At 31.6% G+C, this 68,493-nt stretch overlaps 10 protein-coding genes, 1 long non-coding RNA gene and 2 pseudogenes across 27 annotated transcripts in view; 4 read left to right on the top strand and 9 right to left on the bottom strand.

Moving 5' to 3' along the window:
* LOC105424785 (phosphatidylinositol-3,5-bisphosphate 3-phosphatase MTMR3) overlaps positions 1–4,624 on the bottom strand; it is an 8,902-nt gene extending 4,278 nt beyond the window's left edge. Inside the window, exons 1-7 of the mRNA XM_011635203.3 lie at positions 4,106–4,624; positions 2,007–2,324; positions 1,559–1,745; positions 1,291–1,469; positions 991–1,186; positions 312–502; positions 1–147 (exon numbers count right to left, since the gene is read on the bottom strand). The exon at positions 1–147 is cut by the window's left edge and continues 49 nt beyond it. Of these exons, the coding sequence (XP_011633505.1) occupies positions 1–147; positions 312–502; positions 991–1,186; positions 1,291–1,469; positions 1,559–1,745; positions 2,007–2,314 (1,208 nt within the window). The 5' untranslated portion in view covers positions 2,315–2,324; positions 4,106–4,624. The remainder of the gene's footprint in view (positions 148–311; positions 503–990; positions 1,187–1,290; positions 1,470–1,558; positions 1,746–2,006; positions 2,325–4,105) is intronic.
* Positions 4,625–5,822: 1,198 nt separating this feature from the next.
* LOC105424909 (protein OPI10 homolog) lies at positions 5,823–7,750 on the bottom strand. Its single transcript, XM_089072892.1, has 3 exons — positions 7,565–7,750; positions 6,722–6,851; positions 5,823–6,634 (listed from the first exon to the last, which is right to left on the bottom strand). The coding sequence occupies exons 1-3, from the start codon at positions 7,592–7,594 to the stop codon at positions 6,204–6,206; spliced, it is 591 nt and encodes a 196-aa protein (XP_088929018.1). The 5' UTR covers positions 7,595–7,750; the 3' UTR covers positions 5,823–6,203.
* Positions 7,751–8,621: 871 nt separating this feature from the next.
* Positions 8,622–10,505, bottom strand: LOC105424783 (cyclin N-terminal domain-containing protein 1). Of its 2 annotated transcripts, none has more exons than XM_089072891.1 (5): positions 10,394–10,505; positions 9,861–9,962; positions 9,470–9,744; positions 9,166–9,381; positions 8,622–9,098 (listed from the first exon to the last, which is right to left on the bottom strand). In XM_089072891.1, the coding sequence occupies exons 1-5, from the start codon at positions 10,434–10,436 to the stop codon at positions 8,796–8,798; spliced, it is 939 nt and encodes a 312-aa protein (XP_088929017.1). In that variant the 5' UTR covers positions 10,437–10,505; the 3' UTR covers positions 8,622–8,795. The 2 variants fall into 2 exon arrangements, with proteins under 2 accessions (XP_088929017.1, XP_011633502.2); XM_011635200.3 differs by having other exon boundaries at positions 8,622–9,068; positions 10,394–10,501.
* Positions 10,506–10,998: 493 nt separating this feature from the next.
* mRpS5 (mitochondrial ribosomal protein S5) lies at positions 10,999–13,936 on the bottom strand. The gene is made up of 6 exons (XM_089072890.1): positions 13,518–13,936; positions 13,290–13,385; positions 12,867–13,217; positions 12,359–12,589; positions 11,898–12,097; positions 10,999–11,455 (listed from the first exon to the last, which is right to left on the bottom strand). Exons 1-6 carry the CDS (start codon positions 13,591–13,593, stop codon positions 11,072–11,074), a joined length of 1,338 nt encoding a protein of 445 aa, XP_088929016.1. The 5' UTR covers positions 13,594–13,936; the 3' UTR covers positions 10,999–11,071.
* A 1,453-nt stretch (positions 13,937–15,389) lies between these two features.
* On the top strand, positions 15,390–21,104 carry LOC105424782 (RRP12-like protein). Its single transcript, XM_011635199.3, has 5 exons — positions 15,390–19,534; positions 19,733–19,918; positions 20,018–20,134; positions 20,568–20,727; positions 20,900–21,104. Exons 1-5 carry the CDS (start codon positions 16,129–16,131, stop codon positions 20,994–20,996), a joined length of 3,966 nt encoding a protein of 1,321 aa, XP_011633501.2. The 5' UTR covers positions 15,390–16,128; the 3' UTR covers positions 20,997–21,104.
* ca (RCC1 and BTB domain containing protein claret) lies at positions 20,742–34,505 on the bottom strand. Of its 4 annotated transcripts, XM_089073228.1 has the most exons (21): positions 33,716–34,505; positions 33,145–33,550; positions 32,566–33,008; positions 31,721–31,899; positions 31,239–31,639; positions 30,569–30,746; positions 30,112–30,323; positions 29,619–29,800; positions 29,316–29,443; positions 28,758–28,892; positions 27,995–28,135; positions 27,434–27,563; positions 26,744–27,306; positions 26,180–26,563; positions 25,624–26,017; positions 24,896–25,230; positions 23,222–24,111; positions 22,697–22,830; positions 22,432–22,607; positions 22,061–22,300; positions 20,742–21,059 (listed from the first exon to the last, which is right to left on the bottom strand). In XM_089073228.1, exons 1-21 carry the CDS (start codon positions 33,759–33,761, stop codon positions 21,048–21,050), a joined length of 5,709 nt encoding a protein of 1,902 aa, XP_088929354.1. In that variant the 5' UTR covers positions 33,762–34,505; the 3' UTR covers positions 20,742–21,047. The 4 variants fall into 4 exon arrangements, with proteins under 4 accessions (XP_088929354.1, XP_088929352.1, XP_088929353.1 ...); XM_089073226.1 differs by having other exon boundaries at positions 20,742–22,300; XM_089073227.1 differs by having other exon boundaries at positions 20,742–22,300; positions 27,434–27,560.
* A 125-nt stretch (positions 34,506–34,630) lies between these two features.
* LOC105424780 (uncharacterized) lies at positions 34,631–35,191 on the top strand. The gene is made up of 2 exons (XR_967561.3): positions 34,631–34,840; positions 34,907–35,191. It is a non-coding gene; the product is annotated as an uncharacterized LOC105424780 (long non-coding RNA).
* On the bottom strand, positions 34,999–39,900 carry Achl (La ribonucleoprotein translational regulator Achilles). 5 transcript variants are annotated; one of them, XM_025217709.2, is made up of 6 exons: positions 39,405–39,900; positions 37,947–39,205; positions 36,666–36,981; positions 36,062–36,301; positions 35,385–35,721; positions 34,999–35,140 (listed from the first exon to the last, which is right to left on the bottom strand). In XM_025217709.2, the coding sequence occupies exons 2-5, from the start codon at positions 38,712–38,714 to the stop codon at positions 35,408–35,410; spliced, it is 1,638 nt and encodes a 545-aa protein (XP_025073494.2). In that variant the 5' UTR covers positions 38,715–39,205; positions 39,405–39,900; the 3' UTR covers positions 34,999–35,140; positions 35,385–35,407. The 5 variants fall into 5 exon arrangements, with proteins under 5 accessions (XP_025073494.2, XP_088929362.1, XP_088929361.1 ...); XM_089073236.1 differs by lacking the exon at positions 34,999–35,140 and having other exon boundaries at positions 35,181–35,721; positions 37,947–38,523; positions 38,601–39,205; XM_089073235.1 differs by lacking the exon at positions 34,999–35,140 and having other exon boundaries at positions 35,181–35,721; positions 37,947–38,774; positions 39,065–39,205.
* A 549-nt stretch (positions 39,901–40,449) lies between these two features.
* On the bottom strand, positions 40,450–46,377 carry Not10 (CCR4-NOT transcription complex subunit 10). 3 transcript variants are annotated; one of them, XM_089073231.1, is made up of 12 exons: positions 46,197–46,377; positions 45,433–46,007; positions 44,853–45,175; positions 44,211–44,317; positions 43,505–43,656; positions 42,985–43,184; positions 42,529–42,814; positions 42,111–42,458; positions 41,774–41,883; positions 41,579–41,657; positions 41,185–41,274; positions 40,450–40,747 (listed from the first exon to the last, which is right to left on the bottom strand). In XM_089073231.1, the coding sequence occupies exons 2-11, from the start codon at positions 45,836–45,838 to the stop codon at positions 41,219–41,221; spliced, it is 2,067 nt and encodes a 688-aa protein (XP_088929357.1). In that variant the 5' UTR covers positions 45,839–46,007; positions 46,197–46,377; the 3' UTR covers positions 40,450–40,747; positions 41,185–41,218. The 3 variants fall into 3 exon arrangements, with proteins under 3 accessions (XP_088929357.1, XP_088929359.1, XP_088929356.1); XM_089073233.1 differs by having other exon boundaries at positions 45,433–45,924; XM_089073230.1 differs by having other exon boundaries at positions 41,188–41,274; positions 45,433–46,377.
* Positions 46,378–48,010: 1,633 nt separating this feature from the next.
* LOC105424778 (asparagine synthetase domain-containing protein 1) lies at positions 48,011–51,146 on the top strand. 2 transcript variants are annotated; one of them, XM_089072822.1, is made up of 5 exons: positions 48,011–48,332; positions 48,620–48,820; positions 49,097–50,026; positions 50,135–50,560; positions 50,632–50,769. In XM_089072822.1, exons 1-4 carry the CDS (start codon positions 48,273–48,275, stop codon positions 50,549–50,551), a joined length of 1,608 nt encoding a protein of 535 aa, XP_088928948.1. In that variant the 5' UTR covers positions 48,011–48,272; the 3' UTR covers positions 50,552–50,560; positions 50,632–50,769. The 2 variants fall into 2 exon arrangements, with proteins under 2 accessions (XP_088928948.1, XP_011633493.2); XM_011635191.3 differs by having other exon boundaries at positions 48,013–48,332; positions 50,135–50,547; positions 50,632–51,146.
* Positions 51,147–52,636: 1,490 nt separating this feature from the next.
* Bsg25D (blastoderm-specific gene 25D) lies at positions 52,637–58,613 on the top strand. Of its 4 annotated transcripts, none has more exons than XM_089072821.1 (5): positions 52,637–52,952; positions 53,780–56,278; positions 56,391–57,078; positions 57,306–57,406; positions 57,880–58,613. In XM_089072821.1, exons 2-5 carry the CDS (start codon positions 53,837–53,839, stop codon positions 58,015–58,017), a joined length of 3,369 nt encoding a protein of 1,122 aa, XP_088928947.1. In that variant the 5' UTR covers positions 52,637–52,952; positions 53,780–53,836; the 3' UTR covers positions 58,018–58,613. The 4 variants fall into 4 exon arrangements, with proteins under 4 accessions (XP_088928947.1, XP_011633489.2, XP_011633490.2 ...); XM_011635187.3 differs by having other exon boundaries at positions 52,637–53,080; XM_011635188.3 differs by having other exon boundaries at positions 52,637–53,304.
* A 1,477-nt stretch (positions 58,614–60,090) lies between these two features.
* LOC148937348 (putative ATP-dependent RNA helicase spindle-E) lies at positions 60,091–61,497 on the bottom strand (annotated as a pseudogene). The gene is made up of 2 exons (XR_016138413.1): positions 61,335–61,497; positions 60,091–61,250 (listed from the first exon to the last, which is right to left on the bottom strand). The product of XR_016138413.1 is annotated as a putative ATP-dependent RNA helicase spindle-E (transcript).
* Positions 61,498–61,893: 396 nt separating this feature from the next.
* LOC148937347 (putative ATP-dependent RNA helicase spindle-E) lies at positions 61,894–63,152 on the bottom strand (annotated as a pseudogene). The gene is made up of 3 exons (XR_016138412.1): positions 63,096–63,152; positions 62,703–63,001; positions 61,894–62,608 (listed from the first exon to the last, which is right to left on the bottom strand). The product of XR_016138412.1 is annotated as a putative ATP-dependent RNA helicase spindle-E (transcript).
* Positions 63,153–68,493: the final 5,341 nt, after the last annotated feature.

Here is a 68,493-nt window from a genome sequence, read left to right as displayed (position 1 = left end):
ATTTGAGGAGTTCTATCCCAACCGTCGCTACAGTGTACTAATACTGGACGACCATCTCTTTCAATCGCAGATGCTACAGTGACTGCCGCCCGCAATAAACCCGACATATGCTGCAGCCATCGCGTTCCTTCCAATAAACTTAACCAACTATAAAAATAATCGAATTAATGGAAAGATTAGAATGGAAAGATAAAGTAATTAAGAATTTCAAAAATGGACAGTAAAAGAAATCTAAAGAATTAAAAAATGGCCAAAACTGATTCTAAACTAACATCTAAAAAACAGATTTTTGACAATATTTTGATACTCACTTTGGTTGATCTGCGTCTGATGCGCAAAGTTGTCGTACAGCATGAAAACTCTTTCGTATTGAATGGATATTCGGCAGATTCATAAATTGTATGTCGCAGCTCGGATAATATTCCGGGCATTCGCAACCACCACCACGTGCTCGATTAGCTACAGCGGTTGTATACGATCTGGCATCGACAATTAAAACTTTCTATAAAATAGAAATTATTTATATATAGACATAATAGTATATAAATTATGTATATCTGTATCTAATTTTTTTTTAATTTCTTGAGGCTTATTGTTACAGCATAAAAATTTTTGTTTCTCTTTGTGCTGTATCTTAAATTAATTTTGTTATATCATTACGTATGACAAAAAAATTAATAATATAAAAAATATATCAAAAACTCGAAAAACTTGTGTATGATTTGTGATTTAACAAATAGTTATAAATATTAATCAATTATTATAAGATTCATTTTTATAAATATAGCATATGTATATGCAGACTGAATCACATACATACATTTATTAATATAAAACAAAAAAAATTTTAGATATATTATTTATTTTTATTTATTTATATATTATTTATTATTATTTTAGATATATTATTTTAATTATATAATATAGCTACAGAATAAAAAAACTGTAGTCATAAAATTTAATTCAATTAATTAATTAAAATTCTCTTACTTTGGCAGCACTCGGAGTATCGTTACCAGTGTCAGAATATGTAATAGGCGAATCTACCATTGTAGATTCACCTTTATCATAGCTACATGCATCCGCAAGAGCTTTCAAAAGATCTTCGTCCTCGGAACTTCTCCAACCAAGCCAACCAACTTCTGGTTGACTACTGCGAGCTATTACGGCGCCGTTATTCACGTGTCTTAAGATACGTAATTATTACGACAAGATAAACAATGCTTATTATAAATATTATAAATATATATGTTAATAAAAATAAATATTATTAAAAATTAAAAATTATACCTCCACACAACAGCTGGAATTCGTCTGGAACTTCGAAATTTAGCAACAAATTCGAGGGTTTCATCGGAAATACAAGCAGGAACCAAAAGCTGAGGAGGATAAGATGGACACATCCGATAATCTTTATTTATTTGACTTAGGCGCCATGTACCATGCAAATTAAATTTCAATCGCTCGACCTAAAATAAAATTCCATTTAAGCATTTATAATTTTATTATAATAAAAATTGATATAAAAATATAGCTACAATTTAAAAACTGTACTTACCTCTGAATTAAAAGTGGTAATATAAGAACTATTATCTTTTCCAAGCCTAGGATAATCTTTGCCTTCTTCTATAGACCATGCATAATATGCAAAGGCAAATATATCTTCTATACTTTTTCGCGGATAGGTCACTTTGTGCAATCGTTTAAACCATTCCAAACAGTGCTCGTTTGTAGTAAACGCACAACTAAAATATAAGTATTTTTAGAATATCATTTGCCATCATCTCACACACGCACATGCGGGCGTCCGCCACACACCTACACCCACACCTACTCATCCACATCCACATCCACATCCACATCCACACCCACACCCACACCCACCCACCCATCCACCCATACACATACACACACAAAACCTTATCATAAATTATATTTAACAAATTTAAGTGTAATAACAACTTAATGCATTTATTTGGATACAAAGAATAATATATTATGAATACCTTAAAGACCGTGCATCTTTGCATCCAATGTGTAGATAGAATATTTCTTTCACTTCCAATTGTTCAATAAGACCCAGAGGTATATTGTAACAAGCTTGACTTAATTGTAGATACAATCTATAATTTGAAAAAGCCAAAACACCATCAGTTGTTCGTCCCAATGCCACAACTGACTCTCCACTCAGTAGTGTAAATGGGATTGTCAATGTCTCATCCTCACACTCAAAGTGTGTATGTTTAGGAAACAGTTCTGAAGCATGCAGATGACATATAGATTGCAAACTGGTTGGTTCTTCTGAACTCTCCATTTTTTATGTTCTGTAAATAAAAGTATACTATTTTAAATATATTATTCTAATATACTATTCTAAAAGTATCTTTGATACTTGTGCCTCGTTACATTTTAATTAGATATATAATTTTTCAGGTGTAAAATCTTCAAGCAAATAAAAAATCACTGACAACCATTGTTTTATCTCTATTGTTGTGTTATTGTTCTTTATATCAGTAATACAATTTAACTTATTTCAACAATGTAAACTTTATCAATGATTATCTGATGTTCAAGAATAAGGCATAACCTCTTTTCTATATACATTCAAAACTTGTAATAACATGTATACTTGACTGTAACCTCAATATCTTTGTATTAACTTTTTATATCAATGTTTTAAGAATACTGTGATAATATAATATAAAATACTACAACATGAAATAAAAAATATTAATAATATTAATATTAATATTAAAATTATTTGTGCATCACGGCTTTAATAAAAACTGTTTATATATATGTAATAGTATTTAAACACTTAACAACTATACAAGGTGATAATATATATTCTAATATATATACACAAAGAAATTTCAAAAATTTTAAATGAATAAATATAACTTAAATTCAGTTCCAGCATTTTATTTATCCACTAATAACAAGTATTTGGTGTAATTATCTTTCAATCATCTTTTATTTCTATCATTAGACTTGTTTTAAAATTTTGGCATATGCAACCATATCTTACAATGTGTTGTAAATGTCTTCAAATGTATTTGATTACTGATCATGATTATTGTCTCTATGCGAGAGATTTATTTAGGATATTATTTAGATGTTCGTTTGAAAACCAAATTTTTGATTATATTTCTCGATTTTGATCATCCTTTTTTTGCATGCTTTTAAAAGATAAGATATTATTAATAAACTGAACAAAATTAGAACAAAAAACAAACAGAAAATTTCTAAATTTTTATGAAGTTGCTATCAGATTAAAATGTCTCTACACAAACAATATAACATCCATCTGTTTCAATATTCTCTGCTTATTTTTGGAACTCACAGTGATTATTCCATTTTATTACAAATTGCAATTAAATGAATAGCTCTATTTTTTTCAATTTTCATGCTTGTATCATTTCCATTTTTTCCTTTTTTCTTATCTAAATATGTTTATACATTAATACATACATACATACATACATACATACATACATACATACATACATACATACATACATACATACATACATACATACATACATACATACATACATACATACATACGCGCCACACAACATTGTTGTATATATGTATATATGTATACATCACACACACACACACACACACACACACACACACACACACACACACACACACACACACACACACACACACACACACACACACACACACACACACACACACACACACACACACAAACGATTTGGTGCAATCGAAAAAATCCATTATTATATTTGCCATCTCAAATCTAGGACTAATTCTGTAAAATGTCGATGTAACTTTACTCGACGCAACGAAACGCAATGCAACATTGAGCACGCGTGACAGCTGCGCGAATTACTGTTCCATTCCGCGTCTTGCGACGCCGCCTACTCGCTTGGCCTTTCTCTCGCTCTTGAGGTTGAGGGCTAGATCGACGACATGTGTCAGCCTTGAGACGCGCATCATATACGGCGCGTAATCATTCGTGTAATTATTTGCCCTCTCTTTTTTTTTTACCTTGAGAGAGAGAGAGAGAGAGAGCGCACATAACCGTTTACGATATTGTAAAAACACAGGCACAGACTCGCTTCTTACTTACTTCTAAATGGTTAGATACAGAATAAACGTGCACGTCGGTTTATATCTTCAAAATATCAGTCTCCCTCTCACTCCCTCGCCTCTCTTTTCTCTTCCTCACAGTCTGTTCTTTCACACTAAAATCTATAAAATAGACGCTGTAAGACGACACGCACTAATGACGTTGCTTCGCGATGCGGAGTATCATTTTCACAAACACCACTGGTCACTATATTACTGCAACGATGAAATGCCAGGAATACGGATAAACGCAAGCATAGGTTGAATGACAAGGAGCGCTTAATGGTGACAGCGAAGATCGGCTCATATTACGGCGGTTGTTCCATGGTAGCACGGTCTGCTTATGTCATCTCGTTATTAAAAATCGAAATTCGTACGTTTACAAAACCGACACGTAATTTTGTCACGGCCGAAATTACCGCGATAATACACAGCACAGCGATACCTCCGCGAATGAATCTTCGAAGCCAAGAGAGCTTATACATCGATGTGAAAACCATACATCTTATATATATGGACTACTAGCAATTGCTATAGTTTCTATATTAAAACGATGGCCGTTTAAGATCCTGTTTACATAGCTTGTAGAACGCAAAAGCAATTTGCGGACGCAATGTATCGACGAATTGCATATCAAAAGGAATTGCAGCATCCAATCGCTGCGTCCTCTGGGATGCGTTAGTGTCGGTCCACAATAAGTATTTAATCTTTAAGTCGTAAGAAATTGACCAATCATAGTCGATTATTCTTTTCATATTCGATTATAATTGATCAATTTCTTACTTCTTAAAGCTTAAATCACCTATTGTGGACCGACACTTAGGGGCTCTATTTTTGAAACATATTTATACGAAAATTCTATAGTTTATGTGACATATATTATAGAATTTTCGTATGCGATATGTTTCAAGAATAGGGTTCCTGATATAACATCCAAGTGCACATAGTCATTTTATCTTTGTTTAGCATTCGATGGAAGACAAGAATAAAATGACATGAGAAAGAAGTTTGCAATACTTTTTTCTTATAGATTTTGGAACGCTCAAAATTTTCAAGTATGTAAAACACTGTGCCTAGAAAGCTGCAATAAAAAGTTAAGGCTCGATTTTATCAATATTATTTAAGCTTTAAACAAAATTTAAATATGTATCATAAGTGTCGGTCCACAATAGGTGATTTAAGCTTTAAGAAGTAAGAAATTGACCAATTATAATCGAATATGAAAAGAATAATCAACTATGATTGGTCAATTTCTTACGACTTAAAGATTAAATACTTATTGTGGGCCGACACTAAAGCGATTACAGAGATTAAAGATATTTATATGGAATGCCGTTTACATTGATCTCTTACACACGAAAATTAAATTATTAATCAAATATTTTTTATTAGATTTATTTTTATTTTATAATTCAATCGTTGAAATTTTAATTTTTTGTCATAATGTTTGACTAATGTTTTTCTTAGAAGGTTTATTAAAAAATGTGTCAACACAAAATTATATACAATAAATAATCTAGCTAATCCAATAGATATGGGATTTAAAAAATATATAATGTAATTTGTGTAATCTAAAATCTAAAAATTAATATAAAATATACCGGTTTAAAATCCAAAATATTTTTTAATTTTAAACATATTAAATTCAATAGCATTTGTTTATATTTTTCAATTTCAAATATGAAAATGTAATTGCAATAAAAACATATAACGATGAATTAATAATGTAAGATATATTTTTATTAAAAATGTTTCTGTCTTGTCATATTTAACAAAAAAATTAGAAATATCAAGAGCATAATGACCTAAGTACAATATTCAATATTGTTGATACTCTATTAAAGTTGTTTAAGGTATGTTGAAGCTTGATATATATATATTGATTTTTCAAATGCATATTTTGAAAAATCTTTATATGTAAATCTAAATATTATTTATTAATATATTAATATATTTATTAATATAAGAATGATAGTTTTATATTAATAATCCAGCATTTTACACTATAACAAAACGCTATAACAGTACTTGAATATCACTGTAAAATTTATATTAATATAAGATGCTAAGCTTTATGTTATATATGATTAAGATTATGATCACGATTTCCAGAAGTTTGGATTTTGTTGTAACCGTCTCTCAAAAGTTTCATACCAGCTCTGTAATGTAGATAGAGGCACAAAGTTCTCAGTGGGATTTGGTGTCATTTGCGCTTGTGTTACTGTGAAACTAGTCACATAATTCACAAAACTCGTCAGCATCTTTTGTACAAATTCTACAAAAGAATTGGTTGTAGTTGCAGTAACAGTAGCTACTTGTTGCTCAATTACTGCTAATGGTTCAACTGATACACCAATCTGTGCTACGTGCGAGATCTTGCCAACTCCAAAAATTCCCAAATTGCTATTTACAAATTCATGATTTTTTTTCAAATTTGATATTTTGAAAATAGCCGATGGCTTAACATTGGAAATATATCCAAGGAATTGCCAATTAGGTGGTGCATTTGGATCAGGCCAACTAAAATATACTATAAATAACATTTATTAACTTAATAAATTATAATAGATAAAAAAATTTGATCTTTATAGTTTGTACACAAAGTTCTTCATCTTACCTGCACCTCCCATGCCATCTGGAAAAGGAATAGTGCCAGTGAGAAACACAACTATATGATTTATATTGTCTGCATCAGGTACAGTAATCAAAAACTGATTCTCACCAACTTGCTGAAAATCAGTTTGAACCTAAAAAATAAAAATTTTAATAAAAATTAATTTTAAAAAGAATACTAACAATAATATATAATAATGACCTGTAATAAATAAATTATAATTTAAGATGATAACTAAAATTAAAATCTAAACCATATTTATGTTTAACGATAACCATAATTATATCGTCTTTATCATCATTATCTAAACTATGTAATGGAAATAAGAGCAATTGATAAATAAAGTTGGTCTGCTACTTTATCTTGATTTGTTTATAATCAGAATTTAATTTCAACATTTATATTTTAATTGAATACAAATTCATAATATATTCAGTTTAATGAATTTCATAATAATCCAAAGTTATTGCATTCTAAAAAATTTCAGTTAAAAATATTCAATACTATTATTAAAAATTATTAAATTTAAGCTGATCCAAAAGCTTTAATTATAAAAAAATTTTTTTGAATATATCTTTAATTTTTATTCATAGAAACATATCTTAAAAGCGTAACCTAAAAAAATTGGTATGATCCAATTTAATTTTTAAAATTTTTCTTTATTACAATACATACAGAACAAAACAGAGTGAAAACAATAGTAAGATTATAATATCTAAGATACCATATTCTATTTTAATAACATCACATTAATATAAAAAAAAAAGATTATTTCATAATCGATGTAAATTCGCGACTCATCGCCACTTAGAATAATGGCTCATAACATAATATTTTTGTACTTACGAGTCGTCCAGCTACAATTATACCAAGCATTTTTACAGATGTATTTAAATTATTTCTCGTATTCCATTCAGAAAATACCAGAATATATTAAGGGATTAATTACAATATGTTTTTATCACATCTAACGTACATACCATAGAATATGTATTATACAGTCCCTAAGTTAAAAATTAGCAAGAGAAACTATAGCGATACCATTTGGAACAGCAGTGAACTATATATCAACATGAATCACAATTGGCTCTTTATGGAATTGGAACAAGATTTGCTCACGTTGTTTGCACTCTCTGTACTTGCACTCTAATGAGTGAACTTTTCTAGTTGTAGCATTTTCAATTGCACGATTTAACCCAATTCAAACTGGATTGGATGAGTCTAGTATATAACATCGTTAATCCATTGGATTGGATCATCTCGGATTGAATCAAATCCACTGCGATCGAAAACAGTATTGATTTAGAGAGCATAGCAAATTTATTAAATTAAGATTTTAGTTCGAGCAACAAAATGGAAAATATATAAAATGGCAGATTCAGTTGAAATGTATATATCTATTTATTATTGATATCTCTAAATTATTGATGAAGAAGAATTACATTTACTTTTTATTTCTCCTATTTCTCCTCATATATTAAGGCTGCGTTCCGATATTCACTGTCGGTACTGAAAATACAGTTCAGGTCACGTATATTATAGATCTTTAATACTGGCAGTGAATATTGGAACGCAGTCTAAGGCTACACTCCAAAACAGTCTCTTCGAAAAAAATTTATTCAAAATATATAATATACGTCACGTAGATTTTCAATAATGACAATGGTATCAGAGAGAAGCCTAAGAGTGGTCATGGACGTGTTTTAGCTACACCCTTATTCGCGTAGGTAATGTGCACGTTTTTGTGGTTCTCTTCCGTGCTAGACGCAAGAGAGGTAAATGATAAAGATGGACAATCATATCCATATCGTCCATCTTTATCATTGAATGAAACCGCGTCGATTGAGCCTAATTTTATCAAAATCGGAGGTGAAGATCGTATTCTAAATAATTACCAAATGTGTTTACATGTAATTATATATTAATCAATTTTCTTTACAAAATATTTACATGATACATTGATTATACATAGTAGTGATTGTATATTTACTCAATCACGACACATGGCTGTTGTTATGTGTGTGTATGCACATACGTTTACATGTATGAAATAATTTTTAATATACATATTGTTATTTTATTCTTGTGTCACTATCAAGAGCAATGTACTGGCCATATTAAAAATATCAGTATCCATTGTATCTGATAATTCCGCTAATTTTGTTAGAATAACTCGTTCTTCCAAAGCGTTTGTGTCCAAACATAGAAAGAAGGTTGCACAAAATACTATTGCTGCACTTAGGAAAAGCATGTTCGATTTCAATGACATTAGCTTTCTTGTTACATATTCTGTGTTTCGAGCATCTTTAGGTGCATAATACAAATGAAATTGTGAATATAATCTGTCATGCTGAAATTGTATACAACTTGAGTGAGATATCTATAGAAAATTATAAATTGCATGAAGAAATAAACTGAAAAAATATATTAAGTTGAAATGTTCAAACCTTTAAATAAGCTAAGTCCAACAAGTCCATTGAAATATTAAATGTATTTGGCGTTTCTCTAAGACCTGTTGCAGCCAGAAGAACTTGAATGCAATGCAATGGTGTACAAAAGGGCATTTTAAATCCTACCGTTTGGAAAACTTTAATTTCCGAAGAAGAGATCACATTTCGTGTATATTCAGATTCTTTATCAATCAGATATAAAATATTAAGAATCTAGTAAAACAGGTGGCATAACTATCTGTTAAAACTTATCATATTTTTATTTTCACAATAAGAGCATAAAGATTATTTTTTAATGTACTTGCGATATTCCCAAACTATTGGAATGAGAATCCATTTTGCATGCCAATTGAAAACATGACATTAGATATAATTTGGTATGATTAGAAGTTTTCTTGCAAATTCTAAACCAAGACGCTTCAGATGGATCATTTGCGATCTCAGTCTTATAAAGCTCCCAGAAATATTTGCACATGAATCTATCATACAACTGAATGGCCATATACTTAACATTTGAATCCAATTCAAGATATTTTGCTATTTTGAAGGCAGCTTTGATAGTAGATGCTGGAATTGCTGATTATAATTTCCAAAATTCATTATTGCGACCAAGTATTGTTCCAAGTTATCAAAATTAACATCATATAATATCTCTACAGCGTATACATTTGACTAGTATTCTCTTTAGCTACCTGCAAATGGCATAGCAAAATCAGTTGCGTCGAAAAATTGCTCTTGTTCCTGTTCTTTCATCATTTGTTGAAGATATTCCATCCAATCGTCGATTAATGGTTCTAGCAAATTTAACGATATCCAAAATATAGCCAATTATTACAATAAGTTCTCGAACAATTTTTAATCTTTTACAATTAGATTAAAATCTCCCGTCCTATCGTATAGATAATAGGTGAGTTTTTTAATTCATCGATTAATAAATCGCATTACGCGCAAACGCAACTTTGCTTTATAAAAGCAGTATTTGCACATTATGCGATTAATCAATCGACGAATTGAAAAAAAAACTCGTCTAATGTTACATTGAATCGCCATTTATACTTGTTCACATTTTTTGAAAATTTTTAATGTGAATGTTGATATATCAGTTAAACTATGCATAGAAAAAGCATTCGTATGTAACATATTCATCACACGACATAATGTATTTATTTTCTTAGTAATGAATAAAAACAGTCTAAAGTTGTTTCAAATGAATAAATCTAATTACCAATATAAGCTGTGTCTAGATCCATTCTAATAGTTATGGCCATCTATCTAATCTATATTAACAAATTACTACGCGCCATTATGAAATGTCATAAAATGTCATAAAATGTCATGGATGTAAGAATATAGAGATAGATAGAGTAGTATCTTTTTAAGATTCCTTTTCACCACGGATTTAAAAACAGAGGGACGACGTATCAAGAATATGCTTATGTAATTATGCATCTTCGCATAATAATTTTTTTATTTTGGACTTTGGAAAGACAATAAAAAAATTACACGAAGGTGCATAACCATATAAACATATTCTTGATTCATGAATTGTGGGCGCAGCACAGGTATATGCCAGAAAGCGATTTTATCGACAGCATCGGAAAATGGATGTAATTATGTAGTTCTAAATTTGAAAATGGATGTATTAGCGGTAACGTGCAGAGGATTTTAATGGTCTCACAAGAAAAAGTCGCGATAGCCGTTTTCAGACTTCTCTCTACGTTTATCACCTGATCTAACGGTGTACATTATTGACAATTATCAAAAAATTGCAATGTGAAATACAATGCGAGCAATGCGACACGATGTTGTTTCAGTTTAGAAATGTCCATGTTTTTTTTTGTAATTATGAGGATTTTATTTATATTTACACATTATGTATAAAGTACAACGTTGAATACACTTTCTAATCCTCTGTTTCATTATTTTCATTTCGCTTTCGTTTTTGAAACTTTGCCTCTGGATATTTTTCAGTTAGGAAACTGTGCAACCCTCCATATTCCGCTATTAATTTTATCCTTGTTTCATCAAAGTGTCTCAATCGTTCCAGTTTTACCAATTTTCTTTTCCAAGACGGAAGTCTAGTATAAAATGGTGGATATTTCTTTTTTTGCAATATTACTTTGCCACCCAATACATATTGAGTAAAATCAAGAATTTCATGGGTCGCTACTTCTTTCGGCTTTCTAACTTGTGATGGCGAAGCAATCACTACTGGATAGTTTCCATTTTCCGATTTAAACTCAACCAAGTGCAATTGCTTTTCGTCCGCTAATTGTTGATACGATTTCTGCAAACATTCCAATTTTATTTTCGAATTCATTTATAGCATGGTGCGATAATTTTTGACAAGTAACTTTTTCTTCTCATATCTCGTAACGCTTCTCATAACGCTTATAATTTTAATGAAAGATGAGCAATTTCTACTTTACATTTCGTTATTACAATCCTTAATATCTTGGATAATAATAATCGAGGTTCTATCAATTCTTCACTTAGTATTAATAAATAAATGAGACTAAATTCTATTATCTACATTCCTATATTTCTAAAAGACTTGATTGAACAAGCTCGTAATCTATCGTCTGTTATTTATAACATCACTAATAATTAATCTTTAATGTTAAAACAATCTCCATGTTTTTTTGTCAATTGAAATTTCCTATCTATCTAATATAAATTAAAACGACGAATGACAAAAATCCATTCGAAACATCCTGTATGATACATACCTGTTGCAATAAACCAATGAAGAAAGCCTTTATAATATGCTTTACATTTTTCGCTCCTTCTACTTTGGCATACATATCTTTAATGCCAATTGCTTCGCAACACGCTTTTATCGCACGATGGCAAACAAGCCCATATCCTTCATACATTTTCTTCACGAATATCTTTGTGTTTCCAAACTGAGTGAAAAAGTCGTGCAACACTAAAATAATCATACTGAATCAACAGTATACTAAAGGCCTGGTCTTTCTGGCTGAACTAGTTGTACTAGTTCATAGTTTATCTTTCTTACACTGGAAGAAGAAAGATAAACTCTGAACTAATGCAATCAGTTCAGCTAAAAAGAACAGACCTTATTAAAAAACCATCATCTCTATTGTTACAGGATTAAATTCTCACAGAATTAAATCAAGAAAACAAGCGAGATGCCAATAGCATATCACATGATTACATTATTTCTTACCAGTATGCTCTTTGTATCTAGGTATATACATTAATCTTAGACCTGCTCTATTCTTGGCCGTCTTTAAAGCTGCTTTTTGTACAGGTGCTTTAGCTAGTGCAAACCCAGCCAAACCATTGCCATTTCCTGTTACAACAAATACACTGATGCGACTCTTGCGTCCCAAATTACCAGTCATGCAGCTGACTAATTTGCTTTCCAAAATCCAAGTTTCAAAACCATCAAAGGTATCTGAAAGATAGGTATATTGCAGTACAAGACTTTGTTATCACTATTATAAATTATAAAGAAGGAAATTATTAGAGTATTCATACATCCAAATTATGTAATTTTTATCATCACATTGACTACAATATAATTTTACATGCATACACATATACCATGCACTGTGTAAGAAATGTATACATATACATATATACATAGATGTGTGTATGTGTGTGTGTGTGTACATATATATATATATATATATATATATATATAAAACAGCTATTACATATATATTAAAAACCTTCTCCAACAGAATCAGGTGGTCCAATCTTTCTGCCACCCATTTGAGCGCTTGTCCAACCACGTTCCAATGGTGACAATTTGATCCGTTTTGGTTTAATCTGATACTTTTGCTGTAGTTTTGCAAATTTTTCCTCTCTTTTAAGATCTAAAGGTAACTTTTGCTGTTGAACAAGTTCTTTTCCTCTAAATACAGGAGTATTAAGACCAGGAAATTGTATTGGAATTTTTCCTACACCAATAATTTGACCTCTATTTAAATCCCTTTTTCTTGCTAATCCCTTCGCTCTACCTCTACGTCTTCCTGCATTACTAACAGTCGTCACAGCTTTCCATAGTTCATCTGCAGATTCTGAAGAATGCGATAAAATACCAATTATTTTTTACGAGTTTATTCAAAATTTTATACTAAAATTTCACTTACTGTTTACAAAAAATGTCGAATTTTTCGTATTACATATCAGAGGAATATGTGTTTTCAACAAATGTAAGTGACTGACAGTACACACATTACGCGCATCTGAAAGAAATATTATAACCTCCTTAACATACATTCACAAATAAATCATACTAAAAATTAACTTGAATTAAATATTTGTGCAAATCATATGATACTCTGTATAGAAATGATGTTTTGTTTGCGTGTCCGTACCATTGCTTACAGAAGGAATAGTCCTTGTCAATTTTTGCAAAATTTTCGAAATATGTAATATTCGAGTCGAGGCCATTTTCAATTCGCTTGATAGAATAAATGATAACGAGAAAGTTAAAAGACAGAACCCCACTCTCGAGGTTACTGAATTGTATCTTTTGTCTTTCGTATTGCTTATGCGAAAAAAAAATTAGTGTCATCAGCAATCCATATTTTAAAGATGTATTATCGGGACAACTCGTTATTCGTCGTCACTCCTCTCTGAATATCCGTTCACAATCAATAGCCAGAAAAAAATTATCCAAACAAACTCGTACAGATTACGTCTCAATACAGAAGTACCAGGGAGTCGATCATGTAACTTTTCCCCTAGGGCGGAAACGTGAAAAGTGAAAAGTTTCACGTGAACTTACGATCATGTACGATCATTACGATTTTGCGGGATCATATAACTCTCTCAAACATGAAAATGTGAAATTTTTCACGTGAATTTTTTCGTTATGTACCTTGGTGGCGGAAAGGCGAAAATCTAGGGAATTAATAAATATGCTTCGGAATTAGAGAAGATTAGGGGTGCTTTCCATTTAGTGACACAAGTCGATACAAGTATCATTTTGTCCTTGTTAATTATTGAAAGTCAAGAAAGATAGAACAATACTTGTGTTACTAAATGGAACAGTCAACAGCCCTAGAGCTGCGTCGGATGTACGATTCGAAGTGTACATATACAATCGATCATTGAAAGGTGTATATAATACTGTACCAATAAAATAATTTTCCTATAAAACCTATGAAACTATGATTTCATGATTTCACTTTCCACGCATTCAAGCTACATACATAATTGTTATACGTGAAAAGTTTCACGCAAAATGTCAATACGTGAAAAATGAAAAGTAAAAAGTGAAGAATGAAAAGTGAAAAATTTCACGTGAAATTACATGATTGACCCCCAGAATGAAGTCTTGGCTCAGGATTAGTGTCAGTCCACAATAAGTATTTAATTTTTAAACTGTAAGAAATTGACCAATCATAATCGATTATTCTTTTCATATCCGATTATAATTGATCAATTTCTAACTTCTTAAAGCTTAAATCACCTATTGTGGACCGACAGGGATACGGTCAAGAGCTTACTACAAATGCTTTGAAGCATTTTTTGTAGATTGGTGCTTAATAAAATTCTTTGTTTTGATTAGACAATCAAACGCATCGAAGATTTATATTGACCGAGCCTAGGTAAAAGGAGAGCTGCATACACTCATAATGGAATAGAAGATTCTGATTGGTTCTTTTTTTTTATGCGTTATTCATTATGTATTATGCAGCAGCCTGTGTTTCGGCTATAAATTTTATGGCTATGTTCCTAAATTCACTACCAGTACTGAAAATCTATAAAATACATTACGTAGACTATATGTTTTCAGTACTGCCATAGACATAGTATAAATAGACCGAGCATGCTATATATCAGGCAATGGGCGACATGTGCGAGTGAGAAGAAACAACATCTGATTTTCTCTCTCTCTCTCTCTCTCTCTCTCTCTCTAATAGAAGAAGATGAGGGAAACATTAAGTGGGGACTGTGTGTATGATCCCTATCAGAGATAAGAAAAGAGAAAGAAAAAAAATCAGGTGTTGTTTTTTCTCATTCGCACATGTCGCCCATCGCCTAGTATATAGCATGCTCGGTCTATGATACTGGCGGTGAATTTACGAACATAACCTATATATTTATTACTATCAACATTATCCCCTGTTTTTTTATAGAAATGTCGTGTATTAGACCTATATATATTTGTTAGCTTATATATTTGTTACTATCAACATTATCCCTTCTTTTTTTTATTGTCATATATCTGACTATAAATACCGACCATATTGCTCAATTGGCGGAAATAGTCACTGCAATTGGTCAATTTTTTCTCTGTCCGAGATTTCGGATCGATTTCTAGCATCGTAGGGTGCAGTCCACTTGATACTACAAATGCTTCGAAGCATTTTTTGATTGGCCCTTAGTATAGGGACTCTAGTTTCTGTTAAATCAAGCATGTTTTCCGCACGTGTGCGAATGATTCTCAAAGACTGTAGATAACCTTGTTCGTTTTGTCTTATCCGATCATGCAATTTGTTAAGGATAAAGAGAAAGCTAAACGTGGATAAAGAGAAAGTTGAACTAGAATATCACAGAATACAGAGAAACTTATAAAGGATTTAGATAAACCTGTGTTATATAACCCTAGGGTTGAAGACACATAGTCGGAATTAATCCGACATCCTCCAACCGGAGGAAAAGAGAAAAAAAAAAAAAAAAAAGTCTTATCCGATAATAAAGGTTTAGAAATTTGTGTCATACAGTTTGAAAGAACAGAAGGCACGGTAAAAGTTACTAACGGAAACGAACAGGAAGAAAAGAAGAAACATCTGATCCTTGATATTTGACTTGGAAAAATCGTTGAAATATGGAACATTGGTAGTTTTCGCAAGTTTGGAAAATTGAAATAGGAAAAGGAAGAAAAAGAAAAAAGAAAGCTAAAATAAAGGATTACATTCACGATTCGCGACTTACGATTTACGATTTACGATTTACGATTTACGATTTACGAAGAAAATGGGCAAGCTAGCACCTCGTTTGGGAAGTAGAAAGAAGGCGAAGCGATGGGCAAAGGGTCAAAGTTCCAGTTCCAATCCGATGACAACCAAGCATCGCGAGCAAGCCACTGGCATGTTTTTTAAGGATTTTTCAAGCACGCCAGGTGGTATTACAAAGGAGGACTTACAGAGACACGATGCCATCCAAGGTATCGAACCGCATTTCGCCAAACTCGACATAGATGAGGATCAGCTTAAGAGCACCATAGACGGGACGGTGAATACATACGAGACGTTTGCTACCAATTATAGCAATTGCTCTAATATTTCTTTTGGCAGATTCCTCAGTCACTTTCAATCGAATTCGATCGTACATAAAGAGATGTTGGCAGTGCTGGCGGCTGTCACAGAGATCATCAAGCAGAACGGTGGCAATGAAAGCTCGACTGAATATTTTGCTGCATTAATGAGTACTTTGGAGGCGGTGGAAGAAGATACATCCGTGGCTGCTACGCTGTCTCTGTTAGGAATGTGTCTGAGAACAGTACCCAGAAACGTATTGATTTTACAATTTGGAGCGACAAGTCAGACTCTCTTTCGGCTTCTATTAAAATACATCATCAGTGAGAACCATTTGATTTTGCGGCATTGTCTAGGCTGTCTCTCACTGTTATTTCAAGCGCAAGAGGATGCCGTTTGGGAGAATCCTTCGACGATGCAGGTACTGAATGCTATATTATCATGTATCACTCACGCCAAGCCTAAGGTACGCAAATCTGCCCAACGTGGGATATGTGCCATTCTCAAGAGCAGCGACACGATGAAGAGCGAGAAACCGTCAACTCATCATCCGGCTGCGGGACAAGTTGCGATGCATTGCATCGCCCAATTCGACGCCGCTTGTAAACCAGGATCATCTCTAGGGGTAACCACTATTTTGCATATTCTTACATTGCTGAAAGACATAATGTCACAATTGCCAAAGTCGCATGTAAAGACTATCTGCGAACGTATACTGAGTATCATGACGTTAAAGAACGCCGTGATAACATCGTGCTGTCTGCAAACGCTGCATGGATTATTTGTTACGAAGCCATCAGAGACAACATTGCCTTTCCAAATAAACGCGAATATCATTAAGGCACTTTATGATTATCAACCCTCTGCAAACGATACACAGCCAACGTTGGCATGGTTGACGGTCATGCAGGAGGCTCACTGCAACCTGGTATGTCTAGCAGGCCAAGCGTCGAGACAGTCGAGCTCGGCTTTCGACGTCTTTTCGACATTGGACTGTGTGTTACCAGAAATGTTCAACAGGTGCATCGAGCTCTGGCTTTCCGACAAAACGGAAGTCGTCGCTGGAGTATCGCACACCATTAAAACCATTCTTCAGGAGTGCGTGGGTTCTCTTTGCGAGAACGAGGAGCGAGCGATCGGCAAGTACGAGTCGACCTTGAGGCGTATCATTGAGATAATGCACAAGACATTGAGTTATCAGTATCTTAGAGCTTGGCGCCACGTTCTTCATCTAACGGCTATCCTCTTCCAAGTGATTGGCAAGCTCAAACTCCAGGAACTCGCAGGCATCGTCAAGACTCTGGGAAATTTGCGAGATTTCCACGACTTTGCATACAACCGTGAGGCGGAGTACGCGATTGGAGCAGCGATTAGAGCTATGGGGCCGCAAACCGTCTTGAGCATTCTCCCCCTTCAAACCGACGATGGAAAAATGATAAATCTCAGACGGAGTTGGATGATACCGCTGCTAAAGGACTGTATAACGGGCGGCACTATTGCCTTCTTTAAGGATACTTTACTGCCAATCGCTCGGCGATGCGAGGAGATGACCAAGGGCTCTTTCGTAGACAGCAAGACGTACGAATGTTTGATAACACAACTCTGGTCCGTCTTACCGACCATATGCAACAATGCTAGTGATGTGAAGGATAATTTCAAGCATCTTGCCAAGTTGTTGGGTATGGCTATTAGCGACCGAAAAGATCTGAGGCTATCGGCGATGGCAGCTCTGCGAAAACTGATCACCAAGGCAAGGCAGAATAACAACACCGACGACATCGTTGAACTCGCTCGCTTCGCTAAGAATTATCTGCCGATTCTGTTCAATCTGTATACAATCAAGCCGAGCGGCACGGATGAGGAGGGAGTGCGACTTGCCGCATTCGACACGATCAAGATTTACCTGATGATCACGAATATCGATTTGGCGAACGAGCTGTTTGATCGAGCGCTGAGCAAGCTCGCGGAGCCGAACGTGACGGACTTCTTCAAGGAAAGCGCCTATGATCTGACGAGAGCGCTGATCGGCTATACGGACATCGATAGATTGACCAAATACTATGATGATGCGTGCGTGCCATTTCTTAAAGACGATGCTAAGCAAAAGGAGCAAAAGAAAGCTTATCGCTTTCTCGAGGAGATATGTAATAACAAGACGGAGATTTGCGAGCAATTCTTGCTCGAGCATCGACGCCAGATTCAAAAGACGTTGATTTCATCAGCGACTAGCGTGATTAAAACGAGTAGAGGAGCGCGTCTGCGATGTTTGGTGCATCTCGTCCGAATACATCCGCAGCTCGAGGGGACCAAGTTCTTGGAAGCCATAGTGCCAGAAGCTGTGCTCTGCGTCAAAGACATCAACGAGAGATGTCGTGACGCGGCGTATCAATTACTCAACGTGATCGCCGAGAGGTTTCTAGATAATCCGGAGCGTCTCAAGGATTACGCCGACATGCTAATGATTGGCTTAGGCGGTGAGCAAGCATACGTTAGCGCCAGCCTCCTCGCTCTGGCGTCCATCACTTATCATCACAATGATTCTCTGGGCACTGAAATTGTCGGAGAGATCTTGGAACATGCCTGCACCATTCTGACGAGTCCCACGAGAGAGATAGTTGAGTCCGCCTTGTCCTATGTTAAGGTGTATATCACGGTGACACCGTCCGCCATGATAGCACCGGCATTGCCAAGGATAGTCGATGCTCTATCGCGGATGAGCGAAGATTGTAAGCGTCACTTTCGTCAAAAGGTGCGAGACATCTTCACCAAATTGATCAGGAAGTATGGCATAGGATTGATATCGAGTATGATACCGGCCTCGGACACGATTCTGCACAAGAGACTGAAGAACATTAATAAGGTGATGGACATGAAAAGAAAGAGACGGGAGCTCGAGCGAGCCAAGAGACTGGAGATGAGCAGCGACGAGGATTTTGATGCCAAGAGGAAACCCAAAAGCATAGAAGAAATATTGGCCGACAGCGATGAGGAATTTCAAGTTACGGAGAACGAAGAAGCAAAGAGGAATAAGAGGAAACCTTCAAGGAAGGACTTGGCTTGGATTCAAGAGAGTGAAGATAATATAGTCGATCTTGCAGATCCCGTAGCTGCTAAAAATATTACAAGTTGGTTTATAACGAATGTTCACATACCTGGGCCTTCCCATCTCTCACACTTATTTCGTTAATTCAACAATTTTTTATTGCTCTTTTTCTATCACAATTTTTCCTGCAGACAATAATCAAGTTACATTTTAGCCAACAGCCGTTTTGTGGTCGTGTAAATAAATAATCAATTAATCTCGTCTTGTTTGTATGTCTTAGCAACGCAACCGGGTGTATCAAATCCAAAGATTCCAGAAAAGAAAGTGAAGGATTATGGCTTCAAGACTACACCTGATGGTCGTCTCATTATTAGGGACGATAATGATAAGGACAGCGATGCGGGAGAAGGGAATAAGAAGAAGAGAAAAGCTTCTTTCCTCCGGAGTGATTCAGAAGACGATTACGGTAAGACGATTACTTTATTCTGTATTCTGTAAACATACAAAAAGAGAACAATTTATGAAAACGCAAAAAAAATCATGTCACGAGATATATATTTCGTAGAAGACCAAGATGACGTATCAGTAGTAACGGCAAAAAGTATTGGCAATAAACGTAAACGCAACGAGAATATGTCAGACATGATGAGCTTAAAGAGTCAGTCCACGTCGAAATATCGAGGTAAATATAAATATGAATTCTTCTGCAAGATGTTTTTTGCACAAGGCTACTTCACTTCAATTTGGAAAAAAAAAATTACCGGAATTACTTTACAGATAGAGCTGGGTTCAGAAATATTAAATGTATCATTTCATCCTTGTTGTTAAAACAAATGTTTATCAAATGTTAAATAAGGATGAAATACCTGGGTACATTTGGATATTATTTCTGAACGCACTCCAGCTTTATAAGACGAAGTTTATTTTTTATGTTTGATATGACGAATAAAAAATGTTGGACTTGCGATTAAATTTTTATTATCGACGATGTTACGATGATAACTGAACTAATGTATTGTTGTAATGATTATCGCAATAAATAACGAACAATTTATTTTTTATACTAAAATGTTACATTAGTTAAATATTTTACATCAATTTTTCTCTAATTTTAGTTGGCGGATCAGGTATTCATCGATTGTTAAAAGCGAGGAAAGTAGACTACGAACCTGGTTCGGAATATCGCGCGACAAAGGCACGAGGAGATATTAAGAGGAAGGGTAGACCAGATCCCTATGCATACGTACCTTTAACAAGATCCATGTTGAATAAAAGGTTAATAATACATGTTTTTCTTTTCCTTTAGATCTTTATTTGTTGTACTTCATATATTTTATATATACATATTTACACACACTCACACCGCGCGCGCGCGCGCGCGCGTGTGTATGTATGTATTTCTAATTTATCAATATATTAATAAATTTAATATATTTGTGCTTTACAGAAAGAGGAAGAAAAATGCAGGTAAATTCCAGAGTATAGTCTCCGGAACGAGAAAAGGCGCTCGTATAGGTATGCGGAATAAACGAAGAAAAGGTTAAACAAATAACAGTTCTACTCATTGATCATGTTGTCTAATGACGCACACCGTATCATAAGTTTATCTGTAAAAATTCTTCTATTCTCAAATATATTTATCTTTAATTAAATCATTGTCTGAATGAGTGTACACATATACATATACATATACATATACATATATATATAGTTCGCTAAAAGTCGAATATCTCGTAAACTATGCAATTTAAAAAAAAAAAGTTTCTGACATAAGTCGTAAAGTTTCGAGGTCACGTAATTACGTAATATTGATTCATCTACGGATGAGGTCACTGCCGAAAATTTTTTTTATGATCATTATTTTTTTAATAGAGTATATTTTTTATATGCAATATGATTCTTCTAGTTATTCTGGAAATATAAAAAGGTATAAATGTCAAAAAGTTAATAGTTTACAAGATGCCTTAGACTTCATTCTGATAAACGTAAGAAATATCTCGTAAATTAACAATTTTTTTTATAACCGTATTTTAATACTTTAATGTACAGAATAACGAGACAAATCGATTGTCTTAAAAAAAATATGTACTTGCATTTTGCTAATTGCATATTTTTTTTAAAGCAACTATGTACCTCCTTTACGTTAATCGATTTGTTTTATCATTTTATGCATAAAAATAAGTACTGCTATCAAAAAATTAATAATATGCGAGATATTTTATGTCGGAATATGCCAAAATAAAATATCTTGTAAATTATTTGTACCTTAATATTCCTATATTTAGAATAACTAAAGGAATCTTATCACATGATAAAAAATTATCCCATTAAATTATCCCATTAAAAAAATGACAGTCATAAAAAAACCTATAACCCTATTTATAAATGAATTAATATCATAATCATGTGGCCTCCTCGAAACTTATAACTTTTGTCTGAAATTTTTTTTTTCAAAATTGCATTATTTACGAGGTATTCGACTATATCCAGATTTTTTTACGCATCCTATATATTTAGATCTTTCATCCATCCACAATGATTTATTAATTCAAAGATAATATGTGACCGTACCAAAATTAACACAACTTTATTCACAATCTTTAATTACCGTTCTCAATGCTTCAATTATACATAAAGGGCATAGAATTTCCGGCTTGGATGCATGGGATAATACATTTCCTAAATATTGCGATGTACACGGAAGTATTAATGATTGGGATGTCAATAATTCCGTTTCCATTGCTGGAATAACATCCGCTTTATATAGGGAGATTGGAAAGTAATGTCCACAAGTAAATATCATATTATCTTCTTCCATCGTAAGTAAGTGATTTACAGTTTCCGAATCCTATTATAATATTAATATTAACAAGAATTAATAACGTTAAATACAACGCTAATTTAATGTGACTGAATATAATAAAAACCAATTGAAATGTCTCATAGATCCAACATCTTGATTAATATAATATTATATACCTTAATGTGTGCAAATAATCTAGAATCTTCCATTTGAGAAATTATTGTATTAACAATTCCTTCCATCATTTGTTTGGGATTATTTCTACTTGAACTTGGATGTCTATTTAAAGGAGCACCATAATTGTCCGCCATTAAAGAGGAGAAAATTTTAACATATTCCGGCATAGGATCGTCTGAAATATAACAATTATCCCTCTATTGTGTTATTTAATTCCATTACACTTTAAAAGTATCTTGAAAGATAAAACATCAATATAACAACCTTCATCTATATGTTGCATTAATATCGATAGTACTTGAAGGCAGAATTTGAATGAGAATAAGTTGTTCGCGCACCAGTCCGTTCCTTCATCATCATACTTGTTTACATTTAAATATTTTTCTATCATGTCTCGACTGTAAAATGATAATAATATAAAGTAATGTTTTTCATATCAGTCTCATTTTACTTCAATTTTGATTTGCTTTTGATGCGAAGAAAATTGCTTATACTTGTACAGTTTCAGAGAATATAATTTCAATATGGCACATATACCGTAGCATAGATTCTCTTTTACTTTCTTATTTTCTTATTTTCTTATAATTCGATGCTTAATAACAATGATTTATCAAAGATCTAAAGCCCCCCCAAATTGTACTTTCAAGTTTTAGAAACTCTGCATTAAGTATATTAAGTACATTACATTAAAAATTACATTAAAAAGAGCATAGCTGTTGTGAAAAACGCAAACAACTGTTGTGATAAAAAAAAGCACAATCTGCTTTTATTGCCGTAATATCGACTTACCAAAAGAGTAATAATCCAAGAGGATAATAAATGATATGTATATGTTCGAAAAAAATATTTTCCAAACTTTGCATCGGTAAATTGTGTTCAATCCAAAAATCAATTGCATGATACAATATTTCACATTTTATGGTATTTGCTTCACCATTAATATTTTTTAAATAAAACTTTAAGGCTTTTATAGTTTCGTTGATTACATAATTCCTTTGAGCACGTGAAGACACCTGGTCTGAAAACATAGTCTTCTTTTCATACGTATCGCCCTGATTCGTTTGATTGTCATTGATATTCGATATTATTTTCGTGCAGATTGATCGAGTTAAATCTTGCGCAGAACGACAAGTAATGTTTTTGTGCTGCAGCAGCGAATCGTTTTCATTAAGCATAAGATTTTCAATCCATACTTGTTGTTCATCTTCGTTAGCATTATATTCAGTGTCAGAGCGGTTGTTAATGTTCGACAAGGAATCGTCGTTTCTTTGAGTTTTGCATAATTCTTCCAAGCCACCTTGACAGTCGAAAGAGTATAATTCTTGTGCGAGCATTTGCAAATTATTCAGTGATCTACTCGTAGAAATCTTCGTCCAGTTCCGTACAACACTGTTCTCTAAAGATTCAATAAAATTCTTCTCCGCTTGCCTATTAAATAGTTCAGTATTTTTCTTAATATTTCGGGCTGACATAGAATCCGTCGTCATCTCTGCCTTTTGTGAACTAATCTTAATTGTGGACGCTATTGTTTTATGCGGAATTTTCGATATTGGATAATTTCTAGACGATTGAAGACTCAATTTATGTAACACTTTCAATTGATAAGTGAAAGCACTTAGAATGTTATTCTCTAATATTGCTATTTTCGAACAAGCTTGATAATTCTCTAATTCGACGCACTGTAATGGAAAAGATTCACCTTATATATATAAAGAGGTCTTGTTGGTAACAGTATTGTTATATATTATATTTTACTTCAAGTTAAAATTACATTTTACATATATTGAGAGATTGAGAGATAATACTATATTTTATATATTATATTTACTATATTTTATATTTATTATATTTTATATATATATATATATATATATATATGTTTCGGGGAAAAAATCAACACCTTACATTTATATTATTTCGATGAAGAAAAACAAATCGATACGTATAAAAAATTGAACCGTATTAATTTTAAAGTCTTGCTGTATGATAAGTGATGTGTTATGCAAAATTGATTCATGCGTTTACGAGAGATGTTAATTTGATTAAATGATGGAAAAGATAATAAATATTTTCCTTTTTTTTCTTGTCTATATCTTATTATCATCATCGTCATCGTCATCGTCATCGTCATCGTCATCGTCATCGTCATCGTCATCGTCATCGTCATCGTCATCGTCATCGTCATCGTCATCATCATCATCATCGTCGTCATCGTCATCGTCATCGTCATCATCATCATCATCATCATCATCATCATCATCATCATCATCATCATCATCATCATCATCATCATCATCATCATCATCATCATCATCATCATCATCATCATCATCATCATCATCATCATCATCATCATCATCATCATCATCATCATCATCACCATCATCATCATCATCATTATTATTATTATATGCATAGTTTTTTGTTAATCAGACAAGTTATTAGATAAAGCAAATCACTAACCTTTTTCATAATGTTGTCAGAATTATATAAACCATAGAAATGTTCCAAAACATAATGAAGCGTTAATTGCCCAGGAGACTTTTCAATAACGCTTAAAGGATAACCCAATCCAGTGAGAGAAAATGGTTCATTAGATTGATAAGATATCATCGGAGCAGAAATACCAGGTACTTGACTAGGAACGTCCAAAGCTATGTGTATCGCATTAGGAACTCGTATTATTCGCTTCGATGATTTCAACAATACGAGTTTATCATCAGCGTCACGTGCCTCTTTCGCAGGAATACGACCCAACTGTGCTCTACTGTTATTACCCCAAGCTAGTACCGTACCTCCTAAAAAAAATAAACTATATAACATGTATACACCTTTTTATTCTTAATTTAAAATCAAGTTTGATGTGTGCATAAGCAAGTGAGTGAATGAGTTAACAAGGCACTTTTGCATATAGTGTCTCACAAAGAGGCTCAAATAAGTTGGAAAATTTTATTTTTAATTAGATTTAATTAATTTTAAATCATTACTAGAATATCATATCAAATAGCACATAAATAACCTAATGTTTGATTAAATTAAGAAGATTCAAGATAAGATTCTCTCTCTCTCTCTCTCTCTCTATCAAGTCACATTTTATTCATAAATCAAGTATTTTGTCTTTAAGTTAAAAAATTTAAATATTAAGGCACATGATTAAAAATAAAGATATAACATCTTTTGTTTTTTGTAACCTGGTTGTATCGCGATCGTATAATCATATCCACAAGCAATCCCAACAACATTAATTACGGGATTGATTCTTTCTTTATTCACATAAGCGTCTCCTGTATGTATCGACTTTGATGAGTCACTGATATTCTCATTTTCAGACACATTTCCGTTATTTGTCAACAAATTATCCGATTTGATGCTAATGTCCAAAAAATCCCGATTTTGCATTCTTTTTATATCATTGTGTCTAGGAGGTATTTGTGCATAAATACAGGCTGAATTATAATATAACGGTGTCGGAATTGGCACTTCTCGCCGCGTGCCATTACCTATCTGACCGTCTAAATTGCGGCCCCATGTATATAAAGAACCATCTTTTGTTATCAATGCATTATGATGACAGCCAGCTGATATCTACATACACAAATAATTACAAATCGTATCATATACTAATATTTGAATAAAGCATGCAGGATTTTTTCTATCAATGTCACGAGATGTATTCTCCGTACATTTAAAGATACACCAAATTTGTAAAATATCATTAGAATAATAGATCTTTTATACATTACGAACCTGATTAATTTGCCCTTTTACTAAACTTGTATCGACAACGGATGGTTTTAAATGTGCCTGATTTTCCTCGAGCAAATCAAAGTTGAGGTTCTTCAAATCTGTATTTTCAGTTTCAAACTTCTTTTGCATGTCTACATCGGAAGTAATCGTTTCTATTTGATTAGATTTGATTACATTATCCATCAAACAGTCTTCTTTTATTTTTTCGCTTAAATTTGTAACGTCACTTGGTACTTTCTCCAAATCTTCTAAAACCTTATTCTTTTTCTCATTAGCATCTTGTTGCTCTAGTATACGAGTCTTCTTTTGCGCTTGCGCTTGCAATCTAAGAACCTGTGGACTTGCACCCCAGATATATAATTTGTTCGTGTTACTAACGGCTAACTGTAAACATGGAAAAGAATACGTGTGTGTGAAATCATTATTGTTCACGACATTACAAATATTATTTGATATTTCGTTACGAAATGTAACGAGTAATTTTGATGTAATAATCGTATTATGTTAAAATAAGAAAAAAAAGAAAACAACAAAATAGGTCACACGTGTCATTTACCGACTTACATTATGAAAGTATCCAGTACTTATAAGTGTTATTTCATCCGGTAATGATACTTTCATCGGGATAGAACTTTTGATGTTACTACCTGATCCCAACTGACCAAGAATATTACACCCGAAGGCGTACACAATACCATCCATTGATAATGCTAAAGTGTGAGCGTATCCAGCACTGATATAACACACGACTACACCAAGCAGATCCTTGACCAAGGATGGTAGAGCTTTCTCGTCGGTATTACCATGACCCAGTTGGCCATGAATACCCCAACCCCACGTAAATATTCTGCCGTCTGCAGTTAACGCTACAGAATGATATTGTCCAGCTACTGCATCGACAATAATTTCTTGCGCTAATGAAGTAATTAATACCGGACTCGAACATTGTAACACTTTGCCAAGTCCTAACTGGCCAAACTGACTAGCTCCCCAAGTGTAGATTCCATTATTGGTCACCGCCAAGGTGTGGCAATGTCCACATGATACACTGAAAACTTCAATCTTCATACTTTTGAAGAAACATATGGCGTGTGGTGTCCCATATCGCAAAACACTAGAGCCAGTTCCTATCAATTATGACATGTACGAAAAAATAATTATTGAAATAATTATTAAAAAGGGATTCGATGAACGATCAAACGAGGGGAATTAAATCAAGAAATGAGTTACGCTTTAAACGAGAAATGTACGTACCTAAGCAACCTTGTACTGAACTTCCCCAAGTATAGATATTACCGTTTCTAATAAGTGCAACGTGAGAAAATCCAGCACTTAGTGATCTTCTCTTAAAATCAACATGTAGACCCATTTTTGAATATTCCTGCTTGGATTAAGATATAAATTATGAGACAATCCAATAATTTCGCAGAAATTTGAGATTTGGCAAATAGAAAATGAGATTGAATGAGATCGGGGTCAGGATGTTGTATCTTTTCCACATTCAAATTGTACTATTACAATCCTTTCTCGGGCAAGTATTTAAATATCCAAATCGGATATTTCGTGTCACGCTAGTTTGATATAAAATGGATTTTATCCTTATTAGAAATTGTGTGACAAATATCGTCTAGAGAGGCGTAAAAAAAATATTTCTCGAGATATGAAATAGGAGATTAACAAAATCTCTAAAAAATTTCCACAGTCTGAGAAAAACAGGTAAGCTTTGAATTCTGTAATTTTTTATTAATAAAGGTGTCTTAAAGTATAAACAATCTCGTTTTCTTTTTACCAAATACAGAAATGGATTAAAATTACCTTGCTTATCTCTGGTAACTGGACATCATATAAAAGAGTGAATTTGAAATTAGGATTTAATAATCGTTTCTTATGGATGAGTGTTAATAAAATCAATATAAATGTTTCTATTATCTCTTCTATGAGTGTATCAGGCTGTTCCTATAAAATGTTTCTGATATTAAATATTGATACCCTCGAAAGACAGATTTCTTGATTAATTCGAAATCAATTTTTCAAATTAAAAATTGCAGAAAACATTTTAATAGTTAAGAAATTTCTTGTAAACTAAGACTGCACAAGGAAAAAAACAGATGATAAAAAAAATATCTTAAAATTGCAAGCTTTAAAAGAACATAATAAAATTTCAGGTTTCATTACAGAAATTGTACAATGTCAGAAATTTCATTGTTTTAATTAAAAAAAATTGATTAATCTAAAAATTTGTGGATTAATCTAAATGTGTGTTATTTAAAAAGAATAATTGATTATACGTTAAAGTGAATGATATTCCAAAATTAGCGTTTTAACTTTCTTTTAAATTAAGTTTAGTTTTTTTAACTCTTTGTCTAGTATTATTTATCTTTATAAATTTTTTAAAATCTAATCATATTAATCAAATATCTATAAACAAATTATAAAATTTTATTTGAAAGTTTTTTATTCTTAAATAGCCTAGATAATTTATAGATAAACAACAAAACAAACAACAAACTTTCGTAATCATAAATTATTCGTGCGCGAATTTTGGAAAAATCCTATACATCAGAAATTCGATACTCACGATATTATCTATAGAATCTGTAGAATCATATTGATCAGATCGCAAATTGTGTGATGCTGTTCTACGATGTGCTTTACATTGTACTAGTTTAGGTCGTAATACTGGATTTGTCGGATCGTATAATGTTACTAATCTCTGTGAAATATTTTAAGTTGTTGATCATAATTATAATTATATAAATAATAATTATATAATAATTATATAATTATATAAAGAAATCTTAAAATTCAGTTTCAATTCCATAAAACCGAGTATTGAACATAAATTTACAAATACTTGCGTCAAATTAACTCGACCGAAACTATATTCTTTTCGTATACAAGCAAATTCTATGAATGTAAAATATAAAATAATTTATTTCTACATTGCTCTCTCTCTCTCTCTCTCTCTCTCTCTCTCTCTCTCTCTCCCTCTCTCCCCCCTTTTTATCTTAATTTATTTAATAATTAATTTGAAATTTAAAATTCTTATCTCTATGCAAGTAAATAATTATCAAAATTATCATCAATCATTATCAAATATTTATCAAGTAAATAAATGTTAAATTAAAGATTTCACCTGAAGCACAAAGATTTGAGACTCTCGCAGATTACTACGCACAAATAATATATGAGATCTAGCTAAATCACAGTTCAATATCATCGATTGCATTAGATCAGATTCACTTAAACATATGAGTAAACCATCTATAAAATAAAAATCCATATTAGATTCCACACAGTGATTTTATATAAATTTTATTTTAATATAAATATAAAATGTATGTGTGTGTGTGTGTGTGTGTGTGTGTGTGTTTGTACGTAAAAGTACATGGTAAATATGTAATCCTATGTGTGTCTAATGTATGCACGTATACATTACATGATTTTGGATGAATGTCGTTTGTGCCAAACAGTTGTATCGCCTTTATGAGAATATCCAACATTTGACCGTATAGACTTCTTTGCGTAGCTAAATGGTGTAATACCTCCCAAAGATAAGTTTGACCAGCTATATTAATAGCTAGTAATTCGTCGTAAAATGTATTTGTAGATAAAAAATACCTAAAGATGGAAATAGACTCTTCCATATAAAATGTATATATGCGTGTGTATTACAATCGTCTGTTTTTCAATCATAATTATTCAGATAGAAAAATGATGGACAAAATAGAGGATTTATAAATATTTGAGAAAGATTTATAAATATTGTAACAAAGTTTTGTAAAATGCGAAAAGCATTTGAGCATTGTGAGAGAAAAATATTTCTTTTTTGATGTTCATTGTTTTGAAATTTCAAAATCATCAATAAACACATATTTGTTATTTTACATATCATGCAATATTTTATTAATATTGTGTTTGATGTGACTTACAAAAACTCCTTATAGATCGTTTTAGATTGTTCCGACCAAACCCTCAGTGTCATTTCGATAAAGGCAAGTATACACAAATTAGATAAATGTATTCTTGTTGCAATAGGCATCTCAGTAATGACAGGTGTCAATAAACAATGAGTAAGACAACTTAATAATTCTGAAGTATGTCCGATCGACGCAAATTTTAACACGCTCTTTAATAATTTACACTGAAATAAAAATGTTGAATAAAAATCAATTTATGTATGATAAAAAGTATATTTCCGATTTTTTCTGAGAATTTTTATCTTCTTTTATGTAAGATAGTTAAGATTAATATTTGTTAAATAATAAAAAAATATTTTTTTATTCCTTACAAAAAACAATGTGGAAAAAATCATTAATCTGTATGTGCGTCGTAGCGTGCAAAAATATATATGTATAAAAGAGAAAGAGATCTTCAGCCTTTATCTACCTTTGACATTTTATATGAAGCGACTGCATGTGAGAATTCTTTATTCGATAGGAATATATCGCCTACATATTCCAAAAGATGTTGTCCATTCAATCCAAAAACAGTTGCTAATTTTCCCGCTTTTTGAAACTCGTTTCTCTTCAATATCATCTCCATAAAAATAGATACAAGAGATTTTCTAAAGAAAGAAACAATAATTTAATATATATGTTTAGTTTACATGTAGTAATCTGTATGTGATTCTGATACTAATTTTTAAATAATTATTTTTTTTACTTTACATATATGTTACATATATTGTACTGTACAAATAAAATTATTTAAAAATTAATATCACGTACAGATTTCATCATTAATTAAAACTGATGTACAAAAAGCGTTCAAAAAGTAATGCAATACGTTTACTTCTTCAGCTTTAAATAAATAAAAAATATTTTATATTTTAGTATATACTTCATATTGCAAAATCTGTTTTCGTAACAGTAGAAAAATTGTTATAGGGATAAAGAAAAAAAGGAGAGAAAGAGGAGGGGAAGAGATTTGTTAAGATATTTTTATAAAAATGTGAAACATATTTAAGATATCGTAATATTAATAAATCATAATAAAAATTTTTTGTTGAATTACTTTATAAACGCTATTTCCATTTATTTCGAAAATATTAACTGACCTTAAAACAACTTCGTATACGCAGCGATTTGTGACAATTATACATGTATCTAAACTAAATGGTTCAATCTTCATATCTTTTAAATTTTTTGGTAAGATACATTTATTCTCGACTTCTTCAGTAATGTTTCTCGATACTGTACTATCGAAATTTGTTACTTTATACACAGCCTGTATCACTTCCTTATTATTTTTAAAAGAAAATGTTCCAATAACAGATTCGGAATTAAATTGACAGTCTTTGTCAACATGTGTCTCCGATAATTGATCAGATATTATATATAGTACACGTTTATTAACATCGGTAATAAAAAAGAATCTGTGCGCTAATAGAACAGTCCCGCATGACCCGAATACTTTGTGCATTGACAATGGCACCATAGTTAGATTTGGACCATGTACCTAAAAAAGATAAATTATTATTGGAAGACTAATAAAATAATGCTATAATAATGAAAGGAGAAATGTCATGAAAAATCTTACCGTTATGTGATTAGTGACAGGATGATAATATGTATACAATTGCTGATCTTCTCTATCATATTGTAAAGATAGGAAACTATCTTTTGATATTGGCTCTGGACTAACAAAACCTAATTTGGATTCTGATATTTCCAAATTAACAGGTATTCCATTATTGTTTTCTTTAATACATGCAGTATCTATGATATTAATATTAAATGTGTCATCTTTAATATTTTACGTTCAAGAAATATAGTAATACAACTAAAAAGCCCACACTTGGAATAATTTACATTTCAATATGCCTTTCTTTGTATAATTTAAATTTTGTTTATATTTTTTCAGTAAGTCTCAGCAGCAAAAGCACTACTACTAGAGTAATGACACAGAACTTTTGAGTTGTAGAGAAAAATAGTTTGCATATTAAAAGTTGAGTATAAGAGGTAAGAACAAGTTACTCCCATAGATGTCAATTAGCTGAATGTGATAGGTATCTCACTAATTACATCACCCTTGTTTGTTTTCTATATTCACTCTGTATAATATACAAACTAATTCCTCTTGTACAACTAAAAAAACCTAGCTTCAAATAAAATACTGTGAGAAAAAATTCTCAGAATCAGATCAATGATATATATCTTTTAAAACTAATTATTCTGAATCATTTATATGTATCTTTATATGTATATATAAACTCGTGCATGCATGCGTGTGCAACATTTATCACTATTGAAGAACAAATCAAAAATAAAATATATCTTATTTATCCTTTTAATAAAAAAAATTTTCTTTTTGATTATTAGAAAAAAAGAAGCATAATATATACTCATTTTTATTTTTCTTGGACTAAATATGCTAATATTTACCATGGCATTGCGAACTCTCTCCTAATGTTTGATTTTTAGTATCAATCAACTTCTGCTTAAGAATAGCCAGTTTCCCCACAGAGAGTTGCTTCAGTTCTTGTAATTTAGATTTATTAGGAATAAAATCTTCCATGTTGTCGTAAACATTTAAATTTAGATCATTATACAGTTCTTTGTTTTCATAATTGTATAGAATATTAAAAGACATATGTTCCAAAGGCAAACGCCATTGTCGTTGAAATTTGCTAGTTATTAAAAGAGATACAACCTCATTATTTTCATTTTGACAAATATGTAGACTGCTTATATTGCCATTAATATATGTTATGCCTAATTGTTGTCCATTTAAAAGATTTATAAATATAATCGCTCCACATTCTGTTCCTATAACGCCTATATCCATAAATATTTTCATATTTTTCCACCATGTCATAGCTATTGGTCTAAAAACAATAAAACTAATTATAATTTATAAATCTTATATAATTAATTGTATTAAAGAATAAATATGGCAATAAAACATTAGGCTATAGCTTAGATAATTGTATATATAAAATATATTATATTTAATGAAATTACCTAAAATGAGAAAGTTGAGAATTTACAAAAGGGATATATGTTACATCATCAATTTTCCATCTTTTGTCAATAATACAATTTTCATCGACTAAAGTTAAAGCTGGTAATATGTATAATGAACCATCTAAAGTTATGCATAATAACCAAGTACCATTTGGATCAAAACAAAAAGCAGCAATTTGTTTATGTAACCCTTGAAACCAAGGTATTCTTTTAATAACAGGTAAACAGGATTCTCTTTTAAAATAAAAAATAATTTCAGCATTATTAGTAGCCAATGCAAAAAATAATTTCCTTCCCAATTTACATTGCACGCTGTGCTGTATCTCAGTGGTTTTAATTAAACATTGCAGTTTAAATAAATTTTCACTCGCCACTATTCTGTCAGAATCCATTATGAATACTTCTGAAACATTAGATGTATACACACTTCAGACATATATTATATGTGCGCGCAATCGTCACTTCTACATAATCTTTCACAACACGAAGAATTATATCTATTACAAATATACAAATAAAGAACAGTAATACTAATCTTTTATTAAATATCTTAATTATTTATATTAACCTGGATCGTCTAGAACTGTCTGAGAAATACACGTAAAATCTACCATATTATCATATATTATCAATTGCCATCATTGTACTAATGACACAAAAAGATTATATATATATATATATATAAAATATATATATATATATATATATATATATATATATATATATATATACGTGTATAAAATGTGTGCGCGTTTATATACAACACGTCATTTTTATAACAATTTTATTTTGTCACTATTATGTTTTTTGCGAAACATTAAAATTGTAAATAAATTCATTTTTTTTCCTTCTCTCTGGATGGAGAGTATATAAATATATAATCCGGCTATGTGTCTTTAACCTTCCAAGGATTATATAATACAAGTCCTCTATATCCTCTTCCACTTTTCCTTATATTATTTTATCGATGTTCTTGAAAAATTGACACTCCTACAGACTCCTAACAAATAATCCAATTTTGATTAAATAAATTCAGTCGATATCAAGGTAAAGGGTACAGTCAAGGCTTACTACAAATGCTTTAAAGCATTTTTTGATTGGTGCATTAGTAAAATTCTTTGTTTTGATTGGACAATCAAACGCTTCGAAGGATTTATAGTGTTACATTGACTGTAGCCTAAGTCTTTCAATGGGCCTGTATTTTTTAGCTGAACTGACTGCACTAGTTTAGAGTTTATATCTTTCTTCTTCCAGTGTAAGAAAGAAAGAAAACTGTAAACTAGTACAATCAGTTCAGTCAAAAAGAACAGGCCAAATGATAAGCTGGATGCACAATGAAAAATACAGGCAACAGGAACAGGAAATAGACAACAGATTTCGACCAATCAGAAATATCTCCGATATTCTTTGCAGCTTCTGATTGGTCGAAATCAGTTACCTGTGTCTATCCCCTGCTCTGTTCTTTTTGACTGAACTGGTATTAGTTCACAGTTTATCTTTCTTTCTTACACCGGAAGAAGAAAGATAAACTTTGAACTAGTGCAGCTATTCAATTAAAAAGAACAAACCCTGGTTTTCATCATGCATCCAGCTATAGACGGGGAAAGGCTATCTCGGCCTTTTTCGTGGGACCATCAAAATTCCCTGTACATTACTGCCAATAGAAAGGAATCTCTGCTCTCCTTTCTGCTTTGTACTTACCTTTTGTTAAGTAAATATTTATTGCTGGCACCTACTTACCTTCTGATAATTGTGCTAGGACAAGGATAAGATGAACAAGGATGAATGACCTTCTATTTTTCATCACAACGTACGTCGCTACCGTCAACGCGGAGTTCTCAGCTGAGTATTCAGCCTTAACAATATCTCAGCCGTGCTTACAGTATATATACATTTCTAAATGTCAAATAACGACTGTACACAAATAATTAAAAAAAAAAATCCCAATTTTTAACCGATATTTCATTATTATAATTTATTTCATTCGGTATTCCTAAAATAAAATAAATGCTACATATAATGATAAATACCAGTAACGAAATAACGTCTTTTTATTTTTAACATTTTATAATTTAATAATATTTAATATCGTATTAGCTCTTCGATAGAAAAGAAAAAATTAAGGAATATTCAACGTTTTATATTGATTATCAATCTCTTAACTTGCAAAATATTTAATTTAGAACGATGCTTCGATATTATTTCGTATAAGTACGCCGATAGATTTTTATTCTTACCGCTAGCATCGATACGAGTCCTTTCATATTATTCGATAAACAAGTTCTGCTGGCATCGATATTTTTGCGGAACGATTGAGAAAGCCACGAGTACCGTCGGGTCCTGATGGCATTCTCGTTACGTTTTCAGGCGCATGCGTCATTGCGATAATACTGTTGCTTCTCGAACGATGAAATACGTTCTGTTCTGAACTTGAAGAGCATAGAGTCGATGTTCTGATATTTGTATCGAAATCGATACGATTACATGTCGATAGTCTTCTCAATAATGGCTTGTAATCGGTCGATCCACGACGATTTCCGATATAACAGTTTCCACGACATTCCATTGAAGCACCTATAATAAATCGAAATATTATTAATCAAAACGAATATTTAATACGAATATTTTATGATTGTAACGACCATTTATCCATCGATTGTATCATATAGGAAAACATGTATAAACAATTTGCGTGACATGTAGAAAAATCTATACGATAAAATATATTATGATTATTATCTCGATTGATGAGATAATCACGACGAAACTGTATCGAAGTCTCCTTACGGTTTTATAGAATTTCATGACTCGATAACAATCCTCGTGGATGTAACAATCTCCCTATTTTTTTTCTTTTACATTGTATCGTTTCTTTCTTAATATTAAGTCAATGTTAGATACCATGATTACTAACCAGCTGAAGAACAGCAAGAATAACGACGACTTTCGTGATGATAAAAGTTGTTCGAGTAACTTGGATGAAAGAAAACTGCTTCGGAGCCGGACGAACACGTAGAATAACGTCTACCGGAATCTGAACTAGAACCGGAACCGGAACAGGAAGACAAACGACGCGACATAAAACCATTTTCGGAACTGGATATGGAACAGGAAGAGAGCTTACGAGATAACCATGTGTCCGGTGATGATGACCCTATAATGTTAATAATAAAAACGGTAATAATAACAATAATATAAAAGAACTCGAACCATTATTTAACATTTTCGAAAAATTCTTAACAATTCGTACATAAAAAAAAAAAAAACCTCGGAAAGAGGTTTATTTTCGTTTTAATAAAATCTTAATATATATATATATATATATATATATATATATATATATATATATATATATAAAGTTTAATCATATCTGATATATCAAAAGTTAAAAATGATTAAAATAAATGATTAAAATAAAAAATAAATAAAGAGAAATCAACGACTGAAATGACCCATGATCATTCATCTCGTATAGGATATAAATGAAATTGTGAAATTTTTTAATATAAACGTAATACCTTGAAAGGGGTAAGTATGACACATCGGATATCCTTGAAAACTTTTCTTGTGTCTTATTCTCCCATCCTCAGGTTCGGATCCGCTGGGACAACTAGACGAATTATGATTATCTTCTCTCGCTACTCTATTGATGGTAGATTTCTTCATAGGTTGATGCTTCCTCTTTTTCTCAGTCGAGTGACGTAATTCGAATACTTTTGCGTCACCCAAGGCCATTTGAGTTGCGATTCGCGCAGAGGCCGAATCCGTGAACTCGATCATAGCGCACTCTTCGATAGAGGACAAATCTGGCCTTTTCGCAATTGCCTGTCGAACCTACGTAATTACTAAAACTTTATTTCCAGTTTCAACAATATTATTAGGAATACATCTTTTCATCGAACATTAATTTTACACGATAGAAAATTAATGCACGATAACTTTCGCAGTTAATTATTTACACAAGCTGCGATAAAGCGACTACGTTGAAGGAACGCAACGATCGCACAGTAATGAGTAATTCGTTGACATAATGGGTCTAAATTTACAGATCTAACGGTAAAGGTTGATAATCGCTGACTGATCGCTCACTGATCGCTCTGTTCCGCTGAGTTCAGAAACACTGGATGTATCATTTTATCCGTTGTTTTTAATCGAATATTATTAAATAAGAATAAAATGATACTCGGTGTTATTTCTGAACGCACCCCAGAACGCGCCCAAGATTTCTAAAATCAAACGTGATTCGTGATCGAAACATTAAAGACCTACAAATTTAGAAAAATTTCAATTAAATCGTATGTGATAATTTCGAAAGTCGATGCCAACGATTGAAAGGATATAATTTGCTTAATGAGTGAAAAAAAAAAGAAAACAAAATTACATTACATGTAGAATATCTCATTTGTTAACAGCTGATGTAAAACGATCGATCCGATTGAAAAATAATCGTTACTGCGACAAAACTCTGGTATTTTGTTAGCTCTTACGAATCGATTGAGGTTTGTTAGCGAATGAGTGTATTGAATGTAAGTTGATTTTACAACGTATAAAAGTTACGTCACGATAATAGTTCATGCCATAATTATATCACGGTACAGTGCAATTGTGAAAAAATTCAACGGACGAGAATCGAAACGCGATAAACAAGTATTATCCAAGTTACTAATTATTGTCCACAGGCTTGAGTAACGTTCCGTTCTGTTGAATTGCCGACGATAATTGAAAAATGAGGAGACCCCAGGAACTTCACCGATTACATTAATTTTTGTATCGGTATAATTGGTAGCTCTTATATTTACCTCGGGAGGTATGGGACGTCCAGGTTTAAGCACCCTTATCAAAGCTATTTCACCACAAGGCTTAAAAATCTCGGCGACAGATTCGACCGTTAATTTTTCGATAGGTAATCTAATCGCTAAGATAGTCCTGGAAGGCGCCGTCTGATCGAATAGTGGTAAAGGATTTATTCTACGCAGCTTGGTCCCTTGCGAATTAATCTCGAGTTTCTTAGACTTTGTTAAGGCCGCGCCAACTACTCTCCAATCTCTGCTTAGATGCTTCACCTTTTTAAAGCTGGATATTAATTTAAGGGATACATAGCCTTCTTTGTTTCTTTTCACGTGTTTCAGCAAGAACGCATCCTTTATAATATTTTCGTCGGAAAAATAGTATTCCACCTGAGCGCATATCTTATCGGCTAATTCGTCATTCGGCATCGCGAAATCATGTGTCGCTCTCGCGACCACTGACGATTCCATTGACGATTGCGATATCAGATTTGCCACTTCTGTCTTCTGTTTCTTCGGTTCTTTCGTTGTAACATCATCCACACAATCTACACCCGAATCTTGATCGGTATTCAGTTTCTTTACAAACCTGCTCTCGATATCGTAATCGGATGAGTCGGCTTCGTCACTCTTGAAAGAACTCTTTTTGTCGAAAGAAAGACTTACGTCGCTGTCTACAGAAGAAATGCTGTCTTTTGTCTCAGATTTCTTTATGCGTGGAGGCGAGGATAACGGATTGTTAATTTGGTCTTTTAATTCTCGAGATACTTGAAAATCCATATTTTTTTATCAGATGAAAGCGATTATCTCTCCAAGTTGTAACTTTCGGCACGTCGGTAACTGTAATCACTTTGATGATTATATTCTTCCTTTAAATTTCACACGTATGTCTTCTCGTATACTTGTGCCAAAAATATAATATACACGTATACACATGTATATTGATTGTAATCTCTTTATCGTTTCTCTTTACGATAAAATTAATATTTCATCATCGATCTTCCTTTTTCGTTAAAGGAAAAAAAAAAAGTAATTCAAAACACAAATGTATCAAAATTGTGCGAGATTCGAGCGAATAGCGCGTACGCGCATAGCGCATAGCGCATCGTCACTCACCATCACTCACTGACCTTTCATACTGTGCGCGATCCGTTTTATAGCAGCGACCAAGTTCAGTGCGTGGCAAAGCGGCAATGGTCTCAATGGTCTCGTGGCCTTCTTGAATACCGGTCAAGAATGAGACATTCGATTGAAGGGCATTCCGATTAAACCTTGAACGAAGGAAAGGGAATTTGTAGTACAATATAGCTCCGATACAAGAGAGACATTATCCAGTCTACATACACGCACATGTGCACGTAAAATGAAATAATTAAAGTGAATCGATTAGTCAAAATCTCGAGTCATCGAATACTCAAACGTACTCAAACGAGTAAAAATAAAATATAAAATATAAAATATAAAATATACCTTATATCTCATCTTCATATCAGAATGAGCAACTTATGACTTATCGTAGAACTTTGAACGTATTATACACGATTGATTATTCACTGTAGGCAAACGGATACGTAGATAAATAAGTACATAGATATAGACAAGCGAGTGAGAACTTACGACAAACTCTTAATCAGATTTAACCTCGGTTAAAAACCCTGCGGGTACACTCGCAAACGACGCGCGTTACATTTGTACGCCAATAGCATAATAATATATAGGTCAAGTGCGGCTGGCCATACATATATGGCCATGAAGGACGAGGAGATCCACGTGAGCCGTCGAAACGAAAGGATTCGGTCCCTCGCTCCTAAAGCCCCTAAGGCCCCTAAGGCCCCTAAGGCCCCTAAGGCCCCTTCGGCTCTTCAAGCCCCGCATCGCATCGCATCGCATCGCATCGCATCGCATCACATCGCATCACATTGCATTGTGTCGCATCTCATCGTATCGCATCGCCTCGCATCACATCGCATTATCTCGCATCATGTCGTGTCGTGTCGTATCGTATCGTATAATATCATACTATACGCATCAAGCCGAATTAATTTAAAATGAAGCGTGATCTGACCTTGATCTGTTATTAATATTATCTGTTATTAATTTAATCTGTAATTAAAAATTAATAATCAGAAGGAGCGAAACGTGACAGAAAAAAACGTCCTCACGTCTCGATATATATATATATATATATATATATATATATATATATATATATATATATAATGATTCACGTGTACTCAATATTTTTTTTCTTGCATCTAAATGAAAATACAATATTTTATTTTATGAAAAATATGTCGAATAAGAATAATTTTTGTCATCTACTTTTTTAAAGATATTGAAACTATTTTTATTTTATTTAAACTTAAACGACACAACAAAATTTATTGTCTCGATCGATATTATTATTCTGCATATAAAAATATTATTCGATGATTTAGTTAAATTCCATTTGACACAACATAGACACATAAGATTAAAAATGTTGCATAAATTTGTATTTTGCATGTAACTCACCTAAATAGTCCCGCATTATGACTTTATTGAATATTCAATCATAATTTAGTAATAATTAATTTCTTGCATCAGCTCAATATTATTTGATCCATGGAACAACACTTGTATTTTGGAAAATAATAATAATATTAATAATAAAACGTTTATGAGAGATTCACACATGAGTTTCTTCGTTTAAAAGAATTAAAACGAAGAAGAAAAACGATGTATAAAAACCAAATGATAGACAAAAGTTGCTTTCATAATAACGTAGCTATACTAAAAATAAATGCAGCTCCTTCTTAAACAATTTCATGTGTCTGAAAAAGAAATTAATATTAGTAATTTTACGAGAGATAAATTGCACATATAAAACGTATCGTATAATTAGATATGAAATGAAAAAACAAAAATATATTATTTAATTATCTGGTACAAGATATAGGATAATGTATTATGTATGTATATATTACATGTATATATTACATGACATTTGACCAATTAAAATTATATTGCATGCATATGCACGCACGTAATGTACACGCATATATATTTTCTGTATTTCTATAAAATTATATTCGAAATTAGAAATCATGTTAATTCATAAACTATTCATCTCCAAACGAAGTAATTCTCTGAACTGTTATGAACTACTATTTTCTTTATAATTATTTTTAAGTATTTTTGAAAATACAATTATATGAAAAAAATATAAAAAAGTTTAACATAAAATTAAAGTATTTAAATATTTATACACCACAATTGATATATCTTGATACATCCTGATTGCGCTAACGATATTGTGGACAATGTTGTTTTATTATTGATTTTGAAATATCTGCATGACCTGGAATTAAAATAATATATATATATATATATGTGTGTGTGTGTGTGTGTGTGTGTGTGTGTGTGTGTGTGTGTGTGTGTGTGTGTGTGTGTGTGTGTGAGCGTATGTGTGTGTATGTTTATACAATGCATTTCCTACACATAATATTCGACAGAGACAAGCAGTTTTTATTTTATGATTTTTCAGAAATGGAGGATATCAATTATGGTAAATCGAAATATAAGAAATATAAATAAATAAAAAGTATTAGTTTTTGGTTTTTTTAGATAAATTTTATGTTTATATTACTGAAGAAAGATATTACCTAATTGTAGTTCTATGTACAAAGCTAACATTATCACTTGTATAGGTATATCACAGTCTGGTTCTTTTGATATCCAGATCTGAAATAAAAATCATAATTATAACAGAAATAGTATTTGATAAAAAAAAAGTAAATTAATTTGGATTGCTTGCACTTCCTAACATATTCTGTAAATATTTGTACAAATATACTAACTTGCTTTAAAATTTCTCCAGATTTGTCCAATTCACCACGTATAGCATAAGCCACAGCCAAATTGTAACGTAACACAGCAGTGCCTGTAGAAACTGTTGTCGGATACCACGCTACGATATAATGTAACGAGAAATTGATCTTCGTGAGATATTAAAGATATTTTTAGAAGATTCAAAAATAACGTAAACGAGGAAAACGTGAAACGTCATGAAAAGCAAAAGATGAAAAAAATATCTTTTAAATATCTTTAAAATTTCAGAATGTTAATTTCAAAAATTAAGAAATTAACAATTTCTTTCCTTTTCGAAACAACTTGTATATAATTTTCTAAATGTACCTTTTATAGACTTTAGCATGACTTCATCCGCTTTTTCTTTATCCTTCTCCTGTACTTCTGGCACAGATATAAATATATTTAAATCTTGAAGATTTTCTAGCTTGAGATACTCGAGTGCTTCACTGATTTTGTCCATAAATATCAAACTTTCAGCGGCATACAAATTCCCTAACATTTTATATGCTCCGGGTAACTTATTAAAGCTCAACAGAGTTTTTGCATGTTCCAAGGAAAGTATATAATCTCCAAGACATAAAGAAACATAAGCGCTAGCAGTCAAGATACTAATTTTTAAATTAAAAGATTCAATAGTTGTAGCTCGTGATATTAATGCTGCATGTTGAATACCTAAAATAATTAAACAAAATTTGTACACGTGTGCGTAGATTTAACCATAGGTGACAAGTACGATCTGTACCTAAATTGTGACCAGACGTTAATGATAATGGTACTGAATTCGCCATAGTTGTTACAGGTACATTCGGCTCATTATTATTCGGTAGTAAAAGTAGTGCATTTTTTAGACACAAGTACCCAAATTCTAATGTTGGCTGTGGAATTGCATAGGATAGACCTTCGGAATAATATCTAACATCTTTTGAGAGAGATGTGGCTAATATAATTTTTCTATGGATACCAGAACCTATAATTTTCTGCACTAAATCTTTACGTCGTTTTGAAATATCAAAATCGATTTCGTTTGACTGAAAAATAGGCAATAAGATTGCACATTAACAAGATTGTTGAATATCACATATGATTTCATTGTACATATTCATTAAATTAATTAGAAGAATATCTACAAAATACCAATGTTAACTAGGAAAAAGCTATTGTTTAAAAATAGAATATCAATATCGTAATTATAACTTACATATTTATGATTGTAGATACAACATTCTGCCATTCTAAGCAAAAGTTTAGGATTATTGTGTACTCTCTGTGCCACTTCTGTGAAGCAATCAAAGGCTTTCGACGCTTTACCAGCGTACAACAATGTTACGCCTAAACTGTACATTAGCTCATTATGTTTATTACCACCGAGCGTATATAACGGTTGAGAAGATAAGGGATCTGCACAAGTTTTTTTTTTTTTTTTCATTAATGTCATATATACATATGCTAAAAATATGATTGACAGTTTGTTACTATAAACATATTTTGACCTTAATTTTGATCTATATTCTGATATCTTGATGCAATTTTTTAATAAAATACTTTTTTGCTTTTCATACTTTATGAATATATTTGAAAACAAAACATTAAAACAGTCGTAATTTTTAAATATAACAGAAACAATATAAAAATCTCTCAAATATTTAAAAAATAAATATAAATCAAAATGAATTCAAATGCAATACGTTTAATTTGTATTAAATAATTTTAAGGATTACCAGTATCTTTGACTTGCATGCTCTCCAACGCACTTTTATTTGCACGCAAAGCTCTCTGAAGACAAGAAGAAGCCAAAGTCGGCTTACCCATCGCAAGATGCAAACATGCCATATTATTGTAAAATAAAACGGCAGAAGATTCGCCACACAATCTAAATCACATATTTACGTAATGTGTTTTAGAATCAGACAAAATAATTTTATCTATACTTGAAATGTGTTTCCACTTATTTTAAACAATATAGAAAGATTAGGTTATTTCTATATAAAAAGAAAAATTTTATATTCTATCATACACTGCGAGAGATATTGCATAAGGTAAATGTATAAATTTGAACAGACTATATATACAACATATACAGGCCTTCTTAAATAAAGATAAAAAGAATGATGGATTATATACAGATATACAAATATAATTATTTCTACAGAAATCAATGTATTGGATTTTTCATTTACATAAATTTACATATTCCTTTTGTCACATTTCCATTATGTATGTCTTATTATATATTCTCTTTGATAACAAAGTTCTTTTTTTCTCTCTTTCTCCTACATTGTATCTTTCATATTGTTTAAAGAAGTAGAAATATCCAAGATAGATGAAATTAGACCGTTTCAATTTGTATAAATATTAAGAATATCTATAGATTTTTGTCTTTGCCTTACGCATTAATTTAATTTGTAGTTAACATATACAACATACTTAAAATCTAAATTTTCTTTCATTTTAGAATTCAAAAATTGTATTGCCTTTTCGTTATTTCCTCGTAAATATTCTAGATTGGCTTTCAAAAAGATCGTCGATGTATTCTGAAAATATTAAAATAGCTCTATGAAAACGGTGTACCAAATTGTATATCTAAATAAATTACATTAAAAAATATTCTACTCCAAAATCTGTAATAAAATAAACAAACATAACATGCACGGACATGCGATATATATATATATATATATATATATATATATACTTATAAGTATACATAAGTTTATATATATAAACTGTATGCACACATGCATGCGCACGCATGCCTATACGCACAATGCATATATACAAATTACACAATTAGGCATATTTCTAAAAATTGCCTTGTCCAATAAAGATCAAACTCAATTCAAGATTTATCAGTGACAATATCTCTCAGATTACACAAATCATTTATATCTTTAAAAATATTACAATATTCTAAATCGAACTTCAAATATAAATTTTAAATAAAATGTGCCAATTTATTTAAAAATTTATCAATGTAATTATTAGTTTGAAGTAACTCGTTATATTTTGCATATTGTTATAATTTTTATTAGTTTTATTTACGTTATATGATTATAAAGGTAATGTTACCACTATGCCCAATGAAACTAATGTCTTCCATTCTTTTTTGCAGAGTTTCAATTGATGAGTCAGAAGATATATTCTAACTTTATATTTTAAAAGTTTAATCTTGAATGCATCTATTACTGTATCGCCAACATCTTTCTTTTGTTCTCTTTGTTCCTTAATGGATTTTATTACTCCATCTTTGTCAACAGATGATATTTTAGAACTATCGGTCGATATAAACTGACTTTCCACGTAATTTAATATTGATAGAGCAGCATCTGGCTGCTCCGTTACTATGTACAACTCGATGAGTAACAGACAAACTTTATGTGCCAAAGTTTCTTCTAAAAGCAAGAAAGAAAAATAGACATATATATATATATATATATATATATATATAATCATATGATTCCTATATCTCAAATAAAAATTGTTATTTAACTGAGCAATTTGACAAGCAATTTGATAAGCATATCCTATCAATATATCACAAATATCTCAATTTACTTTTTCTCATATTGTTAAATACACATATTTAATCATTGATTGCTATAACAATTAATTTTTATAAATTACTATATGAAACTGTCGTCATACATACCCATTGGCTCGATGAAGGCAAAAAGCCTAGTCATGATTTGAAGTGCAGCATTATATTGTTTAGTATGATACAACAAAACAGCTTGATTATATCTCATAACGCATTTCTCGACATCATCGATAGCCTCATTAGAATCAGTCGTTGATATTTGACCACATATAGCATTCAAACTTTTTCGCGTCAATTCAGTTTTTTTCAAATCACTTTTATAGTATTCTACCACGACTTTGTTATGTGTAACTTTAAGATCGGTAGGTCGAAGGCTCTCCAACTTATTTAAATATGATAAACATGACGCGTAAGAACCTTTTTGAAATTCTGACAGTATATTTTGAGCCAACTCGCGTTCTTGCTCGGTTATAACAGAAGCATTGTCTTTACTTTGTATTTCTGAAGTTTCACTCATAATGATGCAGCGATATGGTTTCCCGAGTACAAAATTGTGAACTTTTTAAATATATTTCTGATTCAATTTATACATGTCTACAATGTCTACAATATATACAATGTAGACTTTATTTTTATTTATTTCTAAACTAAAACTTTTAACCTATGCACATTTCTTATGTGTGTACCTTTCATAGAGAAGAGGTTTATTACTAGATAACCGAAGCAATTATAATTATAACACCATTTATAATAGTATAAAGTAATAGTAATAAAAATTCAATTAAGGCTATTTTCTTTTTTGCTTGAAATCTTGTTTTTAAAGTAACCCTAGAAAAATGTTTTTTCTCTATTCAAGAAAATATTTTCGTACTTACATTGCCTGTAAATATATAGTTCAGGTAACGTATATTATAGATTTTTAGTACTGGCGGTGAATATCGGAATGCAACCATTGGCTGCGTTCAGCAGAGAAAGCAGATCAGTGAGCATTCAGTGATTCTTTATTATGATTGATTTCTTTCACTCACATTCAACGAAGATCTAAAGGCAAGGACCAATCATATATATATATATATATATATGAAAAATCACTGAGCGCTCACTGATCTGCTTTCTCTGCTGAACGCAGCCATTGAATACTCTATCGCGGAATTAAGGTGCCTTTTTATGCTAATACTTGATGCTCATTTTCAGCATCAAAATAGATCAAGTGATTAAACTGATCGTTCAAATTTTATTATTTTGCGTCAATTTTTGCGTCAATTCGCTGCGTTCCGATATTCACTGCAAGTACTGAAAATCTATAATATACGTGACCTGAACTATATATTTTCAGTACTTTAGGCAGTGAATATCGGAACGCAGCCAATGGTTATATTCAGCAGAGAAAGCAGATCAGTGAGGCTGGTTTCCCATGCAGAGTAAGGCTAGTGTCCCATGGCGCGGAAATCCACAGCGGAACGGAACGCGTGAATCAATCACAGCAAAAGAACGAATAGAATGACCGAGTTTCCTTTCGATTCTTTCGCTGTGATTGGTTTGCGCATTCCGTTCCGCTGTGGATTTCCGCGCCATAGAACACCAGCCTAAGAGTGTCGTCATATGCGACGTAATTGCGTAAGGATAACTTGCGCCGACCAATCACATCGTTTCACTTGACATCAGATTTCGACTAGTTACTTTATGCTGTTTACGCTATTATTGTTATGCTGAATCTAATTTTTTTATGGAAGAAACACACACATAGTGAATAATCAGAATAATCGGAGCTTTTTAGCAAAATTAATAAAGATCAAATCAGGATAAATTAATTAATTAATATAATAATTATTAATTAAATCATCATATCAAATTAATTAATAATAAATATATATATATATATATTAATTAATTTATAATGTTTTTCAATGCCCAACAATATCTAACAATTGATTAAAAATTTCTATGTACATTCTACAATTGTAGAACATTTCGTAATCTTCAAATTTCCATTTTTTTGACTAGATTGTCACTGTCACTTGTCACTAGATTGTCACTGTCACCCTGTAATAATCTTCATCTTTCTGCGAATATCGGACGCACCCACATTCTATGACGAGCTTTTTCCTATGGGTATACCATCAGTTTCCATATTCCAAACAATTTTAAAATATTATATCGTCTAATTTTCTGTTGTTGAGATTGTTTCATCTTCTTCTCACTTTTGCCATCGCTTCCATATTATTAATAACAACAGGTCAGAGTCCATAATGACTTCTGAATACATTCTCACAGGTTCACATCTACTTGACTTGTTTATTCCATACTCGGACATAAAGGCTCGCTTCCCTATAAAGTGTATTTTTCCAAATACGCAGATTACAAAAACTAATCACAAATTATTTTAGCATTTCTGTTAGAGAGAAATCTTAAGCAATTGATTGTATTAATTTCTCGAAATTACGCGAAATACGCTCTATATGAAAGAAGGCTTTCAGAATGGCATAACGTGTTTTAGTACTAGAATACGCAGATTACGCTTACGCAAGTTACGCCGCATGTGACGGCACCCTAACTTGCATAAGCGTAAACTGTTTGAGCGTAAACTGTGTAATCCAATCAAATTGTCTCAGCTACTCTATACAAATCCATCTAGACTCTTCTTAGACAATTTGATTGGTTGACGCAGTTTACGCTTACGCAAGTTACGTTGCATGGGGAATCACTCTGAGCGTTCAGTGATTTTTCAATATAATTGGTTTTTGCCTCTAGATTTTCATTGAATCTAAATGTAGAAATCAATCATAATAAAGAATCATTGAACGCTCACTGATCTGTTTTCTCTGCTGAACGCAGCCTATGATGCAATTGATGTAAACAATTTGATTGTGGAGATAAATTTAATCAAAAGTTATCGCGGATTAACAATGATATGATTATAATATAATAATCGTACTGATATTGGTATCGCAATGTGTGGAATATTTTGTTCCATATATCAATCCGGACATGATTCTGAATCTCTTGAGCAGGTACGAATGTCGTGAGAATACGTTTTTCCACAAACTTTAGAAAGAAATTTCTGTTAAAGTTTTATTTTGTAGAAATAGAGTGACACAATTTTTTTTATATCTATACATTTAAATATATGAAACATGCTAAAAAAAAAATGAAAAAATTGATAAGAATAGTGCATTTCTTTTTTTTTAACAAACTATCTAATTTGAGCTATGAAAGAAATCACTACTTCATATTTGTTACAATTAACATAATTTATATGACGCTAAGTTTTTCAATATATTAATTCCATCTATCTCAGTGGAATATTTGCAAAGATGCGATAGCTGCACGAGGTCCTGATCATCTAATAGAGAAACATTTATCATTAAATCACAATTGGCATGGACATTTTGCTGCTGCAGTATTATGGATGCAAGGAGCAGGCGTAACGATGCAGCCAAGTTTGGATACTAATGATAACTTGTTACTTTGGAATGGAGATCTTTTCTCGGGTTGTTTGGTATATACGTTTTATGTCAATTAATGCTTTGAATAAATGTCATTTAATTATTTAATTATTATATAAATTGATTACATAGTATACAGAATATTTGAGAAATCAAGTATATTTTCAAGTATATGAAAATGAAAATAGGATAAAACTTTATTAAAATTATAAAATTTATTCCTTAGATTAAAGTGATGGAAATTTAAATAGCTAAGAAAGATCTATGCCTATATATTTCAATAATTGTGATTGCAATTGTGAAAATTACAATAATTATATTTGTTTTAGGCAAAAGATGATGTTTGTGATACAAATGTTGTATTGGATGAATTACAATCGACTACAGATATTACGTCTGTGCTTCGGAAAATTGAAGGCCCTTATAGTTTGGTGTATTATAAAAGATCAAATAATATGTTATACTTTGGACGAGATATTATCGGACGTCACAGTTTACTTTTAAAAATAGACAATAAAACCAATTCAATGATTTTAGCTTCAGTTGCAAATAAAAGAATAAAAGGAATTATAGAAGTACCAGCTATAGGTATCTTTGCAATGAATTTAAACAATTCACAGATAAATTTAGCATGTTATCCATGGAAAGAACCCGACTTAAGATTTACAGATATTATTGAAGTATTAGAAACAAGTTTAAATGTAGACATTGACATTAAAGAGATTATATTGGATACTCATTTGTCTGCTCCAATGAATTTACATTTGCATCCCGATCCGAAAGATGTGGAATATTTAGAAAATATCCCATATAGTGAAGATTTTAACAAGATATTACAATATCTTTTGAAAAATCGGGAAGTAGATGAAAGAGTTGAATGTTTAACAAAACTTTTGCATCAATCTGTGAAGGTTAGAGTAAAAAAGAAACCAAATTATTGCAAGGACTGCATAAAAATCGTGTTAAATGGTGAAAGTATTATTTGCACTCATTCCAAAATTGGTGTACTATTTTCTGGTGGCCTAGATTCAGCAATTTTAACAGCAATTGCAGACAAATATGTTCCAAAGGATGAAAGTATCGATCTCATTAATGTAGCATTTGAGAAACCTACGAGCAAAAGTCAGAACGCAAGTCATATGCATAGCGAAAAGGCGACTTCGATGTACAAATATGATGTACCGGACAGAAAAACGGGTCGACAAACGTATACTGAATTGTTACGAATTTGTCCCAGTAGGAAATGGAATTTTATAGAAGTACAGTATTTATATTTGAAATATTTTTCTCAAATTTATTTGCTATTTTTTAAAGAAAAAAGAAAAAAAAAATCATGAAACTTTTTCTGATGATAATGTTTATTTCAGTGTAACATCACACAGGTGGAACTGCAACTGTATCGTGCGTCACGAATTTGTGATTTGTTGCATCCATTATGTACAATTTTGGATGAGAGTCTAGGTTGTGCTATGTGGTTTGCAAGTCGTGCAAAAGGTGTTCTCTATCCAGTTAACGAATCATACGAGTCACCATGTAGAATATTGCTCTTAGGCATAGGCGCAGATGAATTATTTGGTGGATACATGAGACACAGGACTATACTAAGACACAAAGGTTGGGACGCACTGGTGCAAGAATTAAATATCGAATTGGCCAGAATTTCCGAAAGAAATTTAGGTCGGGATGACCGAATTGTTTCTGATCATGGGAAACAATCCCGTTTACCGTATTTGGACGAAAATCTAGTAAAATACGTGCAGAATATAAAACCATGGGAGAGGTAAATTTAAAAAGTAACAAACGATTTATAGCTAAATTAATTAATAGGTAATTAAAGTAAATAAATACATAAAATCATTGGTAGATGCTATCCGACTGAAAAAATGCCAAGTGGATTGGGAGATAAATTATTGTTACGTTTGTTAGCATGTAAGATTGGTTTTCAATGCACGGCTAACTTTCCTAAAAGAGCTTTCCAATTTGGTTCACGAATTGCAAATGGTAAAGAAAATGCTAATAGTGTCTCAAATAGATTATAAGCAAGTAAGTAATATGTTATTGATGCAACTATCATTAATGTACTATTGCAGTTATTTTAATTATAAAAAAGTTACCATTTTTCTTGCTATTGTAATTAGATTTTGTTCTTGTTGTCCAATAATTCTTTTAATGATACTGCAAGCATACGTACACTCTATTATATGGCTTTTTATATGCAGTATGCGTGCAATATGTGAAATGTAACTAAACTAATTAACATCCAATTGCGTTACTGTATATCTTAATGTTGTCATACTTATGGCAGATAAACTATCAGATGTTATATTCCAATTTTGTATTTTTTGTATTTAAATTATTAAAAATTTATCGCGTGTAAAATTTAAGTATACAAAAGTTTCTTATCAATTATCAATCAGCAAAGATATGAATGTAAAGTAGCAAAAAAAAGCAGCCTCTGGTTGTAAAATTCCTTACAGCACGCTAACCACCGTCGAAATCCTCTCTATCGCAAAACCCTTGTGGAAACTCACTTTATGGCGAAAGTCGCCATAATCGTGGAATCGAACAATTATAGACCTTGTTTTAAAACAAAATTTATAATTATCTAATCCCACAGATTAAAAAAAAAAAAAAAAAACCGCTTTATTGTGCGAAGCGCATGTGGCCACGGCACATGCCTGTGTCAATACGTTTCGTCGATATGACGAGTTTTCCTGAATAACTTTAACAATTAATATCTCAGTTTACGAGGCAGACCGTCACGTTTTTCTGCCAGATTCTTTTATTTTGAGCGAAACCGCGTCGATCGAGCCCAATTTTATCAAAATCAGAAGTGATGGGGGTATTCTAAATAATTACTGCATTTTCTACTATATAATAAGGTTATAGTTTCTGCTTCAAGGGAACTCGCAACTTTCCTTAAGATAAGCAGCCAATGAAGCTTCTTATTTAGCGGACGTTCTGTTATTTTCAATACTCGGCCGTTCCGCCATTATTGTAAAGTTCGCGATTGGTCAGATTTTCGATACGTGCAATCCGCGATATGCGCTCCATGGGATGGCATCCTAAGGGGCAATGGGCGACATGTGCGAGTGAGAAGAAACACCTGAATTTTTCTCTCTCTCTCTTTAATAGAAGAAGATGGGGGAAACATTAAGTGGAGACTGTGTCTATGACAGAGATCACATGTCACCCTTTGCCTTGGTATATAGCATGCTCGGTCTATCTATACTATGTCTATGAGCGCAATTCTCCTAATTTTATATTGGCCAAAACGGAGTGCGCATGCGTGAAATAAGTAATGCCATCTAATCTTCTTTCTCACTTCTTTCTTTATTCTTTCTCTTTCTAACAAAATTTAAATTCGTTTAAATGTCTAAATATTTATAATAATATTTGTAATATTTATGTCTTAATATTTTGATATTTAAGTCACATTCAACATCGATTTCATTAAATGCATAATTAATATTTAAGTATAACATTTTTTTTTATTTTATATAATATTTATATAAAAAATTTAAATAAAATTATATTTCTTATTGTATTGTAAAAAAATATAATTATATTTTATATTTAGAAAAGTGTATCTTTATTTTATCTCTTAATAAAATATTTACTTTTATTATTTTCACGTTTGAGTATCTTTATATAAATTTTTGCATATTTATTATTATAATACATAAAATTATTGTAACACATAATATTTATATACACAATAATTACATTTAGTTACTTTTCTTTTTTTTGTTTTTACATTATGTAACACATACACACACACACACACACACACACACACACACACACACACACACACACACACACACACACACACACACACACATACATCATATTTTTATAGTATAATATTTATATTTTTAAATTACATTAACATATCGTTACATTTACATTTACATATTTTATATTTCACCTCTTTCCTGACTTTTATATTCATTCCTTATTTTTTAATGCATTATTAATAGCATATTTCTAAATCATATTTTTTAATCTTTTAAATATAAATTATTTTTAATATATTAATGAGTTAGAAAGAGAACAACAAAGAGGATAAAACGAGAAGGAAGTTCAGATGGCGATAGGAGTTAACTTACTTATTTCATGTGCATTCTATTTTGGCCAACACTGACATCAAAGGTGCCGACAGAGAGTTGCGTTATATATACTGTGCGTTATATATACTATATATACTGTGTACATACATTTGTTGTACTTAAAATGAAATAGATATATTTGAAATTTAATAAAAGCAAGATAAAAAGTTTTAATGCGGCTTAGTTGAGTCCAGTGCAGGGGTAAAAAAAAAAAAAACAAGTCTGTTCCTTTTAGCTGAACGTCTTGCACCGTTCCTTCCTTTTCTCTCCTACATAGAAGAAAAAAGAGAATAGAAGAATAGTGCAAGAAGTACAATTAAAAAGAACAGGTCTTATGATAACACATTTACGATTAACCTTTGTGACATATAAATTTTGTGCGCATACATCTCATCTCTCTGTGCTGCTAAATGTAGCAGAGTAATGTAATGAGATTTTTGTTTGTTTTTTTATTGTTGTTGATTCTTTGATCTCAAAAAAACAAGAAGATTGAGAAACGAATGTTTTTTTTTTTTTTTTTTATTGTCATTTGTCACAACCAAATAGGATGTTAATTTAACATAATGGAGTTAATAAGATCCACTATTGAGATTACACTGTATATATAAGGAAGAAGAGAATATATGCATAAATCGCATTCTTCAAAGATATTTGATATAAAAGATAAATGTTTGCTTTTTATATTCTATGTGTATGTTTGTATATATGCAACAATTTTTTATTAAGTTCTATTTTTTTCTATTTTTTTTTTGAAAATTATTACTATTATTATTTTTATTAAGAAGTTTATCAAAAAAGTAGTTAAAAGCTGTATATTTTAATATACCTTTTAGATATAGTATAACATGGAATATATTATTACTTTGTAATACAATAATGAATTATTATTACGCTTTGCAGATATATTATGGAAATTAGTATTGGGATCAATTAATTGGGAAATCATGAAAGAAAGACATGGCTGAACATAGCAATGATCTTTATGAACAACAGCTTTTTGCAGTATTTGAGAGCTGTTTAACAAGAGGGAAGGATGAACTTGACGAAGATGATCTCTTCTCTGTTTGCAACAAGTTACAACTCGATGGATTGATCGAAGAATTAAAATTATGCATTTGCAAACATCATCCAAATAAACAAACGATATCCTTTCAAGAATTTCGAGATGGCTTATTACTCTTTCTGAAAAAATTTCAAGGATTCATAACTGATAAACAGCATATTGTACAATACCATAGTTTAAATACATGTAATTTTGATATTGAGAAGAATCAAACTTTGTCGCTATTGGCCGATAGTGCTTCGAGGACTAATTTTCCAGATATGAAAGCTAATGTCACAACAGATGAAACTAAATTGATACGCTTATGGGAGAAAATTAAAGTTTATTTAAGAGAAAATACAGATCCTGTAACAATGCAATTTATATCAAGTTGTTTAGAGATTCCAGAGCTTCCGAAGCAAATAACAGAATCTATCTTTGAAAGACTCGATCATAATTGCGATGGATTGATAAGCTTCGATGAATTTGTGATTATATTTCAAAAGAGGAAAAATATAAAGGTTCTGCAAGAGGATAATGCATCTTGTAACAGTGTTGTAAACTACGATGTAAGCACATTAAATTTTAATACATGTGTATCTCATAAAATTAATCTACGGCAGACTAGTAGAGACTCTGATGCAGAAGAAAAGATCGCTGGAGTTTCTAACGTAACTATGGTATCATCCGATCACAGAGATCATGATGCTTTGGATACAAGCCTCGCAGAAATAACAAATATCATATGTGACGAACTTAAAAGTTTGAATGAATCATTACATAATAGTACTATTCAAACTCATATTACTTTATTACGAGAAATGATGATCGCTCATCAAGATGAACAACGCAATCTAATTGCTATAATAGACAACATGAAAGTGGAAAGAGAGAAGATGCGGTTCGATATGTTGGAGGCTAATGAAAGAGCAAACTTATTGGCGCAAGAGATCGATGAATATCACGTTCAATTAGAAAAGACAAAGAAAGATTTACAAAGACAGAACGAACAGCGTTACGTTGAAATCACGAAAGAATTTTCCGATCAGCTTAATATCGAACGGGAGATGAACGCTACGGCTCTTAAATCAAAAGACAATCAGTTACAGATGCTACAGAAAGAGAATCACGAGATGAAAAATAAAGTTGTAAATATTTTGCAAGAGAATCAAATACTCGAAGCGGAGAATAAAATTCTTCTTAGTCAGATTGAAAAGTTACGGCAATCCAACAATGATTTGCTAACGCAGATAAAGATATTAGATGCGGAGCATGACGAGATACAAAGCATAGAAGCGAAACAACAAGAGCAAGTCAATTTCTTTGTCGATCGCATTAAACAGCTGCAATCCGAAGTGACATTTCTGCGAGATCAAAATGACGAACTCTGCGCGGAATTGGAAGATTTAAAATGTCACGGTAAAGATATGAAATACGAGACATCCTCATCTCTAGCATATGATTTACAGATAGATGAAAGCCGAGATAAAGAACACGCGACGCAAGAATTTAAAACCGATGGACAAATTAATGAGAAGGTCACGTTTGACTTTGATACCGACAAAGAACAGATCGATATATCTAATTCTGACACAATGGAATACAAAAGACTCAGAGACACGATTATAAAAGATTTGGAAAAGATATTATCGACAAGTGCAAAATGTCTACCAGAATGTGTCTTCAGAGATGATTTATCGAGATTAATCACTGAGCTGCGATCTAATTTTACATTACATTGTCCCGCACGAGATTTCGGGAAAAGTATAGCGTCTGAGCTTGAAATGGAATGTGAGGAACGAGCTAACGAGTCTTTACGAGATTTGGTCATTTCAAAAATATCGAAGCCTCTTTCCGTGAAGCGTACAACAATGTCAAGTAGCACGGAAAATTTGAATGATCTCACTAGTCAAGATTCAAAAAATATAACGCAAAAGATAACAAGTCTTAGAGATTATCCACCACGTAAAGAAGAGCATCTTATGGATCAATGCAAATCTAACAAGGAGAGAAACAATTTTTTAAATGTTACCGAAGTTGAGAGTGTTGCAAAGATCGTGACAACGAACGTAGAATTATTAGACATTGAGAGGAAACAATTGAACGAACGTTGTCAAGAACTCGAACGAAGTTTAGATTTATTAAAAACGGAATACGAAGAGTGCGAAGATTATTGGGCCGCTAAATTGGAAGAGGAGAGATTGCTCTTTGAACAAGAACAAAAAATAAGTGATGACAAACTTGCCGAGCTTATTAATAAAATAACCGAATATGAAGAATTGATTAGTCCTTCGGATAAATCGAAAAATAATGGACGATTATCTCCTATAGAGGAAAAGTTTAATTTAGAACAACAGGTAAGATAAATATCTACGTTTTGTTTTCAATAGTCAAATATATCGCATTATATTATTTTATCGATATAAATCTTTATCTTACATAACTTGTTTTGTATCTTTAATGTCTCAGTACATAGACCTCGAGGAAGAATTCGAAAAATGGAAGATTAAAACTGAAAACGATATCTCTCAGAAAAATCTAGAAATTAGAGATCTTCGTGAAAAATTAAAACTGATGGGACAGCCAGTTACGAATGATTCTTGCGTGCAAGTTCCGGACGAAATGTTCTCAACAACACTTTCCACGGATTCCTCGCATTGCAAATCTTCCAGTATGTCTAGTATTCCATCAACAAATGAAATATCTGTAAACATGGATTTATGTGGCACGAATAATCAAACGTGCCACATTTCGATGGAATTTCCATTATCCAATGATCTTAATAGACTTTTGAAACAAGAAGATCATATCGATGATCATAATTTCTACAATACTCATAGCGAGTATTCTGTGAAAGGAATCAAAGGTATAAATAAAGATTACAGGATAAAAGATCAGAATAGCTTAATTGAAGCTAAAAATATGTTAGCGACGAGAGAGGAAGATAAGTGCGACTCGGAATTGAAAACGATACATGACGAAATTAAAGAAACTAGTTGTATGTGCTCACAGAACAATGCTCAACAGCAAATAGGTTGCGTCAATATAAATATTTTGCAAAACTTAAAAATGAAACTTTACACACAAGAACGTAAGAAACGACATTTACAACGTTACATTAAACAACAACGGCAGTACATCGAGAAACTATTGCAGCGTGAGTGTTCTTTTCACTTAATAATTTTTTTTTGTTTTATTTAACAAAACGTTTAAGGTTCATTTTACTTAATAAATTTTAAGCTTTAACCGATTTCATTTACAACAAAGTAATGAAAAACATGTTTATATTTTGCTTTATGTAAAACTGCTGCTTTAGATCTTTTAAATTTAAAAATAAGATTAGATTGTAATCTATTTTTTTTTTTTTTTTTTTTTTAATTATAGGTATTATGATGCAGCATCAGACAGAAGTATGTGAATTACAGTGCCTTATTCGTAATACTCAAGAAAGACTTAGGATACAAATTGAAACGACTATCGATCAGGTAACGAATGTTCAACGTGTTATACAATAATTTATCAATATCGTTAAACTTTTTTAAACAATTTTCATCACACTAATTACAAAATTGTAATAAGAGAGTACAAAAACATGTTGTATAGTTACACTCCAGCAAACACTAGGTTACATCTAATATAAATGTTAGTTGTAATTTTCCATTCAACAATGTAACTGTTATATAATGTGTATGTTATATTTATATCACATGTAAATTTATGTTTGCTGGAACATTTTATAATAGGATAATGTATAAATGAAAGATATTGTCGTATATGTATAGAGATGAATCATCTTTCTAAAATTAGCATAAGCTGTTTCAGGGAAACGTATATTAATCGTGAAATCTTAGAAAATAGTTAATCAAAGTTGAAGCTTGCTAAGCTTTGAAAATAAAGTTTTAACCGCCTAATGAAATAAAAATTTATCGTTTCTATTATTTGTGATTTATCTTAATAGGCAAATAAATTAGCCAATGCTGACGTCTTGGTGAAGGATTTGTATATAGAAAATGCATATTTAACGTCACATATGAAGCGCTTGCAAGAACGATGTCTCATCTTAAGAGGTCTTGATGTAGGATCGACTTCAATGTGATACCAACAAATAGTTGTTATTTATAATCTGTAATAAATTAATGCCATTTTGTATGTACTAAATAATTATTTTATTTAGATTATTTATTTTATGTAAGGTTATGTAAAATTAAAGATATAAAATAAAATGAGTGAGAGGGAGAGAAGAGAAGGAAAGTGTGTAGAAGACTGCGATGTGACTCAGGGATGCGACAGTTAGAAAATATAGAGTATAGTGTAGTGTGTGGGTGCCTTCAGTTTTTAATTTTACTTGAAAGTAAGAGACTTAGCTTTAATGTATATCAATATATCAGAATTAATGGTTAATCTATGATCTAGAAAGGGTTGTATTTTAATGTAAAAGAATGTAAACGAAGTTAATTTAGGTGATTTATTTTTCTCGTTAATTATAGCAGCACAATGATTCTCTGTGATTCCATCTTACAAATGGATACATGAGAAGCAATATACACGAAGCAATATATATGCAAATTTAAGCATATATGTATACAATTAAAATCGGAATGTGTGCATCGCGTGCACATATTGCGCATAAATGTAAAGAATATATTTTATGCCTATATTATAATGCTCATAAATGACTAGCAGTTATCGGAATATTTGTATTATAATTTGTATTTTCCTTCGCATTAACATTGTTCCAAATTTGACAAACTGCGCAAGAAAATGCCGTTGCTTTCACCTGAGAAAAGCCTGAGAGAGGCCAGTTAGATTTTTTTTTTTTTTTTTTTTTTTTTTTTTTCGTGGGACCGTCGACACTCTGTACACTAGCGCTCCAAGTTCCGTTTTGCATGTTCGAACTAAATAGCGAGTTCCATTTTTTGACACTGCCGATAAAAATCTCATTCTGGTGTGTGCTATCCTGAGAGAAAAGCCTGAGAGAGTGGTCACGGACGCGTTTTAGCTATACCCTTATTCGCGTAAATAATATGCACGTTTTTGCGGTTTTCTTTCGTACTAGACGCAAGAGCTAGATGAAGAGAGGCGATATGAACACGACTGTCCTTTTTTTTTATCACTCTTGCGTCTAACACGGAAGAGAACTACAAAAACGTGCACATTACCTACGCGAATAAGGGTACAGCTAAAACGTGTCCATGACCACTCAGGCTTCTCTCTGATAATACTCTTACATCATAAGTTCCTCTAGTTTCTCTCTAGTTATTCTTAAAAATGTCTCTCATAAAATTATTGGATATACATGTCTTTTGCTTCTCATATAATGTATGTTTTTCACACAATTTTTAATCGCGCAAATATACAACTTAATATAATCTAATCAAATCTTCGTATGTATGTAAACCTATGTATTTCATATCTTGTGTTTATATATGTTTACATAATGTAGATAACAAAATAACAATAATAAAGCAAAAATTACTGTCTTTGTTCAATTTTATTCTTCTAATATTTTAATCTTCGAGAATTTAAATTTTTCCTAAATATCGATGATCGATAACACTTTATGTAACTTTATTACCGATCATACGTAATTTTATTCATATTAAATTTTCAATCGTCTATACTTCTATAAATTACGTATTAAACATAAATAATCTTGAAAATTTGGAAAAATTTTGAGAATTTTAATTATTATTTTGATACTTTCCTGACATATAAATTTTTGTACAAAAATTGACATGCAATCTTCAAATGTTGTCACTTAAAATGTTATTTCAATCTTTTTATATTCTTGAAAATTACAACATTTTTCCTTCATATAATAAATGTCAAATCTTGTGTTATTTGAAGTATAAAAATAACCACCATGAATATAAAAATAACAAATGTAAATAAAAAAATAGCATGACATTTTTATGGGTCCATAATACTACAATTATCATATACATTATTATAAGCAAAAAAAAACCTGATTTGTTTTGTAACAAGTACAATAGAGTGTCTCCATAGACACTTTTTTTTTTATTCTAGAGAAATTAATTTTTCACTCATATATGTATAAAGTAAAACAAAGAAAAACTAAAAAATTTTTTATATATATACATATCAGAAAGACTATACCATTAGAAAAAATTTAAAGATGAAGGGAAAATTTCAGAATAATGGAATGTGATTATAGTATTTTAATTTTCAACTTAATGTTAATAAAAGTGACAAATTATAATATCATCATGATTATAGTTATCGTCCAATTGCATTCCGATATTTATCCAATTATGCAATTTATTTATTTGTAAGTTTAAAGTTTGTAAAGTTGATAAAAATTGGTTATCAAAGTTATTATTCTATTATTATAATGATAAAATAACAATATGACGAAATAACGATAAGAGAAATAAAAAATAATAACAAAAATTATAATTATAATCTAACTATAAAATTATTGGAAGATAGATTTTGATGATAGAAAACAATCTAATGTAAGACATATTGCATGACAAATTATACATAAAATATAATTGCAAAATACCAGAAGACAAATGTTTAAGGATAATATATACACACATGATACATACACACATGATTAAAAACTAATCAAAAATAATTAAATTAAAAAGTAATAATACAATCACAAAAGTAAATTTAAAAAATTAATTTAAAAATTAAATAGACCTTCCTAGATGACTTTGTTTACTTCAGTATTCTTTTTAATTCCCAAATAGAATAATCAATTAGTGACTTTATTCGCTAGAGCATCCAATTCACGAAGAGTTCTTAAACAGAGAATTCTCCCCCATTTCTTTAGGTCCATTATCTCTCGGCTTGATGAGTGTTTAATTGACAGTTTGCCTTTTCATTCTGCCATATTTTATAAACGTTTAAAGTAACGATGCAGTCACCGTTGGAACGAATCCATTTTTTTTTTTTTCCGTGTAGTATATGAAGAAACAGTAGAATGGCATCTCTCAAGAATAAAAACGTTAACAGATATACTAGCTCCCATAATAATAGTATCTTATAACATTCCAAAAACGTGGCCCAACATGATAAATTTCAAAATTCGAATATCGAGCTGAAAACGCGCCATCGCTTTGTCAAGATCAATTAATTTTCCATCGAAAGATAGGTAAGAATCGTCCTCATCTATCAAAGGCCCGACTTCTTTTAAGATTAGAATATCGTTTGTCAAATTAGAAAAACTGATGGATCAAGGGACTGCGAAAGAAGTACATGTGGCTCATCGATATCAAGAACTTTAATACGAAGAATAACATTAGCGAGCGAAACGCGAAGCATTTTCGCGAAACATATACTTTCATCATCCAAAATATTCTGTAAATTTTATAGGAAAATAATTAAGAGATTATTGCACATGACAAACACAAAATATGATTTCTAAGTATTTTAATTACTTACATCATAAAATGCTTTTTACTAATCTGTACACTCTATCATCTATTATACGACCCGCTCGTTGTATACAATTTGCTTTACTCGCTCAACAAAATTTTAAAGTTTGATATCGCGTGATGGGATTCTCGATCAGTTGTTTCACAAGGCAAAAGTCTATTATTGGAAATTATGTATCAAATTACTTTTTTTTTTTTTTTTTTTTTTTTTTTTCCCCTTTTCGATAATCATTATTTTTAAATATTTTTAATATTTCTTTTCACAATTAAACGATTTTTTTCCCTTTTCATATGAATTAAACGTATAATTTATATAAAAATTGTATATCATATTTTACACTCGGCATAGTAATAATGCTTTCAGCAATATTTGTAGAAAGTATAACGTAACTATAATCTTCCAATGGTTAGTGAAAAAACACGTAACTGTCCGTCATCACACACAGAAATCAATGAATGTAAAATCACTAGATCTCATAATTTATCTTTGCAACAAGTCAATGTCAAGTAATTATATAACTCTTCAATTTCATAAAGTCCTGATAAAAATACATGAACAGCACGTCTTTGAAATGAATTTCAATCTCCTGCATTATCATTTATGTCAATTTTATCTAAAGCATCGATAATAAGCGAGCAAAAATTGATCATATATTGACTGATTTTTCATTCCACAGCAGATACTTTTTACAAATTTATCGTTACGCATCATACAAATTTATCGTTACGCATGATACAAATTTGTACACTTGCAAATTTTATATATGTGTGTGTGTGTGTGTGTGTGTGTGTGTGTGTGTGTGAGTGTATGTGTGTGTGTGTATGTACACACATACATACATGAACAGAAATTATAAAATTTGAAATAATTATTTTCATGTGTACTTATAATCCCTAGATTTGTTATCTCAACCAGATAATAGGTACAAATTTAAAAAAATTTTTCTTTTCAGGAATTTTGATAATTCGGGAATTTCGATTCTGCTAATTCATTTGAAAAGTATTTTGCAAATTCTGTCACATCAATTATTACCGACATGAGAATAACTTTCACTTGTTTAGAATATATTTGTAATAATCTTTTAACAACAAATAATAGAAAATCAAAATTTTCAAAATTTTTGTCTAGTTAATGAATTTCATCTAATATAATGTGCGTATAATTCGACATATGTTAATGCTCAATTATATGTTGGAATAGAATTCTACCAAGGTCCCAATTTCCTTTTTGGCTGACTCTTTTGGCAACACTTATCTCAGCAATTTGTCTTGGTTGCGTAACTATATTAATATTATAATTCTTGTATAATCTACATATTACTTTTCTCACGATTTAATAATAATACAAAAATAAAAAAATTTGATAAAAATATACCTATAATATCACAGTTAAGCCTTTTCTTCATATAAGTATTAAGAATGTATCATGGAATCTGAGCCATTTTTTCACAGCTGGTTGTTCCCAGAGTAATGAGTACAGAATTTATCTTGATTATAGACAGTATCTTGTTTCTTTCACGGTTAAGATAGATAAATCATTAAATTTTGGATTATAAGTAAAATTGCACTCTCGATAGATTTTAGCCAGATCTTCTAAAGTTTCCGTAGATCATTTTCTAATCCTGGGGATGTCATATTTAATTTTTCTATATTTCCATCTTTACTATTCATATACTAAGAAAAAAACAAATTTAATATAAAAGAATCCTTTTTTTTTTTTTTTTTTTTTTTCATATATATTATGTGATTAAATAAGAAACTATTTTACTCTGAAATACTCCTCGGCTTCTGTCTCTGTATAATTTTTTAAAAACGTTTTTTTTTTTTTTTTTCATGATTTGTGTAGCCTTAAAGTTATTATTTCTCTCATTTGAGGAAGCCACAATTTTCAATTTGTTTCATACAGCTTTCTAAATGTAAAATGTTTTACTATTAATAAATATATTCCACATACAACTTTGTAATAGAGATAAAAGAAAAAAAAAAAAAATTGGACAACGCAATAGTAAATTCTTAACTCTTTGCTAAGTAATTATATGTTTACGTATAAGAATGTTGGTAAATGTCCAGTTTAAATCCACCTACTTTCGATTTTGATAAAAAGATTTCGACGTGTCTTTGCGTCTAAAACGAAAGAATCTGGCAGAAAAAAGCATCGCTCTACCTTGCAAAACGAAATTAATCATTAAAGTTTACATCATTTAGGGTTAGGAAACCTGTCATATCGACGAAATGTATCGACAAGAGTTTTGCCGTGTTTACATGTGCATGCGTTTCGAATGCTCCACGCAATGTTCTTTTTTTTTTTTTTTTTTTTTTTTTTTTTTAAATATACATGAAAATGATTAATTATAAATTTTGTTTTGATTTAGACATATTTAGAATAGCCTTGTTTCCTCTAAGTGTGATAAAATTAAGCTTAATCGACACGGTTTCGCTAGAAATAAAAAAAACTTTTGCAAAACAAAAAAAAAACATGAAAGATTGATTCGCGTAATATTATATTAGTTATTAAAATTATAAATTAAAAATTATAATTTAAAAATATGAAATATTAATAAAATAACTAAAAATAATATATAAAATGAATAACTTAAAATAAAATTAATATTTTATATTGCGGAATTAAAATTTTTTTTTTTTTTTTTTTTTTTTTTTTTTTTTTTTTTTTTTAATTTAAATATGTAATAATATTAAATATGTAATATTTAAAATTTTATTTCTAAAATTAAAATTTAAATTAAAATTATAAATTTAAAATAAAATATAAATTTTAATTAATATTTAAGATTTAAAATATTAACTAAAATTTAAATTTAGAATTTTTAGAATTATGGAATTATAAAAATTTGTGGATTACAAAATTTAAAAATCTGAATTTAAAATTAAAATTTAAATTTAAAAATTAATTAAGTATTTAAATTTAAATTCAAACTAGAAATTAAAAATTTTAAATAATTAAAATTAAAATTAACAATTAATAAAAAATTTTTGAATTTTAAATTTGAAAATATAAATATTAGATTTAAAAATTTAAAAATTAATATTTAAAACATTAAATATATAAATATACAAAATTTTAATTTAAAATATGTAAATTTGAATTTCTTTCATCCTTCCTTTCTTTTTTTTTTTTTTTTTTTTTTGCTTGGTTGTGTTTTGGGTAACCTAATGGACTTGTCCTAACCAAATTTATGAAAGGTTAGGTCGAGATGGTTAGGTTAGGTTAGGTTAGGTTAGGTTAGGTTAGGTTAGGTTAGGTTAGGTTAGGTTAGGTTAGGTTAGGTTAGGTTAGGTTAGGTTAGGTTAGGTTAGGTTAGGTTAGGTTAGGTTAGGTTAGGTTAGGTTAGGTTAGGTTAGGTTAGGTTAGGTTAGGTTAGGTTAGGTTAGGTTAGGTTAGGTTAGGTTAGGTTAGGTTAGGTTAGGTTAGGTTAGGTTAGGTTAGGTTAGGTTAGGTTAGGTTAGGTTAGGTTAGGTTAGGTTAGGTTAGGTTAGGTTAGGTTAGGTTAGGTTAGGTTAGGTTAGGTTAGGTTAGGTTAGGTTAGGTTAGGTTAGGTTAGGTTAGGTTAGGTTAGGTTAGGTTAGGTTAGGTTAGGTTAGGTTAGGTTAGGTTAGGTTAGGTTAGGTTAGGTTAGGTTAGGTTAGGTTAGGTTAGGTTAGGTTAGGTTAGGTTAGGTTAGGTTAGGTTAGGTTAGGTTAGGTTAGGTTAGGTTAGGTTAGGTTAGGTTAGGTTAGGTTAGGTTAGGTTAGGTTAGGTTAGGTTAGGTTAGGTTAGGTTAGGTTAGGTTAGGTTAGGTTAGGTTAGGTTAGGTTAGGTTAGGTTAGGTTAGGTTAGGTTAGGTTAGGTTAGGTTAGGTTAGGTTAGGTTAGGTTAGGTTAGGTTAGGTTAGGTTAGGTTAGGTTAGGTTAGGTTAGGTTAGGTTAGGTTAGGTTAGGTTAGGTTAGGTTAGGTTAGGTTAGGTTAGGTTAGGTTAGGTTAGGTTAGGTTAGGTTAGGTTAGGTTAGGTTAGGTTAGGTTAGGTTAGGTTAGGTTAGGTTAGGTTAGGTTAGGTTAGGTTAGGTTAGGTTAGGTTAGGTTAGGTTAGGTTAGGTTAGGTTAGGTTAGGTTAGGTTAGGTTAGGTTAGGTTAGGTTAGGTTAGGTTAGGTTAGGTTAGGTTAGGTTAGGTTAGGTTAGGTTAGGTTAGGTTAGGTTAGGTTAGGTTAGGTTAGGTTAGGTTAGGTTAGGTTAGGTTAGGTTAGGTTAGGTTAGGTTAGGTTAGGTTAGGTTAGGTTAGGTTAGGTTAGGTTAGGTTAGGTTAGGTTAGGTTAGGTTAGGTTAGGTTAGGTTAGGTTAGGTTAGGTTAGGTTAGGTTAGGTTAGGTTAGGTTAGGTTAGGTTAGGTTAGGTTAGGTTAGGTTAGGTTAGGTTAGGTTAGGTTAGGTTAGGTTAGGTTAGGTTAGGTTAGGTTAGGTTAGGTTAGGTTAGGTTAGGTTAGGTTAGGTTAGGTTAGGTTAGGTTAGGTTAGGTTAGGTTAGGTTAGGTTAGGTTAGGTTAGGTTAGGTTAGGTTAGGTTAGGTTAGGTTAGGTTAGGTTAGGTTAGGTTAGGTTAGGTTAGGTTAGGTTAGGTTAGGTTAGGTTAGGTTAGGTTAGGTTAGGTTAGGTTAGGTTAGGTTAGGTTAGGTTAGGTTAGGTTAGGTTAGGTTAGGTTAGGTTAGGTTAGGTTAGGTTAGGTTAGGTTAGGTTAGGTTAGGTTAGGTTAGGTTAGGTTAGGTTAGGTTAGGTTAGGTTAGGTTAGGTTAGGTTAGGTTAGGTTAGGTTAGGTTAGGTTAGGTTAGGTTAGGTTAGGTTAGGTTAGGTTAGGTTAGGTTAGGTTAGGTTAGGTTAGGTTAGGTTAGGTTAGGTTAGGTTAGGTTAGGTTAGGTTAGGTTAGGTTAGGTTAGGTTAGGTTAGGTTAGGTTAGGTTAGGTTAGGTTAGGTTAGGTTAGGTTAGGTTAGGTTAGGTTAGGTTAGGTTAGGTTAGGTTAGGTTAGGTTAGGTTAGGTTAGGTTAGGTTAGGTTAGGTTAGGTTAGGTTAGGTTAGGTTAGGTTAGGTTAGGTTAGGTTAGGTTAGGTTAGGTTAGGTTAGGTTAGGTTAGGTTAGGTTAGGTTAGGTTAGGTTAGGTTAGGTTAGGTTAGGTTAGGTTAGGTTAGGTTAGGTTAGGTTAGGTTAGGTTAGGTTAGGTTAGGTTAGGTTAGGTTAGGTTAGGTTAGGTTAGGTTAGGTTAGGTTAGGTTAGGTTAGGTTAGGTTAGGTTAGGTTAGGTTAGGTTAGGTTAGGTTAGGTTAGGTTAGGTTAGGTTAGGTTAGGTTAGGTTAGGTTAGGTTAGGTTAGGTTAGGTTAGGTTAGGTTAGGTTAGGTTAGGTTAGGTTAGGTTAGGTTAGGTTAGGTTAGGTTAGGTTAGGTTAGGTTAGGTTAGGTTAGGTTAGGTTAGGTTAGGTTAGGTTAGGTTAGGTTAGGTTAGGTTAGGTTAGGTTAGGTTAGGTTAGGTTAGGTTAGGTTAGGTTAGGTTAGGTTAGGTTAGGTTAGGTTAGGTTAGGTTAGGTTAGGTTAGGTTAGGTTAGGTTAGGTTAGGTTAGGTTAGGTTAGGTTAGGTTAGGTTAGGTTAGGTTAGGTTAGGTTAGGTTAGGTTAGGTTAGGTTAGGTTAGGTTAGGTTAGGTTAGGTTAGGTTAGGTTAGGTTAGGTTAGGTTAGGTTAGGTTAGGTTAGGTTAGGTTAGGTTAGGTTAGGTTAGGTTAGGTTAGGTTAGGTTAGGTTAGGTTAGGTTAGGTTAGGTTAGGTTAGGTTAGGTTAGGTTAGGTTAGGTTAGGTTAGGTTAGGTTAGGTTAGGTTAGGTTAGGTTAGGTTAGGTTAGGTTAGGTTAGGTTAGGTTAGGTTAGGTTAGGTTAGGTTAGGTTAGGTTAGGTTAGGTTAGGTTAGGTTAGGTTAGGTTAGGTTAGGTTAGGTTAGGTTAGGTTAGGTTAGGTTAGGTTAGGTTAGGTTAGGTTAGGTTAGGTTAGGTTAGGTTAGGTTAGGTTAGGTTAGGTTAGGTTAGGTTAGGTTAGGTTAGGTTAGGTTAGGTTAGGTTAGGTTAGGTTAGGTTAGGTTAGGTTAGGTTAGGTTAGGTTAGGTTAGGTTAGGTTAGGTTAGGTTAGGTTAGGTTAGGTTAGGTTAGGTTAGGTTAGGTTAGGTTAGGTTAGGTTAGGTTAGGTTAGGTTAGGTTAGGTTAGGTTAGGTTAGGTTAGGTTAGGTTAGGTTAGGTTAGGTTAGGTTAGGTTAGGTTAGGTTAGGTTAGGTTAGGTTAGGTTAGGTTAGGTTAGGTTAGGTTAGGTTAGGTTAGGTTAGGTTAGGTTAGGTTAGGTTAGGTTAGGTTAGGTTAGGTTAGGTTAGGTTAGGTTAGGTTAGGTTAGGTTAGGTTAGGTTAGGTTAGGTTAGGTTAGGTTAGGTTAGGTTAGGTTAGGTTAGGTTAGGTTAGGTTAGGTTAGGTTAGGTTAGGTTAGGTTAGGTTAGGTTAGGTTAGGTTAGGTTAGGTTAGGTTAGGTTAGGTTAGGTTAGGTTAGGTTAGGTTAGGTTAGGTTAGGTTAGGTTAGGTTAGGTTAGGTTAGGTTAGGTTAGGTTAGGTTAGGTTAGGTTAGGTTAGGTTAGGTTAGGTTAGGTTAGGTTAGGTTAGGTTAGGTTAGGTTAGGTTAGGTTAGGTTAGGTTAGGTTAGGTTAGGTTAGGTTAGGTTAGGTTAGGTTAGGTTAGGTTAGGTTAGGTTAGGTTAGGTTAGGTTAGGTTAGGTTAGGTTAGGTTAGGTTAGGTTAGGTTAGGTTAGGTTAGGTTAGGTTAGGTTAGGTTAGGTTAGGTTAGGTTAGGTTAGGTTAGGTTAGGTTAGGTTAGGTTAGGTTAGGTTAGGTTAGGTTAGGTTAGGTTAGGTTAGGTTAGGTTAGGTTAGGTTAGGTTAGGTTAGGTTAGGTTAGGTTAGGTTAGGTTAGGTTAGGTTAGGTTAGGTTAGGTTAGGTTAGGTTAGGTTAGGTTAGGTTAGGTTAGGTTAGGTTAGGTTAGGTTAGGTTAGGTTAGGTTAGGTTAGGTTAGGTTAGGTTAGGTTAGGTTAGGTTAGGTTAGGTTAGGTTAGGTTAGGTTAGGTTAGGTTAGGTTAGGTTAGGTTAGGTTAGGTTAGGTTAGGTTAGG

The sequence above is a fragment of the Pogonomyrmex barbatus genome, unplaced genomic scaffold (genome assembly GCF_055798465.1).
Source record: "Pogonomyrmex barbatus isolate J1 unplaced genomic scaffold, ASM5579846v1 scaffold14, whole genome shotgun sequence".
Taxonomy (NCBI): domain Eukaryota; kingdom Metazoa; phylum Arthropoda; class Insecta; order Hymenoptera; family Formicidae; genus Pogonomyrmex; species Pogonomyrmex barbatus.
Note: the sequence above shows the minus strand (reverse complement) of the source record. Positions and strands in the feature narration are given on the sequence as shown.

Coding starts and splice junctions, on each gene's coding strand:
- LOC105424909 (XM_089072892.1), bottom strand. CDS start 7,594: ATGCTTGGTATAATTGTAGCTGGACGACTC. Junction 6,852..7,564: donor TAATTGTAGCTGGACGACTC/GTAAGTACAAAA, acceptor TTTATTTTTTAG/GTTCAAACTGATTTTCAGCA. Junction 6,635..6,721: donor AGATGGCATGGGAGGTGCAG/GTAAGATGAAGA, acceptor TGTTATTTATAG/TATATTTTAGTTGGCCTGAT.
- LOC105424783 (XM_089072891.1), bottom strand. CDS start 10,436: ATGGCCATAACTATTAGAATGGATCTAGACACAGCTTATATTG. Junction 9,382..9,469: donor ATAGTTTGGGAATATCGCAA/GTACATTAAAAA, acceptor CTGTTTTACTAG/ATTCTTAATATTTTATATCT. Junction 9,099..9,165: donor TGGACTTAGCTTATTTAAAG/GTTTGAACATTT, acceptor AATTTTCTATAG/ATATCTCACTCAAGTTGTAT.
- mRpS5 (XM_089072890.1), bottom strand. CDS start 13,593: ATGGCCTCGACTCGAATATTACATATTTCGAAAATTTTGCAAAAATTG. Junction 13,386..13,517: donor TATTCCTTCTGTAAGCAATG/GTACGGACACGC, acceptor TATTTCTTTCAG/ATGCGCGTAATGTGTGTACT. Junction 11,456..11,897: donor TCATTGGTTTATTGCAACAG/GTATGTATCATA, acceptor GAATGTTTGCAG/AAATCGTATCAACAATTAGC.
- LOC105424782 (XM_011635199.3), top strand. CDS start 16,129: ATGGGCAAGCTAGCACCTCGTTTGGGAAGTAGAAAGAAGGCGAAGCGA. Junction 19,535..19,732: donor AGCTGCTAAAAATATTACAA/GTTGGTTTATAA, acceptor TGTATGTCTTAG/CAACGCAACCGGGTGTATCA. Junction 19,919..20,017: donor TGATTCAGAAGACGATTACG/GTAAGACGATTA, acceptor TATATTTCGTAG/AAGACCAAGATGACGTATCA.
- ca (XM_089073226.1), bottom strand. CDS start 33,761: ATGGTAGATTTTACGTGTATTTCTCAGACAGTTCTAGACGATCCAG. Junction 33,551..33,715: donor GACAGTTCTAGACGATCCAG/GTTAATATAAAT, acceptor CTAATGTTTCAG/AAGTATTCATAATGGATTCT. Junction 27,564..27,994: donor AGTTACCAGAGATAAGCAAG/GTAATTTTAATC, acceptor TCTTAATCCAAG/CAGGAATATTCAAAAATGGG.
- Achl (XM_025217709.2), bottom strand. CDS start 38,714: ATGGATTTTCAAGTATCTCGAGAATTAAAAGACCAAATTAACAATCCG. Junction 36,302..36,665: donor TCATACTTACCCCTTTCAAG/GTATTACGTTTA, acceptor TTAACATTATAG/GGTCATCATCACCGGACACA. Junction 35,722..36,061: donor TTCTTGCTGTTCTTCAGCTG/GTTAGTAATCAT, acceptor GATTTATTATAG/GTGCTTCAATGGAATGTCGT.
- Not10 (XM_089073230.1), bottom strand. CDS start 45,838: ATGAGTGAAACTTCAGAAATACAAAGTAAAGACAATGCTTCTGTTATA. Junction 44,318..44,852: donor TAGTTTCATTGGGCATAGTG/GTAACATTACCT, acceptor TAATATTTTCAG/AATACATCGACGATCTTTTT. Junction 41,658..41,773: donor CTGGAGAAATTTTAAAGCAA/GTTAGTATATTT, acceptor TTTTTATTTCAG/ATCTGGATATCAAAAGAACC.
- LOC105424778 (XM_011635191.3), top strand. CDS start 48,273: ATGTGTGGAATATTTTGTTCCATATATCAATCCGGACATGATTCTGAA. Junction 48,333..48,619: donor ATTCTGAATCTCTTGAGCAG/GTACGAATGTCG, acceptor CATCTATCTCAG/TGGAATATTTGCAAAGATGC. Junction 48,821..49,096: donor ATCTTTTCTCGGGTTGTTTG/GTATATACGTTT, acceptor TATTTGTTTTAG/GCAAAAGATGATGTTTGTGA.
- Bsg25D (XM_089072821.1), top strand. CDS start 53,837: ATGGCTGAACATAGCAATGATCTTTATGAACAACAGCTTTTTGCAGTA. Junction 56,279..56,390: donor AGTTTAATTTAGAACAACAG/GTAAGATAAATA, acceptor TTAATGTCTCAG/TACATAGACCTCGAGGAAGA. Junction 57,407..57,879: donor TTGAAACGACTATCGATCAG/GTAACGAATGTT, acceptor TTATCTTAATAG/GCAAATAAATTAGCCAATGC.